This window comes from Malus domestica, chromosome 17 (assembly GCF_042453785.1).
Source record: "Malus domestica chromosome 17, GDT2T_hap1".
Classification (NCBI taxonomy): Eukaryota; Viridiplantae; Streptophyta; class Magnoliopsida; order Rosales; family Rosaceae; genus Malus; species Malus domestica.
Window position 1 is genome coordinate 9,364,490 of NC_091677.1, and position 60,948 is coordinate 9,425,437.

The 60,948-nt window shown below is 37.5% G+C and overlaps 7 protein-coding genes and 1 long non-coding RNA gene across 8 annotated transcripts; 7 read left to right on the plus strand and 1 right to left on the minus strand.

Annotated features, from left to right (window-relative positions):
- Nucleotides 1-14,085: 14,085 nt before the first annotated feature.
- On the plus strand, nt 14,086-15,349 carry LOC103425978 (ethylene-responsive transcription factor 3-like). The gene is given in 1 exon segment (NM_001328872.1): nt 14,086-15,349. A coding segment is annotated over 1 exon segment (684 nt). The 5' UTR covers nt 14,086-14,376; the 3' UTR covers nt 15,061-15,349.
- Nucleotides 15,350-22,225: 6,876 nt separating this feature from the next.
- On the plus strand, nt 22,226-24,924 carry LOC139193612 (uncharacterized). Its single transcript, XM_070816990.1, has 5 exons — nt 22,226-22,495; nt 22,633-22,705; nt 23,564-23,628; nt 24,254-24,363; nt 24,492-24,924. Exons 1-5 carry the CDS (start codon nt 22,379-22,381, stop codon nt 24,697-24,699), a joined length of 573 nt encoding a protein of 190 aa, XP_070673091.1. The 5' UTR covers nt 22,226-22,378; the 3' UTR covers nt 24,700-24,924.
- Nucleotides 24,925-25,065: 141 nt separating this feature from the next.
- LOC103405024 (triacylglycerol lipase 2) lies at nt 25,066-27,867 on the plus strand. The gene is made up of 10 exons (XM_070816327.1): nt 25,066-25,123; nt 25,796-25,953; nt 26,052-26,162; nt 26,246-26,386; nt 26,485-26,595; nt 26,717-26,860; nt 26,943-26,983; nt 27,137-27,216; nt 27,299-27,394; nt 27,554-27,867. Exons 1-10 carry the CDS (start codon nt 25,066-25,068, stop codon nt 27,865-27,867), a joined length of 1,254 nt encoding a protein of 417 aa, XP_070672428.1.
- Nucleotides 27,868-30,763: 2,896 nt separating this feature from the next.
- On the plus strand, nt 30,764-32,947 carry LOC114822662 (uncharacterized). Its single transcript, XR_003770797.2, has 2 exons — nt 30,764-31,180; nt 32,476-32,947. It is a non-coding gene; the product is annotated as an uncharacterized lncRNA (long non-coding RNA).
- Nucleotides 32,948-35,416: 2,469 nt separating this feature from the next.
- On the plus strand, nt 35,417-36,657 carry LOC139193335 (triacylglycerol lipase 2-like). Its single transcript, XM_070816328.1, has 6 exons — nt 35,417-35,572; nt 35,680-35,793; nt 35,902-36,042; nt 36,132-36,242; nt 36,363-36,506; nt 36,616-36,657. The coding sequence occupies exons 1-6, from the start codon at nt 35,417-35,419 to the stop codon at nt 36,655-36,657; spliced, it is 708 nt and encodes a 235-aa protein (XP_070672429.1).
- Nucleotides 36,658-47,100: 10,443 nt separating this feature from the next.
- On the plus strand, nt 47,101-49,890 carry LOC103404967 (triacylglycerol lipase 2-like). Its single transcript, XM_008343927.4, has 9 exons — nt 47,101-47,299; nt 47,419-47,529; nt 47,620-47,760; nt 47,918-48,028; nt 48,147-48,290; nt 48,398-48,435; nt 48,640-48,716; nt 48,811-48,906; nt 49,413-49,890. Exons 1-9 carry the CDS (start codon nt 47,138-47,140, stop codon nt 49,730-49,732), a joined length of 1,200 nt encoding a protein of 399 aa, XP_008342149.3. The 5' UTR covers nt 47,101-47,137; the 3' UTR covers nt 49,733-49,890.
- Nucleotides 49,891-52,133: 2,243 nt separating this feature from the next.
- Nucleotides 52,134-55,180, plus strand: LOC103404965 (protein disulfide isomerase-like 2-3). Its single transcript, XM_008343925.4, has 9 exons — nt 52,134-52,379; nt 52,823-52,981; nt 53,215-53,328; nt 53,591-53,748; nt 53,870-53,969; nt 54,054-54,230; nt 54,320-54,465; nt 54,567-54,713; nt 54,802-55,180. The coding sequence occupies exons 1-9, from the start codon at nt 52,251-52,253 to the stop codon at nt 54,974-54,976; spliced, it is 1,305 nt and encodes a 434-aa protein (XP_008342147.1). The 5' UTR covers nt 52,134-52,250; the 3' UTR covers nt 54,977-55,180.
- Nucleotides 55,181-55,448: 268 nt separating this feature from the next.
- LOC103404964 (centromere/kinetochore protein zw10 homolog) lies at nt 55,449-60,559 on the minus strand. Its single transcript, XM_008343924.4, has 14 exons — nt 59,829-60,559; nt 59,527-59,664; nt 59,178-59,351; nt 58,789-58,950; nt 58,343-58,576; nt 58,125-58,262; nt 57,789-57,881; nt 57,282-57,377; nt 56,844-56,972; nt 56,662-56,739; nt 56,368-56,526; nt 56,140-56,287; nt 55,953-56,035; nt 55,449-55,829 (listed from the first exon to the last, which is right to left on the minus strand). Exons 1-14 carry the CDS (start codon nt 60,384-60,386, stop codon nt 55,749-55,751), a joined length of 2,271 nt encoding a protein of 756 aa, XP_008342146.3. The 5' UTR covers nt 60,387-60,559; the 3' UTR covers nt 55,449-55,748.
- Nucleotides 60,560-60,948: the final 389 nt, after the last annotated feature.

The window sequence follows — 60,948 nt, forward strand, 5'->3', positions numbered from 1 at the left end:
TGAAAAGTGTTTGGAAACTTTGAGTTTTAATGATAAGGACAAAATAAAGGGTAAAGTGAATAGTACCAGGATTGACTTTTTAGTGTAAAAATGTGGTTTTTCGTTAAAGTAAACAGTACCGGGAGCTTTTCGTTAAAGTTCCCTAAAATAAATTATATTTGACCTTATGGCCCTCTGGCCCTCGGTTGAAGACGGAGGCAAATATGACATTGTACTGTTCATTAAAATATTAATATATTTGAGGATCTTGGAGGGCCAGAGGGCTAAAACGAGCCCTCTGGCCAGCCATTAGTTGGAAATGGCCTTAGAACCAGACATCTCAAGTTGATCTTCATAAATACAACTAACTGAACAAGAATAAGGAGTATCAAAATAAAAATGACCTAAATCTAAATCAATACTATGGGTTGCTAAACTGTCTGCCACAAATTCTTTTTTCTCCAGACATGCCAAAGTTTGCATTGCCAAGATTTTAAAAGCAAATCTCAACATGCCAAAACAAAAAGGCTTAAAAAATGATTATTAAGAGCAACTTGCACCACCAAATAAACTGTAATTGCATAATCTGATTTGTTAGACGATGGTTTGCTCATGTAATCGTAGACGCATCCAGTTCTACATTTGTCCATCTGACATTAGAACCTGAGCAGCAAAAAGGTATTCTCTGAATTATTTTTCGTGGGTGGAAAGTTATTACAGCTAGGACTTACCTCTAGTGACACATAAAAGCGACTTAATTCTCAACTAGAAATGTACTGAGTTAAGATGTATTGTCATCCTTGTACCGTGGCCCTTTAACAATTTGACACGATAGGGAACCTATTCATGCACCAATTGGAAATATAAAGCAGAAAGACGTCAAGTTTCGTAGGACTGTTATCGCTTAGTATTATGATCTTGTTATATTCTTTTTTATAAGTAAGTGAAAGATTTTAAATTTGATTCTTGTTGAAGATAAATTTGAACCATATTCTACTAGCTTATTATGAGACCAAGACCTACTCCCTGACTTCCTTAATACAGATAATATCGTTTGTTTAGAAAGAAAAAAAAAATCATACACATATTCTACATGTTCTATGTATTTAAGTATAATTCTCAATTTGAGCAAAATTAGGCATTTCATGTTCCTATATTTTTTTAATGTTCCACTTTAGTATATGTGGTTTCAATTCTGGCAATTGATGTATTAAAGCTTGAAAGTTTGCAATCTTACGTACACGCAAGATTTTTACCCAAGGCATAACTCTTATTTTACTAAACGCATAATACGTTTGTTCAGCGACATTTAGTTTTTATTTAGTTGAAAGATGCTGAAGTTAGAGTCACAGTATGGAAATCGGTTGTGTTCTAGCTCTAAGTTAAGACTCACTATTTTTCTTACACATAACTAATTCGTCTAACGGCTTTTAGTATTCGTGTGAGGAGGTTTCAGATTCAACTCATACGCAAAAGTGGGAGTGAGATGTAGTTCTAGTGATTGAGCTGCTAAGGGTTGGTTTGGTATTGATATGCTTTGAAAAAAAACTTCTTCTGCTGTATTGTGAGAATAAGCTCATTTCTGCTGCTTCACGTTTTCAACTTTTTTTTTCATCTAAAACTATGAAAATAAGCTGCTTTTAAGTGTTTACCAAACATATTTTTTAGCTCAATTTTTTTTATACCCACTTTTTATAAAAACACCTCAGTATCAAATTAGTACTAAGGCTCATTTTTACCCACACGCCTACTAATTCGTTTAGTATGCTCAATACAGAAACTTCGATTCCAGCCATTATCAGTGCATCTATCCGCAAATCTTTAATTCTCCAACTCCTTTTTTTCTGTGGATTTGAACAAATTGGATGATATGTTCCCAAAACATCAGATCTTGTGCCCACTATCTTTTGGATACTTAGAATCTAGAATTTGTACACATACAAAAATTTGCTTTTTTAAAAAAACTCATCCACATGTCATTACAGTATCTTTAATTTTAAAAAATGGTTAATTTTAGTTTACTATTTTGAAGTTTCTTGGTTTTTAACATTTGATACATAAAATTTTTTTCGTCCCAGAGTGGTACCTAAAATTATAATTTTAGACACTTTCATACATCTGTTAAGTTTTCTATTAGAATCTATGTTAACTGATACATAGACAATAATTGAACACCATGTGGATATTTAAAAACTCAAAAAAATTAAAAAATTAAAAAAAAATCTGGGCCTATCCTACCCACCACCCTCATCCTTCTCTCTTCTCTCCTCTCCTCTCCTCTGCGCCCACCCAAAACTCAGCCATGGCTTCTCCCTCCCCTCACAACTCCAAGATCTTCAACTCCCTCTTAAAACCACCAGCCCTCATCGCACATTTACTCGATTCTGCTCCCGCCAAACCAAAACCCCAATATGATTTCTTCAATTTTATATAAATTAAACGGAGTGTATTCAATTGAGATTTTGAGATATTTTAATTCTTTTAATGAATCTAGAGGTATTCAATCAGAATTTTAAATGATTCTCTGAAATTAAATGTGTATTCAATTAGAATTTTAAGATAGTTTATTAAAATACTTAGAAATCCGGATGTATTCAATTAAAATTTTAAAGAAATTTATAACATTCTATGTGTATTCAATTAGAAATTGATTTTAAAGAATTTGAAAAAGTTGAGAAATTAGAAAGAATTAGAAAGATTTTGTAGTGTATTTTAAGCATTAACAAATCTCACTTCTACCCATTAGATTTCGAGGGAATTGAATCAAAATTTTATATGAAATCTCTAAAAATTAATTAAACCCTATAAAAATCTATAGATTCGTTAAAGTCTCTCAAATTCTCAATTGAATGCACCTCGTTCAATTTATTTTTTCGATGTCGATTCCCAAAATTAGAAAAAACAAACAGATGGAAAAAGATTTGTTTTTCCCCAATTTTTTGTAGAGAAAAAGGTTTATATTTTGCAGAGATGAAACCCAGGGCTTTTGGTGGGTCACGGGTACCGTGCGCATGGAAGCCAGAGTGGAACAAACTCCCGGTGATGGAGCAGGCAATGCTGAAAGCGAGGCAGGGAGTGATGACGATGGCGGACGCAAATTCACCGGGGAGATAGTTTTGAGAAGTGGGTGAGTGATAGGTGGGGTGGGCAGCGGCCACGGAAAGAGAAATGAGGAAAGATTAGCAAGCTTCCCTGCGACGGAGACGGCGTCTGCATGTTCTGCAAGGCGACTCCGCCCGACACCGAGAAGCTTACCTTCAAGACCTGCGTGACCCCCTGTTATGCTACCTGCCTCTTGGCTAAGCCCGAGTCCCTGGCCGCCACTCTCCAGTGGGAGTGCCCCGACTGCACATCGATCTCCGGCGACGCTCCTGCGCATGTCCCTGCCGTGAACGCCGGCATGGACGGCGGTCTGGTGTCGGCGACACGTCATTAGTTTTTTTTAATTTTTTAATTTTTAATTTTTTAATATCTACATGACACTCAATCATTGTCTATATAGGCAACACGTCATCAGTTAACAGAGATTCTAACAGAAAACTTAACGATGTTCCAAAATTATAACTAACACTCTAGAACGAAAAAAAACTTCATGTATCAAATATTTAAAATCAATAAACTTCTAAATAATAAACTAAGATTAAAAAAAACGAAAACTAATGAAAAGGGCTTGAAAACTTTGAGTTTTAATGATAAGGACAAAATAAAGGGTAAAGTGAATAGTACCAGGATTGACTTTTTAGTGTAAAAATGTGGTTTTTCGTTAAAATGAACAGTACCGGGTGCTTTTCGTTAAAGTTCCCTTAAAAAAATTACATTCTCTCTCTCACACACATTTCTCTCCAACTTCTCTTTTTTTCCATATATTTTGTTTCTTTTCAAAAATTTTATATTTACACACACACAAAGCGTGTGAGCTTCATCTAATTTTCTATGGGAAGAGTTGATTAACTCACTGAAATCTCACAAAAAATATCCCAAACATTAAAAAAAAATCTATAAACTATAAGAACATACATGTGACAGAAAATGAGAGGTTTTCATTGAGTCCCACCGATAGCTATCTATATAGCAGTCTGCCACATGTTATTATCGTCATATTTTATAATAAATTCATTTTACGTTAGAAAAATATTTTGAAAAATTCTATAAACTCGTTGCGATGTTGCCTATAACATAAATCCCGAAAATAGGTTTTCATAAAGTAAATTTGCAATTAATAGTAGAGAGAAGCGTTATATAGCGAGCAAGTTTCATTAAGTTATGAAAATACTTATTTGTATGTAAGTGATTCAAGTTTAAACAACTAATTTTATTTTCACAAACTAAAAATGAGGTTCTAGAGATGTTGGGACAACACCAATGTCACAACGAGTTCATAACAACTTTTGAAATATTTTCTAACGTAAAATGAATTTATTATGAATATTCCAAGCTAAATACAAATTAAAATAGGGTTTAGGGCAATTTTTAATTTTAGAATTCAAAAGTGAGGTTTTAAATATGTAGAGATGGTCATTTAATACTGTGGTTTTATAGTATTTCTTTTCACTAGTAAGTGAGATGTCTTGGGTTCAATTCTTGTCAAAAATAAATTTGAACCAAATTATCACTAACTTATTGTGAAACTAAATTCACCCTCTCTCTTATTATAAATAATATTGTTTGTTTAAAAATTAAAAAAGTATGTACCATGTAGAGATGATGACAATGATGTAATGAGCTTGTAGCAACTTTCGAAATATTTTTTTGACGTTCAACATATTATTATGAATATTGTAAAATAAAGGAGTATGTTATCCACACACCTCTTTTTACTTCTCCCACACCTCTTGTTAATTTCTGTCATTTGATCTTCTTTAATTCATCCGATCCAACGGTCGAAAATTAAAAAGGTGTGAGAGAAGTAAAATGGGGTGTGTAGATATCACATCCCTAAAATAAAACATAAGAAAATTCTTAACATACAGACACGTGTCGATATCCAGTTATGAGAACATTGTCCGTTATGCCTCGAGCAAAACAGGGTTAAAGTCAAAAGCCTTAGTTTTTTTGGACCAATTTGGCAATTAGGTACAAATAGAGACAGGTGTAGCTACGGGATTGGCTAGTAGATTTAAGGCACCGGAGAAAGGGAGGATGGCATCTACAGCTGTCGGTTGGCGTTAGCCGTGCCTCGGAGAAGACCGTCACGGTTTTGTATTTTGTGTGGCACTCGTTTTAACCGGGAAACGGGTGGTCCTGGTTCTTATTTTCGTGTCTTGACTCTTGATTAGTGTGATTGTAGCAGACGCATATGATTTGTCTGATTGCAGCAGTGATTATATCAAGGGTTAAAACATAAAATAGTAAATTAGTAAAGCATAAACTTGAACGTCCACCCAAAGGAATCGGATTCTCACCGGATCATCTTTGTGAAGATTCTTGAAATTTGTAAATCATATCAATTTAATGTACATCGTGGGATTAAAAATTATTTTATATATTTTTATTTAAAATTAAATATAAATATTATCTGACAAAAAATGATCGCACTATGTACGATAAATAGACACAATTTACAGATTCTTCAAATCTTCACCAAAAAGATCCAAAGAAGATCTTGTTGGCACGCTAAGCTATGCATGTATTTTTAACTTGGACATTGTTATTTCCAATTAAGGCTGGCAGTGGCACCACACACAATCACATAACCCAATATCTTTATACAACTAGATCATGATTAAAATTGCTAAACTAAGATTATGTTTAATTTTTTTAATTTCTATGATGAATAGTATGACTTAGGCTTAGTTTAGTATTATTTTTTTTTTCATAAAAAATTTGCTTAATTTTAAAATTAAGTAGTAAAACATAAAAGAAATACGTTGAATACTTCGTTACTTTATTTATCCTCCAGAGCTTATTATATATAGGCACAAAAGCCTTATTCTTTAAGGAATATAATTACAAGGACATGGAAATTAAATACAAGAGATTACAAATCCTAATCCTATCTAAATATGACTCCTAAAATATTTACAATTTAAGACTCAAATCAACATTCATCCTCAAGTGGGTATACCTGAAAAACTTTATTAGATACTCCATGAGTAAGAACATCAGTCAGCTGCTCCTCTGAATTCACAAACGGTATAGACACAATATTTCTTTCAAGATTTTCCTTGACAAAGTGTTGATGAACCTCCACATGCTTTGTTTGATCATGTTGTACCAGATTATCTACTATTTCCATTACAACTTTATTGTCACAGTATAACTTCATAACCTTCTTTGGTTCAAAACCAAGACATCTTAAAAGTTTACTCGACCAAAAGAGTTCACATATTCCTTGTTCCATATCTTTATACGTAGCTCCAACATAATCCATGACACCAGTTTCTGCTTCTTACTATGTCACGAAACAAAATTACCTCCAACAAATATAAAATACTCATATGTAGAATGTCTATCAGTAACATTGTTAGTCCAATATGCATTTGTAAACCCCTACACCTTAGATGCCCATGTTTTCCATAAAATATTTACTTACCGGGTGCAGACTTTCAAAAATCGCATTGTACTTAAATTGACTCACAAAACTTATAGTATATGCAATGTCAGGCCGAGTATGAGATAAATAAATTAATCTGCCCAAAAGTCTTTGATATCTACCCCTATCAATGGGAACTTGATTGGGTAAATACGGGTAAATACCCAAGTGATGCTTTACTAATATAGGAGTATCCACAAGTGCAACATTTATCTATAACTTCTGGGTTTCTTATGAATCATTCCTTGTAATAATCAAATCATCCACATAAATACTTAGAGCAATCAATTTACCAAGCCTACGTTTTATAAACAAAGTGTGATATGAATAACTCTTGTGATGCTCGTATTTCTTCATTTCTTGAGTAAACATGTCAAACCAACCATGAGGCGATTGCTTAAGTCCATAAAGAGACTTACGTAACTTGCAAACTTCTGTATTACTACTCGCACCATAACCTGGTGGAAAGACAATATACATTTCCTCTTCCAAGTTTCGATAAAGGAGCGCATTCTTCACATCAAACTGTTTAAGAAGCCAATCCATATTTGTAGCTAAGGAAATTAAAACAAGTACAATATTCATCTTTGCTACCGGAGAAAAGGTTTATTGGTAATCTATACCATACATTTGAGCGTACGCTTTTAGCCACTAACCTTACTTTGTATGTATCAATTGATCCATCAGTCTTGTACTTGATTGTAAACACTACACGACAACCAACATGCTCATTTTCTTTTGGTAACTACACTATCTTCCACGTTTTATTTTTAGCAAGGCTGACATCTCTTCATTCATAGCTTGTATCATATAGCTTCTTCTACTTGAGTTGGAATTTTAATTGATTCCATATAATTTACCATTTACATACGTTCTGGTGAACAGTGCTCACATGATACGTAATTAGCAATTGGATACTTGACATTTCCATCCAGAGAGAACCTGTGAGGTAGCACACCACAATTTTGTCTTGCTAGCAGTTTATAAGTATTTACATCAATATCAGGATTAGTTGTGTTAGTATTTAAAATACTTACCTCTTGGATATTCAAAAGAGGTGGAACAAACCCTGTAGGATTAAAGAGAAGAGAAACTACATTGTTCTATTGGATATAGCCTGGCCGAACTGGGCTACTTTGCTTGGTATTGCCTGTCCAAACTAGGTTGTTCTACTCAGTAGGCTTCTATTGTACTATGCTGCTCAGTTCGTTGGCTATCTGCCGAACTGGACTACTATATTCGGTGGGCTTCTGCCGAATTCTCAAATATAATATATTCTCCGAATTCTCAAATCGAAATTCAAATTCTCAAAAAATAGTGATACAAAACTAAATGCTCTATCATCAGCATGTTATATTTGTAACACCTCTGGGACATTGATGTGGTAGTAAATTTCTGCCATATTCAGTCTTGATGAAATTGTACTTACAAAACAATCAACATATTTGATCAAAAACCAAAGCCTCACGCGCCCACAAGGTTGGGGGGTGGGGGGAAGGTTTGGCCAATGGATCTCTAATGCCCTAGTCAGTAACTCTGAATAGAGTGAGTGTTTAGGGTTTTCTGTATAGCGAAAAGCTTACCAAAATATGGAATTGATAAGGGTATTTATAGGAGGTATTGGCTGGCCATAGTGTAGTGTTTTGCTTTGCACATGGCGACCTCGCATTGGCCAAATTATGTCAACCGTATGATGCATAAGGAAATGCTATCTCCAACATATTAATTAAGAGATAATATCTTGAAATAATGATGGGATAGGGATTCCTTACTTGATATAGTTGGTATTCAATTAGGTATGTATTAAAGATAAAATTTAGTAATTAATCTTATCTTTAATGCCTTCGACTTTTCCACGCCATGAGTAGATGAGCCTTGAGTAGTCATAATCTGTTAACTGCACTTTTAGGAATGCTAAGCTGCGTGTGGGAATATAAATATGCCCTACCCATTTAATGAGGACAAGCTTGTCTTTATTGGTTAAAAGTTCATGTGTCGCCTCCAAGAATTTTGGAATTATTTTTTGCTCCACAATTCCCACCTAGGGTGTTCTATATGTTTCCCATGTATTGGGATTTTAGCCAACCCCACTCTTATCCAGTAACCATTTTGATGCTTAAGGGAAAAAAAAACATAAGTAAACTTTTTCATTATTTCATTTACAGCATCTAACCAAACTCAACTGACCATTGAGCTTAAATAGAGAATCGCTAAGATGACTTCTTTTTGAGAACCTACCCTTGGGTTGAGCACTATTTCATGTAAACAAAGGGCACGAGTGAGAAAAAAGTATAGAACAATCGAGTTCTAAATTTTTATGGAACTTTAACGAAAAGCACTCGGTACTGTTCACTTTAACGAAAAACCATATTTTTACACTAAAAAGTCAATCCTAGTACTATTCACTTTACCCTTTATTTTGTCCTTATCATTAAAACTCAAAGTTTTCAAGCCCTTTTCATTAGTTTTCATTTTTTATAATGACCTAAAGTCTATATGGCTTTCATCATTGGCTTAATATATATTAGTTATGTCTAAGACAAAAACATGCCATTGATATATAATTGGATTAAGTACCAAAAACCACAACATTTTAGTGTCATTCCAAATTGGTCTCAACCTTTTGAAACATTCCAAACAAATACCTAGCCTATTGAAAATATCACATCCGTTAGGCCCCAATTAATTTTTCTATTATGTCATGTGGCAATAATGAATCCCACTTTTAAGCATACTTGGATACAAATAATGATAATAGAAAAAAATAAAAAAAGACATGAAGATGAAAAATAAAAAATAGAAAAATTCACAAATAAAATGAAAAACAAAAATAAAGCTCGGGAAATATCAAACTCCTTCCAAGCTCAACCTACGACCATTGGAACTTCATCCCAACCTTTATACTAGTATTTAAAGCTTTGGTTGCCTACTTGGTGGTTGGAAACTATTAAGTCCTAAGGTGAGTCAAATTTGATAAGGTGATTGGGGAGAAAGACTCAGAAGAGGGGAGAAAGAACTTAGGCTGATATTGATTTATCACCATCATAATCTTGATAATAAAGGAGAAAGAACAACCCGATCGAATAGAGGCCACCACCTACAAGATTGAATGTGTTTCTATTTCCAGTACTTCAAAACCTATGGTAAAGTTCCATGCGGATGATGATGTGAAGTGGATACATTTCTTGACCACTCTCAGTTGCTATAGCATATTTGTTTTGCTCATGTGTTGGAGTGACCTTGAGTTGTAGGGTGGAGTTGGTGGTTGTGTATTGGGGTTGGAGGTGATAGCTTGATAGGGGTGATTGGTGATCGTTAGTTGGTGGAGGTCATGCTTCTGTGAGCTTCTATTGATTTTGGATACAAAGTAAACCTTATTTAACAAAAATTTAACTGAAGCTTGACGAATATGACATTTTCAATAAGTTAGAGGATTTTAGGTCCTTAATTCTATATAATTAATAGTAAAATTTTCATTGATTTATTACTAAATTACCTTTACAATTAGCTATAAGAAAAGAAAAAAATAAATTCTGACGGTGAGAGAAGAGCTGTGGGACCCCAGAGCCGATGGTCTCAAAATGGTTCAAGCAAACGTTCAGAGTGGGACCCCAGAGCCCATTACGGTGTTGGGGCTTGGTCGGTGGTCTATGTAACTAAATCCATATAACTCAGTATTGATATTTAATGACAAAAGTGCCCTCCTCACTTTTGAATTATTATTTTTCTTTCGGGGAGAAATTAAATATTATGGCATATTTTGCCTCCCCTTGCGACGGACAAATAAATATTTAATAATTTAATGAACAATAATTATTTTAATATTCAAACGAAAGCTAAAGTTATAAATAATAAAAAAATGTTTAATTTAATCAAATATTATGCTGTGATTGAGAGTTAACAAAAGAAAAAATAAAACCTTCAAGTGCAAACCTACTCCTATATTGTCTGCTTGAGTAGTAGTTAATTGGGGGAATAACTGAATATGCCATGAGGAATCAGGAATCAGGGTAATAAGCCATGAGGTGTAAGTTACATGAAAATTTTGTTATAACATAATGCCTTCAACAATAACGGACTTATTTGGAAATATTTTAAAAAATGAAAAGTGTTTTTCGTAAAAATATCTTTGGAATCAATTCTAAGTAAAGATGCAAGTGCTTTTTAAAATTCAAAAATATTTTTACCAAAAACATCTTCAATCACTTTAAAAGTATTTTCAAACAAATCCAATATGTTATCCGTGTAAGAGTAAAGGGGTGACACGCCAAGGGCTTTAAAGTTTTAAACCTTGAAATACAAGATTATTAAGTGTCACGGGAAAGAACATACATATCTCAAATCTATTTACACAGTGTCATATGAAATTGTCAAAAACTTGGTGTCGTGTGATGGGATTGAAATACTGTCATCATGGCTCTCATAAATTTTATGAATGTAAAAAAACAAGAAGTTGTCCCAAAAAATAAAAAACCATTTGATTGCATAATTATGCTTTGGGTAGTACTATTTACACACTATTTTTTTATCGTTTATACACAATTTTTAATTTTCAACTGGCCTATAGATTAAATTGAAAATAATCAAATAACAAAACTTCAATTAGAACTTTTCCAACTTCCGTGCACCAACACAAATAAAGGGTCGAAGAAGTCTAGAAACAAAAATAGACCGCTTATATATATATATATATATATATATATATATATATAAAGGGTCGAAGAAGTCTAGAAACAAAAAATAGACCGCTTATATATATATATTTATATTTATAGCCATATTACTATTTTTTGACAATTGTTGGTCTATGTATGTGAATGTCATACTTTCTTTGGAGAGGTTACTAATTTTGACAATTTAGTGAATCTAGTGATGATTAGTATGCCATTAGTGTAGATTTTTGAATTTGGATCCTCGTTGAGGATTCCAGGAATCCGTGAATTATATCCGTTTATTGTATATCATGCAGTTATGAATCATTTTAAATATTTTTATTTAAAATTAAATACAAACAGTACTTGATAAAAACTGACTGCACAATATACGATGAACGGACACAATTTACGGATTTCCAGAATCCTCACCAAAAGTATCTAGAGAGGATCCTGTTGGTAGATTTTTAATACCCACCTACAAAATAAAAACTTAAACTTCTCACCTATTCATTGTTGCATTTGAAAAACCTACAACAGAATTAAACCTCCGTGTTCATATAATTAATTTAAACTATCAACTTGTCTTTGACAGTGAATCTTTAATTCAAATTATGTTTTTCCTCATGATTTTTATGTTTAGTTGTGTGACCCGATCGTTCCCGTTATCCAAAGTATGAGACTTTCTTAACGGCTCTGAATTAGTTATTGTTTTAATTGTTAGATCTTTATTTAAAAATACAAAAATTAAAATCTAACGTTAAAATACCTAGAAGTATCAAGTACTTTGGAGTACAGAAGAATTTTTTTTTCCAATGTACTCCTTATGATACTTATTCATTTGAATAAAGTGTCTAGCGAAAACAAATATGGATGAAAAGATTAAGAGCATCTCTAATGAGTTCATTAAATGGGTTTAAAAAGAGAAATGAGGAAGAAAATAAACTCAAATCATGTTCTATATCCACCTTCTAAGATAGGCATTCATCGAGAAGCTCCTGAGTATAGGAATGGAGAAATGAGCTTGGATGGTCATTGTTTTGTTATTTTAAATAAATAAATAATTTTTATTTGCTAATTATTGACACATAGTCATTATGATTCTCCAAAATATGGAGTATGGTTGAAGTACGATTTGTTTTTTTAACAAACGATATTATCTACAAAGAGTGGGCTAAACTTCATAATGAGCTAGCAACAAGCTAAAATTTGTTATAAAATAAAGAGCATGATTATAGATGCTCTAATAAGATATTAGTTTATTTCATCTTTAATGAAATTTTGTAATACATTTTGAAAGATATGACTATTATTGTATTACATTATATTAATAACATTTGAGAATTGTTATTGGCATTTCAAAATCTTATTTTGCACTCAAAACTTTATATAATTAAAAAGATAAAATACACTTGTGAGGAGTGTAGAATGAGATTTTTGAAGAGTTCATAATAGTTCCCTAAATTTTTTGTGGTATATCAATAAATAAGTTTTTTGAGCCCTTATTTTATGGTAGGATTTTAAAAATATTCACATATTTTATTTAGGCTTATTAATTAATTTGCCCCTAAAATTGCTATTTAGTCTCGCTTTACCTTCTAAAAATTGGTTTTGTCTCACTTTGTCATATGAAACTGTCATTTTTGTCTTACTTATTCTTAGTTCACCCAATTTTTGTCCATTCTATCAAATAAATGCTAAATTAAAGGATAGTATGGACATTTATTTTCGACCCAATTTTTAATAACTATAATTCAAACCTTGTCTCTCTTTCTTAAGGATTGATACAGAGTTGTAGTTGTAGCTGTTGGATTAATGAGTGGCTTGAATTAGATTTTGAAACACAACCCATTGTTTGCTTTTGCCAACAACTGCAACTACAGCTCCACACCAATCTGCAAGAGAGACTTAAGGGGGTTTGAATTAGAGTTATCGAAAATGGAATCATAATTTTTTTAGCATGCAAGTTGGAGGCAAAGAGTTGTACAAAAAATAACATGTCCATACTACCTTTTCATTTAACAGCTATTTGACGAAATGAATGAAAATGGAGTAAATTGAGACTAAATGATACAAAATGGGGCAAAGTAAAATGAAACCAATTTCAAGAGGTAGAGTGAGACTAAATGACAGTTTCATGGGGCAAATCAATTAATAAGTCTTTTATTTATGTGACACCGATTCATTTTTATTTTACTCCTATAAATTGATGAAATGACAAAATGATAACGCATAACTATACACGTGTTATGCAAATAGAATAGGAGCTGAACAACGTGTTCATATTGAATTAGTTGAATCATTACGTACGTCAGAAACTTACTATTTTCAATTTAATTTTGACACAACGTACATTATAACAGAAAAATCAAATCTCTTTTGTTTATATTCCACCGATTCATTTTTATTATAAATTAATGAAATAAAAAAAATGATAACACTGAACTATACACGTGTTATGCAAATAAAATAGGAGCCAAACCACGTGGTCATATCGAATTAGTTGAATCATTATGTACGCCAGAAACTTACTGTTTTCGTTTTAATTTTGACATAACGGAGATTATAACAAAAAAATTAAATCTAAAAGTAGGAACAAATAGTTTACTTAAACTATTGGAATAAAGAAAAAGTATAACACTTGTATCTAAAATCTTCTCATTGTATCAATGTAGTCTTATTTTTCTACTACCTAATAGGAGTGAAAAAGAAAAAAAATGAAAAGCAATTAGTTGAAAAAAATAAATAAATAAAAGAGGGAAAGAGCCAAAAAAAGAATAAAATCCACGTATTGTAAGTGGAGGGAGGGAAGGAATGGCGTTTTGGTCATTCCGAAAACAACCATCTTCTTTTTCCGCGTTCCGAAAGAATAAAAAAGGCGAAGAAATGATAACAAACAGCGAAAGAAGCAGAAGAAGGGAAAGAAAACCAGCAACAATACCAACAAGAGAGAGAGAGAGAGAGAGAGAGAGAGAGAGGGGAGAGAGATTGTTAGAAAGTGATCGGAGGAGAGCCCAAAACAAAATAATGGAGAGGAAGACCACCGAACAACACCTCTGAACGATAAAAATCTCCGTCGTCCTCAGCCCCTCAGGGAGGTGGTAGCAGAAGAAGAAGAGAGAGAAAACAGAGCCCCCAATCTTCAACCCTCTATCCCTCTCTACCTACCATCTCTCCTGTTGTATTTTCATTTTCCAAATTCCAAAATTCCAGATGCGGCGAGGAGGCAGAGCCACTGCGGCTGCTGCAGCAGCAGCAGGAGTCCAATTATGCAAGCCCAAGACGGCGGTGGCCGCGGCGGTACAGGAAATTAGATTCCGGGGCGTGCGGAAGCGACCGTGGGGCCGATTCGCCGCCGAGATCAGAGACCCGTGGAAGAAGACTCGGGTCTGGCTCGGCACCTTCGACTCGGCCGAGGACGCGGCCCGGGCATATGACGCCGCCGCTCGGTCCCTCCGGGGGCCCAAGGCCAAGACTAATTTCCCTATCCCCGCCGAATACGACAACAACCACCACCACCTACCTCCTCCGTCCCATCTTTCTCTCTACCCAGACGACACGGTTTGCGATGTCGTCCAGGCCAGCCGGCCCACCTCCAGCAGTCTCAGCAGCACCGTCGAGTCCTTCAGTGGGCCCCGCCCCCGGCCTAGGCCCACATCCGACCCCCAGCCGCAGCGGAGACCGGTGCTCCCGGTTTCCCCCGAGGACTGCCACAGCGACTGCGACTCCTCGTCATCTGTCGTTGACGACGGCGATGATTGCGTCCTGATGTCGTCGTTCCGGAGAATCTCGCCCCTGCCGTTCGATCTCAACCTGCCGCCGCCGATGGACGGCCTCGATTTATTCAAATCCGGCGACGACGATTACGATCTTCAAGCCACCGCTTTGTGCCTCTAATTACAATATGGATCTCAAATAATGGTCCCCTCTTCCTTTCCCTTTTGCTTTTTTCTGCCTTATTTTCTCGGGAAAATTTCAAAAAAAAAAGGAAAAAAAATTGATGCTTGGTGGTTGAGAAGAAGAAGAAGAATTTGAGTTTTTTTTTTAATTTTGTTTTTTTATTTAAATTTTCTGCCATGTTCGAATATTATGGTGTAGAATAGCATCTGGGTTTCTCAACTTGATGGGTGTTGGAATATTCTCTCTGTATGGTTGAAGCTGCTAATGTTAGATCTTTGTTTACCCAGCTACCCAGCAAGCACTAGATCTGATCTGGGTTTTTGCCCTTCCGATCAGATTCCTCCATTCCCATCTTTGTTTTCTTTTTCCTTTTTCTGTACAAAACATTATCTGAATTTAGATAAAAAGAAAAGCTTTCCATTTTGTTTCGTTCTTCTATTTTCTGATTCACTCATATGGGCTTGTATTCATTTTGCATTGCATTCCATGGTATATGTTAGAAATGATAAACGCGTAGCAGACGTGGGTTAGGTCAGTTAGGCTTCGATTTTCTGTCTTTTTTCCCCTTAATTAAGTAGAATTAACAGACGTGAATTAGATCAGGTAGTCTTCGATTTCAATCTTCTTTTCCCAAAATTAAGTAGAATTAACAGACGTGAATCAGGTCAGTTGGCACCAATCGATCCTTTGTTTTCTTGTACTAGGGAAGGATTAGAGTACTTTATAGCCTTGTTACAAAGGGGTAGGCATATTTCTAGTTTGTTCTTGTAAATAATGCATCTAAAGATTAGAACAAAGTGGATTTAGGTTTGTGAAGTTTGTAGATGGAGATGGGGGATGAACACAAATAATCATGAAAAGGAAAAGGGAAATTTGGATAGGCGGTGGGTGGGTGGGTGGGTGGATGGATGGATGGATGGATGGTGGAGATTGTTTGGTGAGAGAGGGGAAGAGAGGGCAAATGCAGGTTTGATGATGGACAGGGTTTATGATAAGGAGCATTGATTGCACATGGGATGTAAGATTCTTATTGTGCACTACTGGTTGAGTATATGAATTATCAAATGGGCAAAAATATTATCCCCCAAACCCCAAGGCCCTCCCTGCCTGCCTGCCTGCCTGCCTGCCTGACTGCCTGCACAGAGTGCACCCTTCCCTAGCTACCTATCTAAAGCTTGTTTAGCTTAACACAATATTTTCTGAAAGGTCGGGCTTCCACCCACATGCCCTTCTTTCTTTTCAGTCACCTCCACAGGTGAAAGAAAAGAAAAAGAAAAAGAGATTATTTATTTGTGTGGAGGTCTCCGTGCATGTGAGTTGCATGGTTGCAAGAGCTCCCAAGAGGCTTTGCTTCTCTATTTTCTACTTCCACCTTACGTACGTGGAACGTTGTTGTAACAATATTTCAACCTAATTGCATATTATTATGCGGTAAAGTTAAAATGCATGATAATTTGTATTCAGCGTTCGGTTCTGGGTAAGTTGTAATAATCATCGTCTGATTCTGGATAAGTTGCAATATTACGGTTGTGGAAAAAAAAGGATATAATGTGGAAAAAAGGTATAATACGTGACATGATATGATTACATTTACATGTATGTTTCTCCCATGGTGTCGACATATGGGTACATGTGTGTTTCTCCCATGGTGTTCTAAAGTATTCTAGACTTTGGAGTTGTTATCTGTTGGTCATTGTATCTTTGACCAAGATCTAACATAATGTGAAAAATCTCCACAGAGTAAAATAGAAATCTCTTGATAATCGTTAGCAATTTTTCGTTAATAATCCAGACTAGTCAGTAATACGAGAATTAAACAGTCAGGATCGAATTAATGAAATACTGTTTTGCTTTCTTTTTAAGGAAAACTAATGAAAATGGCTTGAAAACTTTGAGTTTTAATGATAAGGACAAAATAAAGGGTAAAGTGAATAGTACCAGGATTGACTTTTTAGTGTAAAAATGTGGTTTTTCGTTAAAGTGAACAGTACCGGGTGCTTTTCGTTAAAGTTCCCTTCTTTTTAACCTAATGAATATAATGTCGGATTCCTCAATAATTCAAACTATTGAAGACCTACCCATTCTTTTGTTCGGAACATCTCTTTAGTTGGACATGAGATGAACTTAAGTTGCTTATTCATCTTTGGATTCGTTTTTGGTGCGGGAGAGTAGTTTGATTCCGCTTGTTGATCTTTGGTGGGTGATGGTTGTTGGAGAGACGTGGCAACTGGTCTTGTCATGTCTTGCGTTAATGATCTCCTCTTTTGTAAAAGGAACCAGATTGTCTGCCCTCCTGTTATGGTGTCATTCCCATCCTCTTCTATTTGTGCGGTTACGGTTAAGTCACGTAAATATTTTATATTGATTTTTTTTATAGAGATAATAAGAAAAAAAAAACAATAAGAATATAAAATGTTGGCGTGGCTTAACCGTGACCGTACAAATAAAAAGGGATGAGAAGGGCACCATAACAGGAGGGTGGACAATCTGCCTCCTTTGTAAAAAGGACTTGTCCAGTTGGAAATTTCTGGCTTTTTGTTGGGAATGTGATTATTTCTAGTGAGAAGACTTCATGATTTTGTTCTAAATTGAACATTCTTTATCATCATTTTCTATATTTCTTCCTTTTTCAAATTACAAAATAAGTTTAGAATCTTTAGATTGCTATCCTCTTGCAATTTTTTTATGTATCGATGAATATCGTACCATTTTTAAAACAAAAATTAAGATAAACTTCAGGTACATTAAATATCGAACTGCATATAAAACCCAAAATGTAAAATGATAAAAGAAGCAATTTTCACATTACTTCTCCCTCCAAGAAGAGTGCAGAAGGATAAAACACGTTAAATCAATATCTGTGCCCATGTATGAGCATCTCCATTGATCCCTTTTTTTAACGTTGAAAATTCCGCGGTCTAGATGAAAGGACCACTGGAAATCCAACGGTCTACTATCAAATTTTTTAACAACATAATTAAAATTAGACACACTTAAGAAACTTAAAAAATTCAACCGTTTTCTTCAAAGAACAAACTTACTAAGTACACAATTACAAGGTGCAAAATATTTAAAAAAAAAAATTGTCAACAGTAATTGCCTTTGTCCTTCCTCTTTCCAAATTGCAATAAGAAATTACTTTTTAGAGTGAATAGTAAAGACAATTTCCCCGCTTTACTCTTGTCTTGTCCTTGTCTTCCTAAAACGAGCCAAGGTCTATTAAAAAAAGTATCCATATGATCCTACAAGGAAGTACAATTGTGTCTTCACTAACTAACCGCCGCCAAAATAAGAAATTAACAGACGCATGCAATCGCTCACAAATCATACGTACAAATTAAATCGTAACGTTTTTACGCCCCAATGGGCTTCCACACTAGCCTTCATTACAATCACCAACGCAGACAAAATATGAAATAACACACTGATATTTCCTATAAAATCGTTTAAACTAAATTCCACGCAGGATTTAGGGGAAAGTTTGTTTCAAGTAGCAATATTGTGACGGTGTATCAAGGGAAGCCGTAGCATCCGCATTAGACTTCGTCGTGAAGTTGATAGTGCTTTTCATGTTCCTAAAGTTGCCAACAAAGAACTCTAAAATCTTCAACATGTGTGCACCAAGACGTTTTCATACTTCGGAGTTTTCACATACATTGGGAACTTTGGTGTGGAGTAGTTTTAGTTTATTTTTATTAAATTTTTTGGATAAAGAGTGTCACTATGTCTAGTCATTCAATTAATCTTCGTAATTGAAATTGAATGGTGTGGGTCATCGTCTCTCTTGAATTTCTTTACATAATTTTTTCTAGTTCGCTTAGGGTTTTATCTCTTACCACGAACTTTTGTTTTATGATAAATATTATGGGAGATTTATGTTAAGTTACATAATAAGTCAATTATAACTTGGTACTAAACTTGTTTTTTTATGAAAGTTGAACGTGAGACTACCCACATGTAAAGAATATTATGTTAAGAACTGTGAGTCTCGCATCGAAAATTTAGCATGTCAAATTGTGCATGTGATTTCAATGCTATTAGTTATGGGCCACTAATTGAGTCTAAAATGTTGACAGAATATCACTAAACTCCAAAGAGTAATGCTAGGTAGACTAACATTTTAGACTATATTTCCAAAGCATGTGATGTGTCACAAATAGGAAATAAACACATTAATCAACACGCAAATAATAATCTAATCATCAACAACCAAGTCATATGGTTTACAAAAAATAATTTAAATAGATGGTCTCTTTAGCATTACCCAACTTAAAAATAAAAATTAAACAATTCTTTTATGTTGCAAAGAAAGGGAGTAGGATTTTTTCATCTCCAAATTCTTCTCTTTTTCAATCCCCTTATATTGAAACGTTCACGATTAACTCACGTTAATATCTGATATTGACTTCTGTATAGAAAAAGAAAAAGAAGAAAGTAAACGAGAGGAGATCTGGAGGGGAGAAGATTTGGAGAGATAAAAATCTACTCCCAAAGAAAAACTCGAGCTCGACTAATTGAAGGGATCAATGTAAATTGCGATGACAAGTGACCTTTTACCACAGTGGTGAAAAAAAATTGAATCTTTGCATAACGACATGGATTTAAACTCCTTCATAACTAATTTAATATTTAATCTAACAAAATATATCGTTTGATAAAAACAAAATGTAAACTGTGATGGCAAGCCATGCACATGAAACTTCCATATATGAAAGCTTTGTATGGCGCAAGTCAAAAGTAGTGGCGAGCACCGCGCACTAAGCCATTTTTATTCAAACCAAAACTCGTCTTTTTATGACTTATTCATATATTTGTATAAATAATTTATTTCGGTTTCCGTAATAAAACAGACTGAAAGTGTTAGATATTTTAATTTTTTAATTTTTTATTTTTCTATTAATTATATGAGAGTGTGACTCCTTCCCCATTCGTTAGTTTCGTTTTGTGTATGACTATGGAGTTTATTTATTCATTAGCTTTAGCACATATAAAAAAGAAAAATTAATGAAAATGTTTTGAAAATTTTGATTTTTAACGATAAAGATAAAATAAAGGATAAAGTGAATAGTGCTAAGATTGACTTTTTAGTATAAAATTGTGGTTTTTCGTTAAAATGAACAGTATCGGGAGTTTTTCGTTAAAGTTCCCTATGAAAAATCCTATTTTAATCTACTTGTTACAAAAGTATAGGAATGCAAGGAATTAGGACATCATTTCTTCCTTCTTTTATATATATATATATATATATATATATATATATATATATTTTTTTTTTATACAAAGAAGAAATACAAAAAGGTAAATATTAATTTGTAGAATGGATTAGGATGTTGGATTGAATTGGACTACAATTCCATTTGGTTTGAAAATGATACTATTTTTATTCCAACGATGATCTTGGTGCTGTGTATGATTCCGGGAGATGAATTTCAAACGCCTCTTTTTTTATTTTAGTTATTTATTTATTTTTTATTTTTTATTTATGGTCGTTAATTGAATATATCAAATGGAACAACGAATATGATGAAACAATAATATGTTAAAGATAAAAATCGTGCATGTTTTTACATGATAAGATTATATTGAAATTGTCGCAAATAATATTATCACCCATGACTATAGGTATCCTACAAGAATTTACATGATAAGATTATATTGAAATTGTCATAAATAATGTTTATTATGTGACGGTTGACTTCTGGGTTAATATGTGGCATGCTTGCAAATATATTATCGAAGGAAAAGTATTTTGGACACAGTTTCTTCGCAAGTCTACAAGACAATCAAAATCCAAAAGAAAAGGAAATACGTAGTGCGCTGATAGAATTTAAAAATAGATTAGTTGGTGATTTTATCACGGCAGGGAACAACAAAATTCATAAAAGTATTCAGCCTCTTTCCCTGACTAACATGGTGTAATTCATTTTCCCTCTTACTTTTGATATCACGCTTTATTTGATTGCTGACGTTTTTATTAGTATTCAGCATATCAATTGGGACTTAAAATAATAAAAATTATTCAGTTTATTGATTCTCAGTTCTCATCCTGAGTGGGAGGTTTATAGCACCCACAAATGGATTATCATTGATCGGTGAATATTTAAGGGGAAGCGTTGTAAATAATAGCTATTATGTGGTTGTTCATTCTTGGTCAGTATGTATTATGTAATTAGATAAGATTTTTTCTATATAAATCTTAAGCCTATAAATAGGCACTCTAATAAGAAGAAAATGACACACAGATTTATCCTCCCAATCTTTCTTATCTCTCTCTGTTGCCTCTTCCTCTAACCCTCTATTTCTAACAGAAATTAAATTTTACTCAATCTTTATTTATTTTTAAGTACCAAGTTAAGTTGAATGTTTGACGATAGGATACTGTTTGTACCAAATTAAGTTGAAGTTGCTATGAGGGATTTTTAGGCTTATAAGGCTTGGATAAAAGTTACTTTCTATGGTACAAGCTACTATTAAAAAGATCATTTGGACTCTCTTGTTTTGGCTTGTCGAGAGTTTTTTTCAAAATCTTGGGAACGCGAGATACATCATGTATGGAGAAAAGTATTTGTTGTTAATAGTCAGGCAAACTATTGTCTCGCTTTTCTTTTTTGACAAACAATAGTATTAGTGAGTTAAATTGTTAGTTGTGGGGAGGGAGATCGATGGGGATTGAACCCGTACTAGAGTGTATAGGCATGATCGCTTTCCACCATTGCGGTAAAGCGTCATCTGCAACTAGTGTCTTGCTTTAGATGTAGGCGATTCTCACGTTAATAGTTCTCCTTATTTAGACAGGTTTTTGGTGTGAATCAACTAGGAATGTCTAGGTGTGAACTTATTGTCGCTTAGTTTTGTTTGGGCTCCGAGTCATGTTTTCGACCAAATAAGAGTTAAACTAATCGCTTGACCTAAACCTATACTCTTTTTCTTACAAAAAAGGAGTAATTGTGAGGGATAATTGAACTTAAGACATCAAATGCAAAAGTGAACACTCTTTAACTATTTGACGTACAAGTCCGTTTCAGACGAGACATGAATTGGATACAAGTTGCCCTTAGTTTGTTTGAACAAGCAAAGTGGGCTTGACAAGGGTCAATAGCCCAGCCCAGACTGATGGTCAAATCTTTCTAAACTTTGGAGCCCAAGTTGTCCCACTGGTTTTGCTTTTTTTACAAGGTATGGACTCTACGGAATCCCATCTGATCTGACCAATAAAAAGCCGCAAAAAATACAACAAAAGAAGAAGGGGAAGCTTTTCAAGCTTTTGCCTCCATTTTCCCCAGAAACTTCGCGGTGGGCACCCCTAGCATGCGCCATGCAGCGCCTTAGAAGCTCAGGGACCGTACTTTCGCGCTCGCAAGCCATAACCCAGTTGAGGAAGAAAGCTTTCAGATCATGGGCTGCCGTTCAGGACACTTATTTTTCCACAAAGGTGCTTGCTTTTCGATTTTTCTCACACATTTTTGGGGGTTTCTGGGAGTTTGAAGTTGTGGGCATCGATTGATTTTTCATGGGTTGTGTTTAATTCTGATGGGTTTTTTGGTTTTTTTTTTTTGGTGAATGTTTTAGGATATATTTGAAAGCCATAAGGTGGTATTTACAGTTGGAACTTCCATTGCATCAGTCGCCACCGCATGGTTTGGTGAGTTCTTGTTTGGCAGCTCTTTAATTTCTCAAATTTGCTTTGCTTTTCTGCATTTTGTTTGTTTGTGATCACCAATTAATCTTCAAATTGATAAACGGTGTGTAAATGATTAGTATTTTGCAACAAATTTAGAGTGATGAATACAAGTTTAGCTAACTCTATGATAATTGGAGTGGCATTTGGCGGTCCACTTTAGTTGCGGGTTGAAATATTCGCAGACGGTGGGTGCAGCGTAATTTGTTTGAAATCCTTAGTTCAAGTTAAGGCATGTATATGTAACCTGCAATTTGCTGATTGTTCTTTACCCTACAAACCCACGGTATTCCCATCTTATTCCAATAAGTTGTGAGGTATAATGTGCAAATTGTAGGGCACATATAAAGTTCCCTTCAACTAACCTTCACAGGACAGGGCAAATAAGTTATGTAAGCTTTAGGGGTGTGAGTGTGACTTCAGTTGGATCTTCAACCGGAGCTCTGGGTCATTCAAACATATTTCATATGTTTACCAAAAGTGGGTATGAATTTGTAATCCGAATTAGAAGTTGGGATAAACACGGAGTGTAGGATGCAAATTTCAAAAACACAATCCTTCTTAGTCATAGATGTTCTAGTTCTAGATTCTGTGAGGTGCTAAACTTATGAAGTTCCGATATAATCATTTGCGGTTTATGTTGTTCTTTGACTAAATTGTTTACTTATAACTAAAGATTCGTTATAATCTAAAAAATTTGGTTCACTAATGCATTAGGGTGCAAAAGTTTTGTTTCAACTTAATTACTGTTGTCTCTCTCAGTAATATGCTCAAAAACATTTTCTTATCTAATAGACTAATGCTCATCTGTTGTGGGTGCAGGCTATACTCTACGCCACGTACATGTATCAAGAGTTGATCAAAGGCTCGAATCAATTGAAAAAGCTGTAAGTACAAAGTCTCATTGAAAGAAAAAGAAAACGACAATATTTTCTATTATCCATGTCGTGTATTCTTGTTTTCATCCCATTTATGTTAATGATTTTGACAGTGGGATAAGGCATCATGTGCGCAAGCTCTCACTCTTAATTTGTAATTAAATTTTGGTTAATGCTATTGCTGGTTATGCTGGTTTGGTATTGCTGTGCTTTGAAAAAAAGCTGCTGTGAGAATAAGCGGCTGTGCTGTGAGAATAAGCGGCTGTGAAATAAAGCCAGTAGAGTGTTTGGTAAACTTTTTTGTGAAAGTGCTTTTGGAAAAAAAATCAGGATGATAGTGTGTCTTTTCATTAAAGGAGCACTGTAACTCCGTGTGCTTTGAAAAAACTGGCTTTTTTTCAAAGCAGCAAATAGCAGCTTCAGCTTTTCTTTTGATTTTCAGCTTATTCTCACAGCAGCTTCCAAAATAAGCTCTTTTTTTTCAGTTTACCAAACACAAAAATGACCCTCAGCTTTTTTTCACAGTGGCTTTTTTTAAAATCACCTCAATCCCAAACGGGGCCTAAGGCTCCCCCTTCTTAATTATCTGTTTATGTTTGTTACATTTGGAGATCTGTTTCTGTTTTTGTGGCAGATGAAAAACAATCATAATCTAGAACAGTCAGAAATTAGAAACATCATGGATTCTGGAACTATAGGTCTTCCTTCATGCATAGCCACTGCAGGAACCACTTTAGTTATCGGGTTTGTACTTCTTTCTAAATTTTTTAATATCCATGTCCGAAATATAATTCCTGCTTTTCTTGTTATGAAACTACAAGTATCAATCTGTTCATGCATTATACACTGACATCATTTTAACCGAACTGCAGCTATGCTTTGGGTTGGCGAGGTGGAAGGTGGTATGCAAATAGGAAGTTCAGAAGGGAGCAGATGAAATTGCTAGGGCAAATTAAACCGAAAAGGTGGCCACTGCTTAGGCGGATAGAACCTAAAGCATGGCAATTCCAATTTCTCAGAAGACCGCTAACCAGACCGAGAACACAAGATAATCATGTCAAAACATCGGAAAAAGGATAAAAAGGCACTCATGCTCCACATAATTTGGAGAATCCCATCTATCTTGTTAGCAAGCAAGCCTCGTGACAGGTTTTTGTTTGCTGAGAAATCCTGAAGGAAAACGGATTGTTGATATAGTTTTATACCGAGGCTTTTTGTACTGGTATTTATTTGGACGGGAAAAATGAAATTATCATAATCGTATGAAGGATTGTGAATCATATGTCAATGAAACGTTTTATAAAACTCTTGGAGTCTCGAATTTGGTATCCTATTGTCATGCGATTGACATTTATAGAGTTCAACAAGCAATTGAAATTTCACGGTCGAGGGTGTGATTTTCATCCTAGTTATTGCACATGGAACAATATCTTAGAATTGTGAGAGATGGGGAAAGAAACACTTTGCTTAAGAAAACCATTTTATGTTAACGACTATAATACAGGTATGCGTGGTTTATGCAAAGAATGGATGCCTCTAATGGGAAAAAACTTGTCTATCCCGGTTGTATACACTTGTTATTTTGTGTCACCTCATTCGAGAGACAAAAAGAACTGGTGTATACAACTAGTGCACCTAAGTTCTTCTCCCGGAAATACAGCGTTGGAGGTTTTACCCCGTTGGCTAAAGCGGAAGAAAGTGTTTGAGCTCTTGTTGGGTTTGGTAGTTTATACCCATGAATGTAGTACATTCTGTGCCTCCGTTGGCAGTACGTCTTCATCTTTTACTAATTAGACAAAAGAAACAGTGACAACATATCAGTCCCTGGGATGACGATGTTTTGGTTTTACATACTTGGATTAGATTTGGATTTATCAATGAAATTCTTGTTAAATTAGGGAATCGTGGCAGCGACGAAATCTAAGGTTAATAACGTTCTTAATTGTATTTAATTAGTGAAAACTAGTGCTCCATCAGCATTAGATGCCTTTGTTGAACCTTAGTTTAATCCATTAAGCAATTTGTATTAGCTCATGTGAACACCCCAGTTCTGTTTTTATCTGGTTTTTTCTGTACTATAAAAATGTCAGAACCTCCAAAGGCGATTTGTACCAGGAAACGATTACTAAACCTATGAAGATGTTGGCTAATAAGATTTTAAGCTGTATTGTTGTAGTTATTCTTGTCTGTGAGTCCGTAGTTGGAACCAGAACAAAGTTGTTCGCAGCTAACAAGGTGCAGGATGCTGCTTCTGCATTGGCTCCGTCTCCCAGTGATGACGGAATCTGTGCAACAATGGTGGCAACACAAGGCTATGCTTGTGAAGAACACACGGTGACATGCCCACATTTTTCGCTCCTCAGTTTGTCAAGAATTTCGAGTCACGGCAAACACTGACTGATGTAACTTGGTTGCATTTTTGGGTCGTGTAGGTGACAACACAAGATGGATACATTCTCAGTATGCAGAGAATTCCAGCAGGGAAGTCAGGGGAGGCGTCGGGGAATGGGGTACCAGTACTTCTGCAACACGGTCTTCTGATGGTTAGTAATTCTGTGCGGTAGTTTTCAGTAGGTTCAGTAAATTTGGAAAATGTAACAGTTTGTTTATGTGGTTTGTTGCGCAGGATGGGATAACATGGCTGCTGTTACCTCCAGGCCAATCTTTGGCATTCCTCTTAGCTGACAACGGGTATGAGGTGTGGATTGGGAACACCCGCGGAACCAAGTACAGCCTCGGACACACATCACTCAGTCCTGATGATCGGGTAACTACTCTGTTCTCCTGAATTTCATGTTTGGTTACATCCAACAACATGAAAATACTCAATAAAACATGTTCACGAGCCATTTTGCTCCTTTCCAGGCTTATTGGGAATGGTCGTGGGATGAACTCGTCGCTTATGATCTCCCAGCTACTTTCCAGTATGTGCGCGATCAAACCGGACAGAAAATTCACTATGTTGGACATTCGCTGGTGAATATCACAGACTCTGCGGCTTTCTTCTCTTCTGCAAACATTTTAAAAGATATATTAAACTTTTGGCAGAGTGTTAATAATATAAACATAGCAATTAAACGACGGATTTATTTTGCAGGGAACATTGGTTGCTTTTGCTGCATTTTCCAAAGACATGCAGCTGAAGAACTTGAGATCAGCCGCCCTACTTAGCCCGATTGCTTACCTTGGTCAGATGCCCTCACCCCTTGCAAGAACAGCTGCTGAAAATTATGTTGCTGAGGTAAAGAACACTTCCTTTTTTCTAGCTGTTTTAGTTTCTTAACAGAATAACTCTTTGACAACCTATTTTCTTCTTTTAACAGGCACTATACGATGCAGATTTTAGACAATTTGATCCAAAAGGGTAACGATTCTTGTTCATCTGTTCCTTATGATTCGCAATCCAGTATTCACTGAAAATTTCCAATTATAAGATCAGAACTTGCATTCTCCCTTGTGTCATGTACCTATTAATTCGACGAACTATACCATTGTTTGTGTTTCCACAATTGAATAGGAAGGCCGCAGTCGAATTTCTGAAGGCTGTCTGCCAGGAACCAGGCGTTGACTGCACCCATTTATTGACAGCGTTCACCGGTAGTACACATGCTCCTAAGATTCTACTACCACTTCAATCATTTCTATATGTACTGACTTGGGAAATTTTTGTAAAATGAAGGGAAAAATTGCTGCTTAAATTCTTCCATAGTAGATGTTTTTCTAGATCATGAGCCCCAGTCAACTTCAACTAAAAACTTGGTCCATATATCCCAGAGTAAGTGTTCTAAATTTTTCATTCACAAACCATCAGTACTTTGAACGTTACAAACTCCGCGACGCTAAAATTAAACTGTAACATCTGCTTAGTGATTAGTGATCCAAATTTGCTCGAAATAGATGCACTCGATATAACATCCTGCGATTTTCTGAACAGTGATAAGAGACGGAATGATTGCAATGTTTGACTACAAGGACGGGAATATGCAGCACTACGGGCAGCCTACTCCTCCAGTGTACAATATGACAAGCATTCCAGATGACCTTCCTCTATTCCTCAGTTACGGAGGAGCAGATGCCCTCTCCGACGTCAAAGATGTGAAGCTGCTGATGAATAACCTCGAAAATCATGACGGAGATAAGCTTGTGCTTCAGTATAGAGACGATTACGCTCATGCAGATTTTGTCATGGGTGAAACTGCTAAGCAAGATGTGTATGATCCTCTCATGGCTTTCTTTAGACTTCAATGAGAATATTTACTTGTGAAACAAGTAATGCCAATTCTCTTATTCTCTTTTCTTCTCCCTCAGATCATATTTCTCCTTGGTTTTGCCCAACCCAAAGGGCAGCGTTGTATTTATCCATACTATATACCGGATTTTTCTTTTACCAACAAAATTCATACAATTACTACCATTTTTATATGGTTCATCTGTACTTTTACGGTTTTACCATGGTGTCTCTAGATCAAAACCCAGTACCTTATTATCTATATATAATATATCGATCTCTAGTTTCTCTATACGGTTGCGTGTTAATATGGGAAATGGTGAATCGGAAAAGTCAGGAATATAGGAGAAAGGGAATGAATATAAAAGATTAACTACTCCTAACCAATCTAATTCATGGGGCTTCAACCATTCTAGACTATGGCTTGTTACATAGGACTCGCAGTTTTTGACTCCGTAAAAGCAAAAGAAGTTAAAAACCGAGAATAATTTAAATATTCGTTCATTGCAAGTAAACGGGGACTTGAAAAAGATAGCTGCCTTGACTCCTACTTTGCATTAATCCACCTCTTTACTATTGGCAGTAATCTAGCCACGACATCATCTGTGAAGAACAACGGCTGCAATCCAGCTGCAATATCATAGGAAGGGGAGAGGGAAGGATCAGAACTATTACAATAATTTAGGGATTGGGGAGTATCGAACCCGAAACGCATGAATATAAACTCAACACCGTACCCATTAGCTAAGACTTTGCTTGTATACACTGTCAATCTTTTTATGTATTAGTTGCAGGAATTACATTGTGTTTTTACATCAGAAAACAATAGCTAAGACTTGGCACAAAACCGAGCGCAATGACGTTCAAGGATTCATACATCACTTAGTGGGATAAGGCTTCTTGTTGTTGTGAAAAACCATAGCTAATTAGAAATTAAAATATTTCACCTTTTTCTTTGAACAAACAAATATTATTTACACCAAGGAGGGATTGAGTGAGCTTAGTCTCACAATGGGCTGACATTAATGTGGTTTAAATTTGCTTTTGCCGAGAATCGAACCTAAGATCTCTCACTTACAAGTGGAGATGAATATCATAAGATCATAATTCTAAGAAACAATATTTCACCCATTTAAAAACAACAAAATTATAAACAATATATTTCGCCCATTCTGCTTCTTATGGCGTTTATAATCTTGTGGCATTGCCGATTGACTGCGGCTTTGCCGTCGGCATTAATCAATTCGCCGGAAAAGGCTTTGGCGTTTATCTTGGCAGACAATAGTTTCGATGTATGGCTTGCCAACAGTCGCGGACACACAACAGTTAATCCAAATTATCCGGTTCGGTTGGCATGCCTTTTCAAATGTTGATCACATCATGCCATCTGCAGATCATAAGCTTAATTATACTAATGACATGTATTACTTCTAATGATAGAAAATCGATGAATGAGACTTGGAAGTATTGAATTATAGGGAACATTGACTTCCCCTAGCTGCCTTCTCCCGAGGAAAGCTGGTAAACATACTAAGATCAGCTGCATTGCTTGCCCCAATTGCTTATCTTGGTCGGATGCGCTCGCCCTTCGTACGAACTGCTGTCGATACGTTTTGCACCAGATTGAATTTAGCTCTGCATTTTCCTTTACACAACTCAATGAAGCTTTTGGTTTATCATATATGGATTCCTCAATTCAATGTGATGAACATAGCAAAGTAACTAAAATTTTGTCTATTATCTTTATCACGGTTGCCTACAATGGGTTTAGAGTAAGTCTCTAAAATTTTGGTTTATCACGGTTGTCTATTATCTTTGTCTAAAATTTTGGTTTACATTTCAAGCATAAATCTGTTTCTTCAACATACGCCCCAGAGAAACTTACCTACAATGGGTTTAGAGTAAGTCTCTTTCAATTCAGTGTTCAGTAATAGCGAGCTGTAAATGCTAATTAAGTGTCTAAAGCACGAGAGAAACTCACCTACAATGGGGATGTCACCATCATTGTTTCTCAAGTCAATCACACTCTGCCATAATGCATCCCTGTTGCGTGGAAGTCGTTCTCCTAAATTACACGAGGAAAAGAAAAAACTAGTATTCGATTTGAAACTTTATCCTACATATCCCCTCTGATTAAATTTAATACTAACAAACTTTCAATTTTTTGTTTCTTGTTGATGGTGGAAAATGGTCACAAAAGGAAACATAGCAATGTACGATTATGTTTTTCCAGCAATAAACATTCAGCACTACAATCAGCCTACTCCTGTGTACAACATGGAAAACATTCCGAAAGACTGTTCCTCTTTTCCTCAGCTATGGAGGGAGAGAACCCCTGTCGAACGTGTTTGATGTGAAGTATATGTTGGACAACCTCAGAGATCATGACAAGGACAAGCTTGTGGCACAATATACGGCGGAGTATGCTCATATAGTCATATGGATTTTCTTATGGCTGAGAATGCCAACCAAGTTGTGAAATCCCGTCCCCGGAATTTCAATATTAATTACGTATTTCGTTATTAAATTTTGTACTTCATGTTTACGTTATTTTTTTAGTTTATTTTAACTCCGATAATTATGAATTCGAATCGTATTATTACAAGGTATGACTTTTTGTAATTAATCTTCTAAGGTTCATAGACCTTTCGAGATCACTACTAATATTTTTGGATAGAGCTTGATCCCACGAGCGCGTAGGCAAAAACCATTTGGAAATCGGAGTTGTAACGAAGGAGATATAAACGTTTAAAGTCAAGGATATTTTTGTCAATTAATCTTCAATTCCAGAAGGCTCCAGCCTTGTCGGAGCAGCAACAGCTGGGATGAAGCCACATGTGTGGCTAGGATGGAAAGGAGAGAAAAGAAAGGAGAGTAAGGGATGGGGAATTGGCCTAATCAGAAACAAGAGGGGAGAGAAAGGAGAGAGAAGGAGGAGCACCGGACGACCTGGACCTTAACCCAATTTTTGGCGATTGTTCCGACGGGTTTTCCGTCGATTTTCCTGCTTTCTTCATCCTCTCACCACCCCCAAACCTAACCACCACATCCCAGCATCCAAATAGAGCCAAAATCGACGAGTTTTCGTCTTGATTTCACGAAGAACACCCGTACAGGTGCCGTGAAACCCGAGCCTTCGATCCACCATTTCTGAAACAATCACCTTCGACTATCACCACCAATCGACACCTCTTGAGCCTAGGAACAAACCCTAAACAAGTTTGGGGGTGGCGGATCATCGAAGTAGACAGATCGAAGTTTACCCTTTTCGGGGTTTTCGACGGTTCGAGGGGTTTTCAGGCCATTTTTCGACCGAACTGAACCTTGGCTCAGGTATAAAAGTGACTCCTCTCCTGATGAGCTACATTTTGGTGTAATTTGAGAATTTTGGAATTTATGTGATTTTTCCGGTGAAGTGTGGCGGCGGCGCGTGGGCCGAAATAGCACTTGGCTTCCCTAAGCTATTTTGGATGCCCCGATTCCATATTTGACATTCGATTGACGAAATTCCAATGTTTGAGTATAATTTTGTTAAGGTCTGCCACTTGAACATTATAGCAATTGATAATCCGACTGTTGGATTGCCACCAAACTTTAGTATGCTATTGTAGATATTATTTGAGGACCTTGAGAAGTTATGAATTGAAAATCCAGTGATTGGATCTTGCAGAGCAAGTTGTGTAGGGTTGTGGACCTTACCATTGACCGATGGTTGACTTTTTATCAACATGTCTTGAATTCTCTTCGTTTGTTGTAGGGGGACAGTTTGAGAGTTTTTTGTTATATATTTTATGGAAAGAATTCTAAATGTGGACTTGTACCTTGTCTTAGGCGACGTTAGCGCGGACTCCAGATGAATGACTTTAATATATGTGATATAGTTATTACCCTAGAAACCTCATGTGCTAGTATACTTTGTGTATACAACATAGATTTCTAAATTATGTTTTATGCTAAATAATTGTTTTTATAAAGTTTACCATCGATCTAGTTTGCTTATTGAAATGTTTATGAATAGTGTTTTAAAATATATACATTTGAAATGTTGAGAATTGTGAGGGCTAGTAGATGACTGTTACCCTAGTGTCATAAGGTTAGGTGACACCGAGTCTGCACCATGTAGCAGTGGTACATGGATGGTCCTGCTTGGTTAATCCGCGATGGGGGACCATACTATTTATGGATCGTGCTTGGTTAATCCACAATGGGTGATCACTTCTTAGCAGTTACAGGAGTGACTCTGCTTGGTTAATCCACAATGGGGGGGTCCCTGCCTACTTGGTTACTTTCTCAGGGGTGGCTCTGCTTGGTTAATCACCTATGAGGGGCAATTTCCTGTTTGGTTACTTTTGTAGGCTTCGGTTGAACTGTGCCACTCTAGCCCTAGTTTTTAGTGTATTTGTGAACGATAGTTTTGGGAATCTTGGTGGATTGAATTAGAAAAGCTATTGGATGTCTGGGTGACTCATTCGGAGGTTTCAGTGACTTGACCTTGATTTCATAAATATGATTTGATGTTTGAGATTTATAAACTGTGATTGATGGTCTGTTTTTATTGATTATTATATACGTTGAATTATTATCACTCACACGAGCTTCGTAGCTTATTCGGGTTGTTGTTTGCCCAGTGCACCATTCCCATGGTGTAGGCACTGAATGTATAGGTGACAGGCCTAAGTAGACCACGAGAAGTCGGTGGAGGTAGCATGGCATAGATCAGAGCCTTGAAGCGTTTAGGTTACTCCTTTATCACCCTTGTACTATTTATTTTGGGACTCTCTTTTGTGCACCATAGGCTTGTCTTGGCCTAATGAGGGCTGTGTATTTTTGCGTACGAACTTGTATGTATCATGTTGGGGTGACCCCACTATCATATTTATTTTGGGATATTGGTTTTAGTATTTCCTTCCGTATCTTACATTAGATTTACCATACTTTACGGTCCCGTGCCACGTGTTGATCCTTGACGTATGTCGGGATCGAGTCGTGACACAAGTCGTCTATGCTCCCCTAATGGATTTCTTCAAGCTGTATTGAGACTTTAACACTTATGTAATTCTTTTTTCTTGCATATGTTAAATTTTAGGAGGTCTTTTTTTTTCCGGTTTCCTTTGCTCTTATTGTACTAACTTGATATTTATTTCGGTGAAATAAATGCTCACCAACAAACTAAAGTTTTGACTTGTTAGGACTTTGTGGCGCGCATTATGGGTCTCACATACCACACACATGACATGTGACTCATTAAAGTTGGACGAGTCATGAGTGACACATGTCGACATCTGGCATAATGCAGAAGAATTACCAGATTAAGTGGATGGTCAAAACAATTAAGGAATTATCTTTACATTAACTTTGATTTAAATCAGATAAAATTATTAGATTTAAGTCAAACATAAATCATGCCAATTAAATAATGCATTTGACCCCTTTTTGAGCAATAATCAAAGTGGTCGGCCAAGTGAAGTGGCATTTGGTTCACATTAAAGATTGATTCTTTCATCAACCAAATTATCAAATTAAGGGTGATTAAACGGCAAGCCCTTAACTTGGTATTGGATTTGGCAAGTTAGCAAATTAGCAAATGGAATTGATTTGATTAGCCAATAGAATTAGATTTGATCAGCCAAATCATTTAGTCGCCCAGCCAGCTACCAAATCAAAGGTGATTGGTCAGCAAATAAATTGATTTGTAATTGGCTCAAGTTAAAAGGAGACTACTCAGCAAGTAAATGGAATTGGAACTGGATTTGATTAAAACGAAATGGTTGGTAATTGAACCCACCACATAAATAGGGTCTTAGTCAGCCAAATGCAATTGGCACAAATGAACTCGGTCCAAATTAATACCAAGTTCACTGATTTGGTTTAAATTAATACCAAATTAAATCCATATTAAGATTCAATCAAGACAAATCATGGAGACAAATTCTATAAAATCATAGCTCGAAAATAAATTGATTCATAGTGACGCATCGCCTAGCCAAGTTGAGCTTAATTCATAGTGACTTTGTAGTATGGTTTGAGGAGTCGCTTGATGTTATTCGAAGTGACATTGACCATGATATGCACTCTCTTTGAGTTTTCTAAATAAAAGATATTGCATTCTTTTCAAAAAATGCAAGGAATCATGAATAAGCCTATTAATATAATGTCTTCAAACATACTAACACTCAGACATCCACACATCCCTTGGACGCTCAAACACTCCACACACTCAAAAAGCTCTATGCATTTTTCGCCACATTCGTGAAGAACTATCAAGCACCACTACACATGTCAGTTCCTCCATCGCCACAAGCGGCGTTTGTGGATTCGAGATCAAGTCACTATGACTGTCGGATCAACCACTCTACACAAATATTTTGCATCCCTAGAGATTGAATAAGAGAATCAAATTTTGTATCAGAGATTGTAACCCTAATTTCTCATTTAATACAAACGATTACTTTGTATGCGTGTTCTTGTTTTATTTGTCGCAGGAATTTCGTGTTTACAATCGGACTTTTCCACTTTTGTGCATTTAGGACACAAATTAGCCTCCCAGACTTAATTTTTTTTTCTCTCAAATATGCGACCTTTCATCCAATATCATTACATCCATAATTCCATTGTGTTTGATTAGGCCCTTTAAGGGAAGTGATTTCTATATTTTTTTAAATGGGGATTAGTTGTGGAGCCGATTCTACATCGAATTTCAACGATTAGAACCGTTTATTTTGTAAGTCTCAATTCATAGATCATTCTTGCAAAAATTCAATTCAATCCGAAACCATTTACCTATTTAATTGTCACAATGAAATTTCATTGTTTATTAACAAAGTGTTCGTCAATTTCTTTGAACTCAATTAGATATCTTAAATGTTTCTGATTTGACTAATATTTTGCAAAGATAATCTAAGAGACGCAACTTTAAAAATATACGATTTGGATTGCTGAATTCGATGTGCGGTGAGCCCCACAACTAATCCTATTTTTTTTTTCCATTCCCTTAAAGGTCTCCATGTTTGATTACCTAACTTGCGCGATCCCACATTCTGCGGTAAATTTTGTCAATTTAAGCCCCGTATAATATCAGACGCTTTCTTATCCGTTTCCTGCCAATTGCAAATGTTGAAGGTCGTTTTCCCTGGAAAATTTGGTATATTGTAAGCCTATACGTAATAACTGGTACTGACTAAATATGTCGCAGAGTCCAGACCAATTCTCACGTTTTTGAAAACTGGTAAATATGTCAACACTGAAACTATACTATTTTTAGTTGCCAGAAATTTTGTGCCTATTGAAATGATGGTCATTTCTTGACTTGACATAGATCATTTTTTGTTTGGCATTTTCTAGCTGATTCATTATATATGTTATCATTCCAAATATTATAATAATACAGGTGAACAACATTATTGATATGTTATATATATACATGCTATAATATGAGTAGATTGATAACACCGTGTAACGGTGTTAAAGATACTGCTCGTTACGATTGATTGTTTGTTCGGATATGCATTTGTCTACTATAAATAACAAAAGGTGTAAAAATTATTGCACTCAGAGACACCTTAGCTTCAAATGGAAAATCCTTCAACCACTATACTTGTTGTGGCTTTACTTTGGGTTTCAGTAGTTGCAGCAACAAGAACTAAGCTGCAATTGATTGACGACGCTGATGGTGGCATTTGCAAATCAATGGTGGAGACACAAGGCTATACTTGCCAAGAACATAAAGTAAGCATAAGAAAGTGCATGCCTTATTTCTATCTTTTTAAGATTACGTTGACACAACAGAAATCAAAGTTTTTGTGTTTTGTTTTGGAAATTTTGATGAGTTCCAGGTAACAGCCAGAGACGGCTACATCCTCGGCTTGCACAGAATTCCGAAGGGACGGTCTGGTAATAAGACGCCAAACAAGGAGCTGCCTGTTTTGTTACAACATGGGCTTTTAATGGTTCTTACCTAATTAAGCAACATATTTTTATCATGCTTGTAGACATGTATACACATGTGCAAGACATAGATGAACTGATTAAATAACAATTGTCTGTGGAAACTGCAGGATGCGTCAGCATGGCTACTCAATCCGCAAGATCAAGCTTTGGCATTTATCTTGGCAGACAATGGTTTCGATGTTTGGCTTGCCAACACTCGCGGGACAAATTCTAGTCGCGGACATACATTACTTACTCCTAATAATCCTGTTCGTGTTGCCTCATAATTGATCACATCATATCATGTACGGATCATAATCTTAACTGCAACGTATCTGTTATCTTCTGTAATGTGCAGGCTTACCGGGACTGGTCATGGGATGAATTGGCTGCTTATGATCTTCCTGCTTTATTCGAGTATGTGAACAATCAAACAGGACAGAAATTACACTATGTTGGTCACTCCTTGGTAAATATTCACCTAATTTGGTCATATTTCAAGTTGGATAATACTTAATTAGACCCTACAGATACACCTCTTTGTCCACTTAGTTGTGACTAACATATTTTAACCGTATAAATTTCCTAGGGAACTTTGACTGCCCTTGCTGCCTTCTCTCAAGAAAATCTGTTAAACTTGCTAAGATCAGCTGCTTTGCTTGGCCCGGTTGCTTACATGGGTCAGATGTCATCGCTGTTTCTAAGGATTCTTATGAACATATTTTTAGCAGAAGTAACACAAATCAGCGCCTACTCTTTTGCTTTAAAAAATATGGGTTTAGAATTCACTCCTGCAAAAATAGAATTAACTGACTAAAATGTTGTCTTGTTTTATTTTACAGAAACTCAAATTGTTGGGTTTGCCTGAATTTCCAAATGGATGAGATAGCAACTTAAGCAGTTTTGCTTCAGTAGTATTAAAGACACATGCATGCAGACAATAGCATAAACTTGATTAGATATTTTGTTTAACATATGACACATTTGTGAAAAATGACATCTATAGCAGTTTGTTCTTCTCAAAATCTCAACAGTGAGACACAACAACTTGTGAAGTTTATCTGCAAAACACCAGGCGTTGACTGCTCCGACTTTTTGGCAACTATTACAGGTTGAGAGGCCAAAAAAACGTTCACACTTTTATGCAGGGCTTTAATTTCACGACAAGTGGGATTCACAATCTCAGTAGTAACAATGTTAGGGTTCCTCATTCACACTTTTAACATGAATTTTTTTTTTTGCAACCCATATATAGGCCCAAATTGCTGCCTCAGTTCTGCAAGCAAAGCTACTTTGTTTAAGAATTTTCCCCAGTCCACGGCGAAAAAGAACATGATACATCTGTCTCAGAGTGAGTCCCATTCATTTCCAGCTTTATCAGTAATGGCGAGTTATATAAGTAGTAATATTTGTATTTAAGTACCTAGAATTATCGTCTTCACTTACCTTATCTGTCTCATAGGTAGATGTGGCATCTTCTCTGGAAGTACTCTTCCTCCATCCAGAGGTGGTATCTTTAACGGTGGAGATGCACAAGGTAATGTATCAATTTCACTTGAAGCTTACTTGTAGTTTCAGGCTTGGTCAAGCGCGATACAAACCATGTAATAAGAGTCCCCCAAGTCACCGAGCTAGGAGATCTGCCGAAAGAGGTGACAGACAAGGTAAACAATCAGTCCCAGATCAGAAGTTTGATTTCGAGTTCCGGCTGATTGTTCTTATTCTCCATATCTTGTAGGCAGCATGAAGGATAAAGAGAAGAAAAAGGAGAAGAAATGATATGAGATACTTTTACTTTTGAAGAAGTAACTTTCCACAGGTTTATTTTTGAACTGGACTGGAGGGTTTTCTGGTTTCCTTCAGTGTATAAGGCCGACTCAAGAATTTGATAGTCAAAACAAGTCCATCAAATCTAGAGTACGTTCGACCCTGATGATATGGGATACTTTTGCTGTTTACAAAGTAGTGGATGTATCGGCACGTGTTCTGTTACGCTTGTCTCCACATGCTTCCTTGTATCCTTCTCACTTGCCCTATCTGTTCTTCAGGCAGATGTGATATCTTCTCTGGAAGCATAAGATGTTGAAGATGAGTACTCGAGAGCAATGCCAGGTAAGTAATCAGGCAAGGGGTTTCAGGCAGTCAGTTCCTGACAGGAAACTTGATTCCAAATGCTGACTGATTGCTCTCTTTCTCCTTGTCTTGCAGGTAAGAACAAAGGAAAAAGAAAAGACAGGGAAAAAGCATGATATGAGATACTCTTGCTTTTGACCCTGATGATATGAGATAATCTTCCTCTAGTGTGACTGGTTTGCATATGTATTATTGGGGGGAAGAAAGCTGAGTATTTTGAGAAGCTTCGTTGTGAGTGTCCACTATATGTCTGATTTGTGAAGAACTGATCAAAGGGGAGAAAGACATTTGAGTGAACAAGATGAAGATTTTAGAGATAACTTCTAATAATGTGTAAATAAAATTAATAACTAATGTGGGAAAATGCGTGCAAAACAAAATTTGGCGCAAAAGAATCCATATACAAAATTAATCATTTGTGCCTTGATGAGTCAATTTGGGCAATTCTGAGCATGATAGGATGACACTAGATATTGCCGTTAATTATGTTTAATCATTCATCAGTATATTGGCCTAAATTGAAGGCCTATTTGACAATAATTGGTGTCCATGAATTTGTCTACTCCAGTAAAAATTGCAATATCTTTGAAATTTTGAAATTGAGGCACATAGTGAATTGGCTTAAATTCAACCACTCTACTTCTATGAGCAACTAGAATTAAAGCTGCACTCGATCACCAAAAATGGATGTTGGCCTTCGCAAAGGAATGGTGGAGACAAAAAAGGCTTTACTGGCCATTAGAACAAGAATGTTGCAACCCTTAAATGTTAATTTGGAGATAAGAAACTAATTAATGACATGTTTACTTACCTTGAACGTGTATTGAAAGTATTCACATTCATAACTTTTCTTGCCTTTATTAACACATACGCAATAAAAAAAGGAATGTGGGTCCAACATCAAAAATTGTAATTATAAAAGTTAGGAATTGAATTTTTGAATGAAAGGAATCAAAGTTATTAGGCTAGTAGTTGATGATCCAGTTCTCGTTTCAAATAAGTAACCATACCATGAAAAGTTACGACATTTTTTTATTACAAACGACCTTCTTTAAGAAGAGAGAAGAACATGTGATCACCTACAAGAGTGGGTCGTCAAAAACACAAATAGATTTTCTTCTAATGAGGAAAGGGGATCGTATAACTTGTAAGGATTGCAAAGTTATACCAGGAGAGAGCGTGGCTAATCAACATCGCTTGTTGGTGATGGATGTACATATCAAAAGAGTAAGACAAAAAAACAAGACTTGGAAGTGCCCAAGAACTAGATGGTGGAATCTAAAAGAAGAAAAACAAGCCATTTTCAAAGAGAAGGTAATCACCCAATGTGTGTGGGATAGAGAGGGGGAAGCTAGCCAAATGTGGGATTCCATGGCTAGTTGTATCCGAAAAGTAGCAAAAGAGGTATTAGGAGAGTCCAAGGGCTTTGCCCCACACCAAAAGGAATCTTGGTGGTGGAATGAGGAGGTACAAACAAAGGTGAAGGCTAAGAAGGAATGTTGTAAAGCCTTATACAAGGAGAGGACCGATGAAAATGGTGAAAGGTATAGAAAAGCGAAGCAAGAGGCGAAGAAAGCTGTCAGAGAAGCTAAGTTAGCGGCTTACGACGATATGTATAAACGACTAGATACCAAAGAAGGAGAGTTGGATATCTATAAACTAGCTAGAGCAAGGGAAAAGAAGACAAGGGACCTAAACCAAGTGAGGTGCATCAAGGATGAGGATGGAAAGGTTCTTGCTACAGAGAACGCGGTTAAAGACAGATGGAGAGGTTATTTTCATAATCTTTTCAATGAAGGACATGAAATGAGTGCTTCTTTAGGGGAGTTGAGTAACTCAGAAGAGTGTAGAAACTACTCCTTTTATCGTCGAATCCGGAAGGAAGAAGTGGTTGTAGCTTTGAAGAAGATGAAGCATAGAAAAGCAATAGGCCCAGACGATATACCAATCGAAGTGTGGAAAGTTTTGGGAGAGACAGGTATAACATGGCTCACTGACCTTTTCAATAGGATTTTGAAAACGAAGAAGATGCCAAATGAGTGGCGAACGAGCACTTTGGTGCCTATATACAAGAATAAGGGCGACGTACAAAATTGCATGAACTATAGGGGTATTAAGCTAATGAGTCATACAATGAAGCTCTGGGAGAGAGTCATTGAGCATAGATTGAGGCAAGAGACACGGGTTTCGGACAACCAATTCGGGTTCATGCCAGGGCGCTCAACCATGGAGGCAATCTATCTCTTACGAAGATTGATGGAAAGATATAGAGATGGGAAAAAGGATTTACACATGGTCTTTATAGATTTGGAAAAAGCGTATGATAGGGTCCCAAGAGACATTCTTTGGAGGATTTTAGAGAAGAAAGGAGTACGAGTAGCATATATCCAAGCTATAAAGGATATGTACGAAGGAGCAAAGACTGCCGTAAGAACTCATGAAGGACAAACCGAAAGCTTTCCCATAACTGTAGGATTACATCAAGGCTCATCCTTAAGTCCTTACCTTTTTGCGTTGGTAATGGATGAGTTAACAAGACATATTCAAGATGATATTCCTTGGTGTATGCTTTTCGCAGACGATATAGTGTTGATAGATGAAACTCAGGAAGGGGTAAATGCAAAGCTTAACCTTTGGAGAGAAGTGTTGGAATCTAAAGGTCTTCGCCTAAGCCGATCAAAGACAGAATATATGGAGTGCAAGTTCAGTGCAAATGGAGGCCAAAACGAGTTAGGGGTGAGGATCGGAGATCAAGAAATACCAAAGAGCGACCGTTTTCGTTACCTAGGATCTATCTTGCAAAAGAACGGAGAATTAGATGGAGATCTCAACCATAGAATACAAGCTGGATGGATGAAGTGGAAGAGTGCATCCGGCGTGTTGTGTGACCGCCGTATGCCACTGAAGCTCAAGGGAAAATTTTATAGGACGGCAATAAGGCCGGCGATGCTGTATGGCACAGAATGTTGGGCGGTGAAACATCAACACGTACACAAAATGGGTGTAGCGGAGATGAGGATGCTTCGTTGGATGTGTGGGCACACGAGAAAGGATAAGATTAGGAATGAGGATATCCGGGGTAAAGTAGGAGTAACCGAAATTGAAGGAAAGATGAGAGAAAATCGGTTACGGTGGTTTGGACATGTGCAAAGAAGGCCTACTGACGCTCCGATTAGAAGATGCGACTATGGGACAGAGGTTCAGGGCCGAAGGGGTAGAGGAAGACCTAGGAAAACTTTGGAAGAGACTCTAAGAAAAGACTTAGAGTACTTGGATCTAACGAAGGACATGACACAGGATCGAGCACAATGGCGTTCTAAGATTCATATAGCCGATCCCACTCAGTGACTTGGATTTTCCAAGTCTCCAACCAAGAAGTTTTCCTCACTCGGGAAATTAAGGGAACACTACCCCAACCTACATGCTCCACTCAGAAAGCTTCAACATACAAGCTTCAACAAAAGCAAATTCAAAGAACTTAGCGAAGAAGGCTTTGGTGTATTTAACACAATACGTTGAAATGAAGGAAAGCTTATTTATTGATATCCCCGATAAGCTACAAATATGTACATATACATGAGTCAAAATAAACACACAAGAGGGAGCCTTCACAAAGGTTGCTTAGGAGAAGTCTCAGCAGTCGGTAGAGCCCCAGAAAGAGAAGGCACCGGAGGGGGATCATTTGGAGCCTCAGTACTGGACAAAACCCTAGAAGGAGGAGGCATCAGAGGTTGATCATTTGGAGCTTCATTACGCGGTACAGCCCCAGAAGACGAAGGCAATAAATGCCTTTGGAACAAACCCACAAATCTCTGATGATCAAGTAAAACCTGACCATCAGTTTCCTTCATCTGGTCAAGCTTCCTCTTCATGTTTGTAGCATAGTCATGTGCGAGCCGGTGCAACTGTTTATTCTCATGCTTGAGCCCTCTAATCTCCTGTTTGAGACTCATCACTTCAGCCGCCAATGATTCAACTTGGCGGGTTCGAGCAAATAGGCGTTGGGCCATATTAGACACAGAACCTGCACACTGAACACTGAGAGCCAGCGAATCCTTAACAGCTAACTCATCAGACCGTTTGGAAAGTAGTCTGTTATCTTTGGGAGTGAGGAGGTTCCTGGCCACCACCGCAGCGGTCATATCATTCTTCATCACGGAATCCCCAACGGTAAGAGGACCAGTTGGGGAGACAAAGGATGGGCGCCATATGTTGTCTGGAGAAGGCGGGGCTGCCTCTTCAACAAGGTTCAAGTCAAAACGACGGTCGGAGGGGCCAGACATTTTCAAAGGTGTTGAAGAGAGAAGAGGTCGGACAAATCAAGATCTTAGAAGTGCAAGAATGAAGCTTCTACTGGTGGAGATTCAAGTGTGCTTTGGAACTTAATGCCAGCCTCTATAAAAATCTGCACTCGACGGAGCTTCAGAAATCAAAGAGGCGCCTGCTCAGAAATCGAAGAGGCGTTTGCTTTCTCAAAAGTTGGGCTGCTTAGAGATCACGAGGGTTGATTTCAGAAATCGAAGAGCCGTTTGCTTTCTCAAAAGTTGGGCTGCTCAAAGACCACGAAGGCCGATCTCAGAAATCGAAGAGGCGCTCGCTTTCTCAAAAGCTGGGCTCCCTAGAGACCACGAGGGCCGATCTCAGAAATCGAAGAGGCACCTACTTTTCCAGCCTTGTCAGCACCTGTCACACGCACACTCAGCTTTGCGGAAATTATGGGCATTCTGTCAAAGACTTCTGGGGAAGTAGAAAACACATGAATCTTACTGTTCAATCACCCACTTCCCACACGCAACAATAAGCTCATGGGTACCACAGATAACTTTGCCAAAGTTCTCTGCCAAAGTTGAGCACGTGAAGCTTGCAGCTCCCACTACATCGCTCTGACCAAGAAGGGTAAAAGAATAGCAAAGAAACAGCACTAACAAAGTTTAGACCCATAAATTTTGAAGGTCTAGCTACCATATTATTACCCACAAGGGTAAAGGAACAGTACCACTGCTGGATAATTGGAAAGTCCATGTATGTCAACCTCTGTGCTTCGTGGCAAGGTAGACTAGCAAACATGCCCAACCTTTACTCACATTCGAGAAAACACTTCCAATAAGATTGCTTGCTCCAAAATCGAAGAGGCACCGTCCTCCGAATCTAAAGAGCCAGACTCCCAACATGACTACTTTCTTAAAAATCGAAGAGAGGGTAAAGGAACAGTACCATTGCTGGATAATTGGAAAGTCCCTGTGTGTCAACCTCTGTGCTTCGTGGCAAGGTAGACTAGCAAACATGCCCAACCTTTACTCACATTCGAGAAAACACTCCCAACAAGATTGCTTGCTCCAAAATCGAAGAGGCACCGCCCTCCGAATCTCGAGAGCCACTCTCCCAACATGATTACTTTCTCAAAAATCGAAGAGGCACTGCTCCCCGAATCTCGAGAGCCAGACCCCCAGCATGATTGCTTTCTCAAAAATCGGTGAGGCACCATTCTCCGAATCAATCGAAGAGGCGCTCGCTTTCTCAAAAGCTGGGCTGCTCAGAGACCACGAGGGCCGATCTCAGAAATCGAAGAGGCACCTACTTTTCTAGCCTTGTCAGCACCTGTCACACGCACACTCAGCTTTGCAGAAATTATGGGCATTCTGTCGAAGACTTCTGGTGAAGTAGAAAGCACATGAATCTTACTGTTCAATCACCCACTTCCCACACGCAACAATAACTCATGGGTACCACAGATCACTTTGCCAAAGTTCTCTGCCAAAGTTGAGCACGTGAAGCTTGCAGCTCCCACTACATCGCTCTGACCAAGAAAGGTAAAAGAATAGCAAAGAAACAGCACTAACAAAGTTTAGACACATAAATTTTGAAGGTCTAGCTACCATATTATTACCCACAAGGGTAAAGGAACAGTACCACTGCTGGATAATTGGAAAGTCCCTGTGTGTCAACCTCTGTGCTTCGTGGCAAGGTAGACTAGCAAACATGCCCAACCTTTACTCACATTCGAGAAAACAGTCCCAACAAGATTGCTTGCTCCAAAATCGAAGAGGCACCGTCCTCCGAATCTCGAGAGCCAGACTCCCAACATGACTACTTTCTCAAAATCGAAGAGAGGGTAAAGGAACAGTACCATTGCTGGATAATTGGAAAGTCCCTGTGTGTCAACCTTTGTGCTTCGTGGCAAGGTAGACTAGCAAACATGTCCAACCTTTACTCACATTCGAGACAACACTCCCAACAAGATTGCTTGCTCCAAAATCGAAGAGGCACCGTCTTCCGAATCTCGAGAGCCAGACTCCCAACATGATTACTTCCTCAAAAATCGAAGAGACACTGCTCTCCGAATCTCGAGAGTCAGACCCCCAGCATAATTGCTTTCTCAAAAATCGAAGAGGGCATCGTTCTCCGAATCTCGAGAGCCAGATACCACAGACCACTTTTTCAAAGTGCTCTGACAGAGTTAAAACATGTGAAACTGGCAGCTCCCACTACCGTGCTATGACCAAGCAGGGTAAAGGAATAGCATTACTACTTGTTGTTAGGGAGACGCCTATATATGTCGACCTCCATCCCCAACGGACAGGCAGACCTGCAAAAATGCTCAACCCTTCATCATATCTGAGAGGGCACTCCCAACAAAGCCTTTCGAAATATTCAGCTTTCTTTCCCCCCGATAATACCTCTGCAAACAAGCTATACTAGAGCAAGAATATCTCATATCATCAGGGTTAAAAGCAAGAGTATCCCATATCATGCTTTTTCCCTGTTTTTTCTTTTGGCCTTGTTTTTACCTGCAAGACAAGGAGAAAGAGAGCAATCAGTCAGCACTTGGAATCAAGCTTCCAGCCAGGAACTGACTGCCTGGAACCCCTTACCTGATTACTTACCTGGCATTGCTCTCGAGTACTCATCTTCATCATCTTATGTTTCCAGGGAAGATTCCGCATCTGCTTGAGGAACAGATAGGGCAAGTGCGAAGGATACAAGGAAGCATGTGGAGACAAGCGTAACAGCACACGTGCCGATACATCCATTACTCTGTCAAAAGCAAAAGTATCCCATATCAGCAGGGTGGAACGTACTCTAGATTTGATGGACTTGTTTTGACCCTCAAATTCTTCAGTCGGCCTTATACTCTGGAGGAAACCAGAAAACCCTCCAGCTCAGTTCAAGAATAAGCCTGTGGAAAGTTACTTCTTCAAAAGCAAAAGTATCTCATATCATCTCTTCTCATTTTTCTTCTCTTTATCCTTCATGCTGCTGCAAGATGGGGAGAAGGTGAACAATCAGTCGGAGCTCTGATTGCTTACCTTGTCTGTCAACGCTTTCAGCAGACCCCCTAGCTCGGCGACTTGGGGGACTCCTACTACATGGTTTGTATCGCGCTTGACCAAGCCTGAAACTACAAGTAAGCTTCAAGTGAAATTGATACATTACCTTGTGCATCTCCACCAGTTAAAGATACCACCCCTGGATGGAGGAAGAGTACTTCCAGAGAAGATGCCACATCTACCTATGAGACAGATAAGGCAAGTCAAGACGACACCACACTCCGATACTTAGAAGTTTCGTGATTACGAGATCATTCTCCCACAATATTTCCTAATGTCATTTGTACTAAATCATTCACTCGTACTCACTAAAGGAGAGCTTGAACCTATGTACTTGTGTAAACCCTTCACAATTAATGAGAACTCTTCTATTCCGTGGACGCAGCCAATCTGGGTGAACCACGTACATCTTGTGTTTGCTTTCCTATCTCTATCCATTTATATACTTATCCACACTAATGACCGGAGCAATCTAGCGAAGATCACAAAAAGCGACCGTTTTCGTTACCTAGGATCTATCTTGCAAGAGAACGGAGAATTAGATGGAGATCTCAACCATAGAATACGAGCTGGATGGAAAGAGTGCATCCGGCGTGTTGTGTGACCGTCGTAGGCCACTGAAGCTCAAGGGAAAATTTTATAGGACGGCAATAAGGCCAGCGATGTTGTATGGCAGAGAATGTTGGGTGGTGAAGCATCAACACGTACACAAAATGGGTGTAGCGGAGATGAGGATGCTTCGTGGGATGTGTGGGCACACGAGAAAGGATAAGATTGAGAATGAGGATATCCGAGGTAAAGTAGGAGTAGCCGAAATTGTAGGAAAGATGAGAGAAAATCGGCTCTGGTGATTTGGACATGTGCAAAGAAGGCCGACTGACGCTCCGGTTCGAAGATGTGACTACGGGACAGAGGTTCAGGGCCGAAGGGGTAGAGGAAGACCTAGGAAAACTTTGGAAGAGACTCTAAGAAAAGACTTAGAGTACTTGGATCTAACGGAGGGCATGACACAAAACCGAGCGCAATGGCGTTCTAGGATTCATATAGCCGACCCCACTTAGTGGGAAAAGGCTTTGTTGTTGTTGTTGTTGTTGTTGTTGATATTATTATTTTAAACTACAATAAGGAGAGAAGGAAGATTTGAACTTAAGACGCAGTGCGTTGAAGAGGAAAAACCATATCCACAAAGACAATTCATCACTTGCAAATTACTACACTTTGAATACAACGATATGTTTACCACTAAAGGGGTGGGGAATTGGGCTTGGCCGTATAATGAGTCAACCACAATAATTTGATTACGAATTCGCCATCTACGGAAGTTGAATATAAGACCTTCCAATTATAAGTGGAGATAAATATTATTAGACCGTAATACTAAGGGACTACTTGGGATATTTAAGTGAAGAATTTGAGTCTGACAAGGGTTAAAGGGTCTGGTTAATTAGTTAATGTGTCACATTATCATTTAACTGATAAAGCTAAATTTAAAGTCTTTACAATAAAGTTGCTTCATCATAAAATCTAAATCATTAAGACACAGAATCGGTTGCTAATCCACCACCAACTAAATGGCAAACTTTGGCTATGCAATTGATTGAGCTAGATCCAGCCATAAATATTTTGTTATTATTGTGCATATATATTTGAGAGGTCGCACTTGGTGCGATGGCAAGTGCCTTCGCCCATGAGCGGTAGGTCTCGGGTTCGAGACTTGGGAGCAGCCTCTCCATAAATGGGGCTAAGGCTAGCCGACATTCACCTCTCCCAGACCCTGCGTAAAGCGGGAGCCTTGTGCACTGGGTACGACCTTTTATTGTGCATATATATTTGCCTATAAAATAAGAAAACAAAAGCACTGAAAATTTGAAACCGTTGCACCCAGAAACCACTGCGCTCAAAAATGGCTAACCCTTCAACCACTCTAATATTTATGGCTCTACTTTGTATTTCAGCAGCAGCAGCAGCAGCGACAAAAAATAAGCTGTACTCAATCGAAAATTCGAATGTTGGCCTTTGCAAATCATTAGTGGAGACACAAGGCTACATTTGCCAAGAACATAAAGTAAGTTATCAGAATGTGCCTTCCTTGATTCGATATTTTCGGATCACATAACCAATATGTGACATCATAGATAAATTCTGTTATCTTTTGCCATAGATCAGCTTTTCGATGAGTTTCAGGTAACAACAGAAGATGGCTACATCCTTGGCCTGCAGAGGATTCCAAATGGACGATCCGGTAATACGACAGCCGACAAGCTGCCTATTCTGTTACAACATGGATTGTTACTGGTTTGCATCTAATCACCATATTTTTGAAATATATGTACAAATATTGTGCCTGACATAAAAATAAATTGACAAACATTTTTGTGGCAACAGGATGCTTCATCATGGCTATTCAACCCGCCGGAAGAATCTTTGCCATTTATCTTGGCTGATCATGGTTTTGATGTCTGGCTTTCCAATGCTCGTGGGACGAGATCTAGTCGTGGACACACATCACTTAGTCCTAATGATCCGGTTCGCTTTGCTTTTTGGAAATGTTGATCCACATCATACCAGCTTAATTTGCATCTTAATCATGTACTAATAATATCCAACCATGAATTTAGGCTTACTAACGCTAAACCCTAATGTTTTACCCGCTAACACTATCGTTTGTTAAAAAATGAATTAGGCTTACTGGGACTGGTCATGGGATGAAATGGTTGTTTATGATCTTCCTACTTCAGTCCAGTACGTCCGTGATCAAACAGGACAGAAATTACACTACGTCGGACATTCCATGGTAAACATTTAAATAACGTTTTTTCGTCTTTACTCCCGGGAATTTTCATGTTTTAGAAATTTAATTGTTGTACATTTAAAGGGAACTGACTGAGACTTGAAGCTGTTGAATTATATAGGGAACTTTGGCTGTCCTCGCTGCCTTCTCGGAGAAAAAGCTGTTTAACTTGCTAAGATCAGCTGCTTTGCTTAGCCCGGTTGCTTATCTGGGTCAAATACCCTCACTGATTTTAAGAACTGCTGCCGAAACATTTTTAGCAGAAGTAACACAACTTAATGAACCTTTTTGTTATTATATATGGATTCTTAAAAATCCATTGTTATAAATATATAATTTATGACAAAAATGCTCTCCTTTTTTTATTTACAGGAAGTGAAATTGTTGGGATTCCCGGAAGTTCCAAACGAGTGAGATGGCATTTTACACAATTTTTGTTTCCGTAACATAGGCAGTCTATTTTTGTTAAAGAAAATTGGAGTTTTTAAGTGTGTTTTAAAGTTGACAAGAATGCTTTTTTACATAGTTTGAAATATTAATCCATCTGATTATCAGTCACTCAATGGGAAATTACATCACTGACAATTTTTCTGTTCGTACCAAAAATCCTACAGGCAGATTATAAAACTAGTGCAATCGATCTGCAGATCACAGGGAATTGACTGCTCCAACTTACTGGAAGCTGTCGGAGGTAGTAATACAAAGCTTGCTCATGCATTCACACTTTTAAACTTGAAATTTTGATTTGCTCAGCAGAGATTGAATTGTTTATTTGCAATCTGCAGGCCCAAATTGTTGCCTCAGTCATTCAAGTATAGATGCTCTCTTTAAGAACCTTCTCCAGCCCACTTCAACAAAGAACCTTATACATTTTGCTCAGAGTAAGTCTCTTTGATTTCCAGGTTCAATCATGTGGTAACAATCTAAAGCACAATCCAAACTTTAGTAATAAAACATCGGAACTTCTCCGTGCAGGACACTGGATGTATGGAGAAAACCTACTTCTACTCAATTTTATTTTCAATCCCATTAATCGACGATGTTGATTATTAGGGTATAAAATGGCTTTTTAGAGCTTTGATTCTAGATTTTAAGTAGCCTAATGCTTGACATAAACCAAGAATCTAAGCAATTAACCAATCCAAAACTAGAAGTTAAGGTCTAAGCTCTAGTTTATGATTGTATACCCTAGCTAAAACAAAACCAACCATGTCAATAAATGGGATCAAAGATGATGAAAAAATTTTGAGTAGAAAATGATATTTTCTCAATGCGTAATTTCCTGCACATGAAAAAGACTGAACTTAAATTTGTATTGAAACTTTTAGATGAAATGCTTATATATGATGTTTCAATTCTTTACTTCTTATTTATGGATTTTGAAAAGTGATCAGGAAAGGAACCATAGAAATGTACGATTACAGTCACGCATACATGAACATGGAACACTACAGGAAGCCTACTCCTCCCGTGTACAACATGGCAAACATTCCGAAGGACATTCCTCTTTTCCTCAGCTATGGAGGGAGAGATTCAATTTCTGACGTGAATGATGTGGGAGTTTTGCTTGACGACCTCGAAGATCATGATAAGGACAAGCTTGTGGTACTGTACAGAGAGGATTATGCTCATTTGGATTTTATCATGAGTGTGAATGCCAATCAACTTGTGTATAATCCTCTAGAGGCCTTCATCAGGCTTCATTAATTAAGAGTAAAGACTACAGCTACTTTTGCAAATATGTTGAAGACATTTCTTTTGTCTGACAATTATCAAAATTCATAAGTTATTTATAAAGAAATCGTAAATAGGGTTTCGGATTTGAATTCCGTAGGTAATTTAAGGAAGGTATTGCTTGTATAGAAGTTATGCATCTACATATATGAGCTTTCCTATATTTCAAGCCTAGTATGCAGCTGTTTCTACCTTGGAGAAATTTTTCCGCTAGACTCTGAAGCTATAGCATTTTAGTGGTTAGGTTGAACTTGCTTTTCAAATGCTACTATGTGTAAGCCTTGGACAAACACAAATTAATTGCAAAACAAAAAACAAACACAAACTTTGGCGTAGCCTAGTTGGCTAGAGCAATGTAGCATTTTTTTGCAGCCAAATGTGAATCCCCGGCCACATCTCTGTAGTTTATATTAAATTACAATCTTGCTCGAATAAAAAAGAAATTACAAAAGTGAATCACTGGTTATTTGCATATGCGGAGGGAGAATGCAGTGTGATGAAAAATGCAAGTAGGGTTTCACCTTCTATATCAATGGTTGACACCTCTCTCTCTCTCATCAAATATAGATGTTTGATCTAAGAGAAAAATGATTCCAGGCTGCAGGATGAGTTGCTGTGAACGGATCACCATCATTGTTTATTATTCTACAACCCTTCACCCTTTTCGAAGGCAAGAAGAGCTCCTCACAGTGAACAGCACAGGGCGGTGGTGAACCTCCACTGCTAACTTGGCGATCAAGGTTCCCATGAACTGACGAGGACCTCACCATTTTCTTCAGCTTGGTAACTAAATTGACAAGCTTCTCCATCCTCGACCTCTTAATCTTTCATTAATCTCAAATCCTCTTGAAGAAGCTTATATGTAGAATTGGCGGAGTTGAAAGGAGTTGATCAAAGTGTGGTGGCATCACACGGATTTCGTGCAAGCTTGTACAAGATGAGCGTGGCATTTGTAAGTTACTTGCGTTTTCTTTCTGTTATAGGCTTAGAGCTCACATGCCTTGTCATTTTGTTGCAGCTTTAGCTTTGAGGAGGATATGTTACGTTCACTTTGTTAGAGAGTAAGGATTTGTTGGCTTCTTATATGGCATGAAAATTCTGGATCTGTTATACTTATGCACGTCAAGGAGTCATATTTACAATACTTACATGTATTTAATGCCGCTGCCATCTTGATAGTCATATGATGATTGAATTAAATACATATATTAGCATGAATTATATATATCTATCAAATGATAATTATATTAAATAGTAAATACATATAAGTGTTGTAACCAATTCTGAAAAGTCTTAATACAAAATCAGGGTTGAAAAACAAAGAAAAAAGAGACGTTAAATGAGAAAGGAAGGCCAAAAAATTATTGCTTGTGTCACTTTTTTTTAAAGGAAAATTAATGAAAAAGGCTAAAAAACTTTCAGTTTTAACGATAAGGACAAAATAAAGGATAAAGTGAATAGTACCATGATTGACTTTTTAGTGTAAAAATATGGTTTTTCGTTAAAGTGAACAGTACCAAAAAATTTTCATTAAAGTTCCATTTTTTTAACCTCTTCATTTCGCTTGTGGGTGCAAAACCTAGTAAAATATTGAATTTAAATGGTAAATGGTAAATGGCTAAGTCATTAGCACTTCGATTTAGTAAGATATGAGTAAGTCAAATAAAAAACCCGTTGGATATCAATTATGATTGATCCATTACGTGGCTTATTCAAATTCTAACCCAGTGTCACAATTACTATGCTAACTGTTGATGCACAAAACCGAATGTCTTGGAACAACGTAAATCCGACTGTGAATCTGCATGAAATGTAAATAACACAAGATGTATCGTGGTTCACCCCAAGGTTTGGGCTACGTCCACACTGATTATGTATTTATTTGAGGGAATAGAGAGGGAGAGGGTGAGAGCTTCTGAGAGCTTCTGAGGGTGAGAGAGGGGATCTCAGGCCTAGGAATTGGCCTCTCCCTAATTGTGAGGATGAGAAGTCCTTTTATAGAATAAGGACTCCTCACTTATTACATATTTGCCCCTTCCCTTATTGCATAATTACATTTGAGTCCCCCGAGTATTTATACGAGATCTAAATACGGAGGCCCTAAATATGGTATAAACACTAACCATAAATAAATGCCATTTGAAGAGGAACATTTTTCTTCATAGTCATAGCCCTAGGCCATAAACTCATAGCATTTAATTAATTTTTATGCGAATTGAAATCTGATAATACATTTTTATTCCCTTATTGGTCCAATCTCTTGTGAACAAATAATAAAGAGCAAAATACACCAATAAAATTTCGTAAGAAACCAGGGCCAGCTGACGTGTAAATCTCTGATTGGCCCTCACACGTAGCTCACCCAGCCCAAAAACCAGAAGAAAATTCACTGGGGGTTTCGTCTTCACTGATTAGCACAACAAACCTCAGAGAGAGAGAGAGAGAGAGAGAGAGAGAGGGAGAGAGTGAGAGTGTGTAAGAGAGAGAGAGAATGAGAGAGAATCAATTTCGAGCAGTCCCAATCATCTTCTTGTTTTTCTTCGTCTTCAGTGTCTGTGATGCACTATACGGACCATCATCGCCAGTTCTTCAGCTAACTCCTTCCAACTTCAAGTCCAAGGTAAATGTTGAAACTTTACCAGTAATTGCGCGTACCCTTTTCAGATTCGTCAGTTTTTTTGCATTAATCTTTTGGAATTTGTCACCGTTTGGATTGAAAAGCACTTGGGCGTTGATTGGGTTTTTCAATTAAGAAGCGATTGTTTTGCTGTTGAAAGCAAAGTGCTTTCTTGTATTGCTTTTAGAGTTTTACTGCTTACGGAGATCATTAGTTTTTGGATCTGGTTTATTGCTTCTTGGGGATATTTGTTTCGGAAAAAGTAAGTTAATTTTGCACTTTGTGGAAATTGTTTGATAAATTTGCCGAGTTTAATGTACTTGTTTTTCGTTTCCCAGCATAGAAATGTGATCAGTGAGTTCTGATCCTTATTGGGCTAATTATGATTTCTAGTAAGACAATTTGACTGGTATTTTCTTGAACTGAATCCTGTGGAATGGTGGCAGGTTCTGGACTCAAACAGAGTTGTTCTGGTTGAATTCTTTGCACCGTGGTGCGGACATTGTCAGGCTCTTACACCGATATGGGAGAAAGCGGCTACTGTCTTAAAGGGTGTGGTTGCCGTGGCAGCTCTTGATGCTGATGCACACAAGTCCCTCGCTCAGGTTTCCCATGGTTACCCTTGCAATTACTAATTTTGACTTCTAAGTTTGAAGTAGCAATTGTAGATTAACATCCCTCTGCCTGAAAATATGTGGTCAACCATATTATTGTTTTATAAAACTTCCCCACTGTATGATAGTTTTGCCATATTTGGACAAGGAATATGAGTATTTCAGGTTGTTTACTAATATATTAATTTTGTGTGGGGGTGTTGGTGTGTTTGATTGCTCTATAGGAATATGGGATTAGAGGATTTCCAACAATAAAGGTGTTTGTACCCGGAAAGCCTCCAGTTGACTATCAGGGAGCAAGGGATGTGAAACCCATTGCAGAATTTGCACTCCAACAGGTTCGCCGTAATCTCTTCTTCAAATTCTATTTGTTTTGTTAGTTCGTTTCTTTTCTTGTATATTGGTTAAAGTAGAGTTTGGTAACATTCGTGGATTAAGGTAGTCTTATATTGTTTCTGCTCCACTATGTCTTACCTTGCTCTATTACTTAGTCATGGGATACGTAGATGGTGATAATCATATCTCACTCGGTCATATAATGCTCTTGCATAAAACGGATTCATGTATCAGTAATGTGACCATTCCATTGGCCCTGTACAGATAAAGGCGCTGTTGAAAGACCGCTTAAGTGGAAAAACAACAGGAGGATCAAGCGAAAAATCTGAACCTAGTGCTTCGGTAGAATTAAATTCCCAGAATTTTAATGAACTGGTGCTTAAAAGTAAAGATCTCTGGATTGTGGAGTTCTTTGCACCTTGGTACGTGCTTTTCTTTATGACTATCTTATAAGCTAATTTTAAAATAGTGATCTGTTTGTCTATTATATGAATATGAGATTGTAGAAGATTATGGACTTGTTCCAAATTTCCTTGTTTCAAGGTGTGGGCACTGCAAAAAATTGGCACCTGAGTGGAAGAAGGCCGCTAAAAACTTGCAGGGGAAGGTGAAGTTGGGACACGTTGACTGTGATGCAGAGAAGGTAACTTTGCCTTCCTGACTATGTACTGGATCTACGTGTTTTTATGTCTTGTACTATATGGTTCTAACTTGGTGGCATTACCAGTCTCTGATGAGCAAGTTCAACGTTCAAGGATTTCCGACCATATTGGTATTTGGAGCTGACAAAGACAGCCCACTCCCCTATGAGGGTGCAAGGAGTGCTTCAGCCATTGAATCATTTGCTCTCGAACAATTGGAAACAAACGTTGCACCTCCTGAAGTGACCGAGCTAACTGGCCCAGTAAGTGTTTACTTCCCTCCAATACTTAAGCTGTGTGAGATTGTAAGTAACCTAGGGGACTAAAGCATTGCCGCAATCTTCTCTTGTAGGATGTCATGGAAGAGAAATGTGGTTCAGCTGCCATCTGTTTTGTGGCTTTCCTACCTGATATTTTGGATTCCAAGGCAGAAGGGAGGAACAAGTACATTCAGCAGTTATTATCCGTTGCGGAGAAGTTTAAAAGAAGTCCATACAGGCAAGTTTTTGGAATTATGCGCATATCACCGCCAATGAAACCTTGCGCGTTTGAGAGGTGAATATATAGTTACTGACCATGAATGTACATGTATGTTGCAGCTTTGTGTGGGCAGCAGCTGGTAAGCAGCCAGACCTCGAGAACCGAGTGGGTGTCGGTGGTTATGGATATCCAGCATTGGTGGCCTTAAACGCAAAAAAGGGAGCTTACGCACCACTTAAGAGTGCATTCGAGGTTGATCAGATCACGTAAGTTTTCTATCTCCACCTTATCTCGAACCACTCTTGATCCTTGTGATAATAAAACAAATTAGAACAACTCAATTTTGTTTCACAGAGAATTTGTGAAGGAAGCCGGGCGCGGAGGAAAGGGAAACTTGCCCCTGGAGGGCACCCCGAACATTGTGAAGATCGAACCCTGGGATGGTAAAGACGGAGAGATAATTGAAGAGGACGAGTTCTCCCTTGACGAACTAATGGGAGAAGATACCACTAACAAGGAAGAGTTGTGAGAAATTTAAAGTATCATACTACAGCAGGAGAATTATATCAGGCTAAGATTGATTTTGGGTGCTGGTCATCCCAGTGTTTCTGTGTTTAAACGATGTTTTCAACAACGCACAAGAGCTTTCTTGTGAGCGAGGCTCTCTTTTGTTCTCTTGTTTGTTACCATTACTGTGCGTCATTTCATAGCAATGCAGTGTTTAGGTACAATACTCTTGTTGGTTTCCAGATTGACAAATCACTGGTTTTTGATTGGTGTCCAAGCCATGGATGCCCAATTCATCCGGCGCAGGTGGCATTTTAAAACGAGAAAATATTCAGTAGGGCAGCGTGACCAGAGCCTGGTCACTCTCAAAGAGGATGGGTTCGTCGTGCCGTGCCGCATACAATGCGGCCCGTTCCTCTGTGAGAGTGCATGAAATGGTTCTCTCTCAAAACATCACGACTAATCAATATTCAGAAATTATGAAGGGCAATATATGGGGAGAGACTCCACTCTTGCATATCATTGAAAATTTGAAATCCAAAATTTTGCAGCTTGTAATTATCCATTGGATTCCAAATCCAGAAGGGAAGAAAAAAAGGGTCAAAATGCATCACATTTTAACTATGTGGTACCTAATCCCTCGTATCGGATCCACAGAGACGCGAATACATGCCTTAGCGTATACGTGTACACTCCTTTTCCCGTCTTCTCTGACCAAAAAAGCAAAGTACATCCCCTTCTACCCAATTCAGAATTTCTTTCGTTGAAGTTCTGGGAAAAATAAGATGCGCTGTTTACCATTCGCCCTTGATCCTCGCTAAGCATTCTTTTCTCAAAGGTGAATCTGCAAATATGGCCTTGATAAAATCCTCTACCTGAAAAATTGGAGGAGCTTGTAAGAACATTGAGACATGAACAGCACATAAAGCTGAACAGAATATATGTGGTCAAGTGAAATCATGCCTCATACTAAGTTACTAACAGAAATGAAATCATACCTCTGACAACGTAAAACCACAATTGCGCAATTCTCCACTTTCCCAAGCCGTTGTGATAGATTTTAAGGGCATATCTAATAATTCTGAAGAATTTGAAACACAATGAGAATTAGGTCACTGTTTGCAAGACATCTACTAGTTCTGTACTGAATCACACTGAACTTTCAGCATCAGACGAAATACATGCCTGCCAATTTACGAATTTTATATAACGAAGGTATGTCATCGTCAAGGGTGCAAGTGATGCCCTCTTGGGACTTCTCTACTTGGAGAGCAGCCAGGGACTCCAGCAAAGAAATTAGGCTCTCCAGCATCAAATGAATCAGACTTTGAAGCTAGGAACATAAATACATCGTTTTAGTTAGACACCAAGCATCAGAAGTACAAAAACTGGATATATGACCAAAGATTATACCTGTAATGTTTCTTCTGCTGCCATATCATCTAAAAGGAGTATGTCTTTTATGACCCTAGAAAAAACCGATTCAAGAATCATACACATGCTTCTCTTGTAAGTTGAAGGCAACAGGATCGGCTCCCATATCAAACGTACTTTGTCCACAATCAAAACAACCTGAACAAGATATGTTTAGCCTTACAGACATACCTCGCAAGAAAAACTAAGGTACTAAAAATAGCTTAACAAATATATCAAATATAATATGATTCATGAAACAAAAGTTCCTCGTTAAAATTCACAGCAGGCCACCTGATCTATACTCCAACTTGCAGATTGAAATTGCTGCCTTTCATGGGTATTCTGAAATCCATCAGCACCATCTAGAGCCTGGTAAAAGACAATTTATTGAAGTTAAATAAGAAACTACAATTCTCTAAACTACATAACTTTCTAGCTCTTATATGAATTGAAACATTTCAGCACAATTATACCTCTCTCAAACTACGAATAACATGTTGAATTTGTCTCTGAAGTACTTCCTCTGCCATAAGATGGAATCTTGGAGCCATATCAACAAACATAGCATGTTCTTTGATGGAACTTGGAAAGTCTGAGCGATACTGGGACAAAAGAGTACAACCGTATGAATTCCACTACTTATTATAACTTCACAAGCAGTATGGATTTAATGAATTCCACTATTAACAGAATAGCAAATCATCATTCTGTTGGGATCGAAGTTAGGTATCATATAAATAGTGAACTGTCATTATTTGGTGCAATATTCGGACATACATTTTTTTTATTGGATAGTGGTACACGATACAAGAGTCATTATAGGTGCAAGCATGCATGTGATCTTGGTGATGGTGGGGAATAGAATCAACAAAATAGATAACATGAGCCGATTATGACTGTTCATCGCCTACCTCAAAAGCAAGCCCCAGTATCTCCTGAGATAGATAAAGGCAATCATTGTGCATAAGAACAGCAACCTGGTTGATTACATCAAGATGCCTTTCTAGCTTCACAAGTCAAGAGAGAAGATTACTTATACTCCATGCAAAAATCACCAATATTGATGAAAAACTGAGGTGAAAATAGGCCAGAAAGTAAACTTGATAGAGATTTGCCAGAGCTGAGATATGATGTTAAGTTAATACATGGAGAAAAATACTGCAACTAAAATATTAAAATGATTTTTGTGGTTCATAAAAAAAGGACATAAAAACATCATCAGAGACCTCTTTTGTATCTTTCATGAATAAACCTTAGAAAGGAACAGAGAGAAGGACGCCGGGGTCTCAAAAAAATTAGTACAATAGACAACATCATGGGACAGACGTAACATCACACCTGCACTTTTGAGATTGTCTTAACAAAGGTGTAAAAACAGTCAGTATCTAAAATTTATAGTACTGGTTTCCTGTTCTAACCTTGACAGGAACCACGACTTCATAGAGAAGTAGAGCATCCCTAGCAGCCTGATAGAACTCCAAAGCAACTCTGGGGGATGACACGCAAACATCCTACACATTCCAATCACAGTTGTAGCCATAAAATATAACAAATGGTAATTTATACGAAGAATCGAGAGGCAAGAAAACTGAAACTCGAGGAAAAATGCATTAATCATGAAAATGAAATCTCAAATGCAAGCACTAATTAGTGCCTTGAGGCTAGCAGGTTGCTCGTCAACTTAAGGTTTCTTTTCTATTTTACTACATCATTAAGGGGAAAAATCAAACATTTATGAGTTTTAACCCAGATACCTTAAGTGTCTGGTGCACTAGATTCATTAGTTCAATCGCTGCTTTGGACACCACACACTTCCCAGACAGGAATAGCAAGTTAACAAGCTCTGGAGATTTGGCAGCATCCAGATCATTCTTGTTATTCCTTGGATACTCCTGTGGGAAAAATATATTGTTCAAAGGCTGGAAATATCAAAATAGCTACAAATGCATTCAAGACAGTTATAGAAGCTTACTTGAGGAGCAGAAAAATCACATTGTAGAAGTAGATTTCTGGCTTTTGCCAAGATCTCTGACTTCTTCCTGGATGCAAAGTGAACCTCGACATTTTCAGCAAAATTGCTCAACTGGTTATCTCTGTTATCAGATGCTGAAATAAACTTCATTTCCCTTAAAGCAGTCTCAAATTCGGAAGTACAACTAATGATCTTAAGAAAGTCAGCAAGTTTTGAAGCATCTTCAGGAACAACCTGAAACAAAAAACATGTCTCCATTACATAGACGTACAAAATGATAAATGGCATGATGCAAGTAGCAATTTTAATGCAGCTAATGAAGAAGTAACTTTGAGTATTCACCGAAAATCCTATACTTGTTTGCTAACATATATTTATAACAGAATTCAAAAAAAAAAAAACAAATAGAAAAGAATGGATGGGTGCGAAGAGATAAAAGGAATAACCTTAGAGAGAAATTTAGAAATAATTAACTCTGAAATCCTTGGCCATGTCAATCTCCCAAAGCATCGAATCCAAGACTCATCTTGAAGGCAGATGTAGTTGCTAATAAACTTGATAACCTGAATAATCCCTGAGTAGATAGTCTCACCATCCATTTTTTCAATCTGAAAATCCAAAGGAAAATGCCAATGCAACACTTATTGGAATCCAATGAGTACAAATTTGTGGAATACCCCTTATTGAATTGATAACTAAAGGAGTCACTCCCGCGAATCAATAATATATGATAATTTAAAGTGAACCCAATTTTTTTCTCAAACATGTATAAGACAAACCGTTGAACAATAAGACTGTGAAAAATATTTAGACAAGATTGACACGTAAAAACTACCTTAGGATCATTTGATGGTACAATGTTCAGTATCGCCTCAGTCAGAACTTGTGAGTCTCGATTTACTTCAGCTACAAAGGACACAGGAACTCCAAAATTTAGAGCCGAGGAGATGACATGCTTGATCATCAAGTCGCCAACTTTACCAAGACCATAATCCAAAATGCCGACTACCTAGAAATCCCCATAACAAAACCAGATAACTGAATTCTTTACAAACCCCATTGCTCTCATTATTTTAAGCAAAAATTATTTGAATTGCAAATTTCATGTAGTTTTGAGCAATGCATCTACTTGTACTGATTTCAAAGGCAAGGGGAAGGAACAAAAGATATTAACTTCAACTTACATTCAAAGCTTCCAAAACTGTGCGGAGCTCAAACCCATCGTTTCCGTCAACGCTAAGTACATACTTGACACAGATTCTATTCGATTCCCGCTCAAACCGCACCGCATTTCTGATGAACATCACAAGCACTTCTTGAATCTACAAACCCAAACTGAATTCCTCTAAAAAATACAATCACAAACTCAAATAAAAATCACCAATTAAACAACCACAATAGCATTTTTTTGATGAACTAGCTATTTAAATTTCTCTCATTTCCGTTCATTTTTCTCGGCAACCAAACAGAAAGTAAGCTTCTTTACCTCCTCAAAGCACTCTGACCACTCCTTCCTCAGCAATCTGTACACCACAGGCTCTCCCTCATCAACCCGATCATCATCCGAAACCCTAAGAGCATTCTTCAGCTCCCTCAGCTCCTGGGCGGCGAACCTCAGCCGTCCATTCCTCAACCCCTCACTGGCGCCCTTCAACCTTTCACTTATTTCCAGAATTGCCCTCACCAACTCCAACAACGCCTTCTTCTCCCTCGCCTCTTTCGTCGTGGCGCTCATCTGCTTCATAATCTGCCCAATCTCCGCCTCAATGGGGCGGTTGGAAATTGAACTCAGAAGCCGGACGACGTCGTCGGAAATTTGGTTGGAGCGCGAAACGGCGTCGTTGCAGACGGAGAAAAGGTTGGCGAAATCCTGGTGGTGAGAGAGGAGGTAAGATTGGATTTTGGACTGGATTTGGAGCGAGTGGGAGTCGAGGCGTTGGATGAGGAGGCGGAGATCCGGCGCAGACAGAGGGGTCGTGGGGTCGCTGAGGTCCTGCGCCGACAGGAGCTCTCGGACGTTGATTGAGTCGAACAGGGCGTCCATTTCCGGCGGATCGGACGGCTGGGACTGCCGGTTGGGGAGACTCGGTCGGAGGAGTGTATTTTGTATCGGAGTGGTGGATGAAGAACGAAGAGATGGGACTGGCGGAGGTTTTAGGCGGAGTGTGATAACGTGCGCCGGGAGCGTTGGTGTTGGGTTTTGGGGCGGGCTGTTATTACTCGCGGGGAATTATTTTTGTTCTTATATGGGCCTACTATGGAATAATGGGCTGACTTTGAGTTTCAAATTTAAAGATTCAAATATAGCCGAAGCCCAAAACCCAACTTTTCTTTAATCGATCCTACGTACACTGTGTGACGATTGTTCTTTTTCCTTTTTATTCAACAAACGATATTATTCATAGGGCGGGGGATTAGGTACAATTATCCCGGGAGTGGGCACAATGAGTTAATAATAATGCAGTTCAAATTCATTTTTCACGAGAATTAAACCAAAAACTCCTCACTTATAAATAAAGAGAAATACTACTGAACTATAATATTAAGTAGCATATACAATTAAATGTTGGATGTCAACAATAACCGACTAATCCTCCAAGGAGAAT

Excerpts from the sequence above, each read along its gene's own strand:
- LOC139193612 (XM_070816990.1), top strand. The coding sequence starts at position 22,379 with ATGCAGCGCCTTAGAAGCTCAGGGACCGTACTTTCGCGCTCGCAAGCC. Across the intron at positions 22,706-23,563 it reads AGTCGCCACCGCATGGTTTG|GCTATACTCTACGCCACGTA; the intron begins GTGAGTTCTTGT and ends TTGTGGGTGCAG. Across the intron at positions 23,629-24,253 it reads TCGAATCAATTGAAAAAGCT|ATGAAAAACAATCATAATCT; the intron begins GTAAGTACAAAG and ends TTTTTGTGGCAG.
- LOC103405024 (XM_070816327.1), top strand. The coding sequence starts at position 25,066 with ATGGGGAAAGAAACACTTTGCTTAAGAAAACCATTTTATGTTAACGAC. Across the intron at positions 26,984-27,136 it reads AGACAATTTGATCCAAAAGG|GAAGGCCGCAGTCGAATTTC; the intron begins GTAACGATTCTT and ends ACAATTGAATAG. Across the intron at positions 27,217-27,298 it reads TTTATTGACAGCGTTCACCG|GGAAAAATTGCTGCTTAAAT; the intron begins GTAGTACACATG and ends TGTAAAATGAAG.
- LOC139193335 (XM_070816328.1), top strand. The coding sequence starts at position 35,417 with ATGGAAAATCCTTCAACCACTATACTTGTTGTGGCTTTACTTTGGGTT. Across the intron at positions 35,573-35,679 it reads ATACTTGCCAAGAACATAAA|GTAACAGCCAGAGACGGCTA; the intron begins GTAAGCATAAGA and ends GATGAGTTCCAG. Across the intron at positions 35,794-35,901 it reads TACAACATGGGCTTTTAATG|GATGCGTCAGCATGGCTACT; the intron begins GTTCTTACCTAA and ends TGGAAACTGCAG.
- LOC103404967 (XM_008343927.4), top strand. The coding sequence starts at position 47,138 with ATGGCTAACCCTTCAACCACTCTAATATTTATGGCTCTACTTTGTATT. Across the intron at positions 47,300-47,418 it reads ACATTTGCCAAGAACATAAA|GTAACAACAGAAGATGGCTA; the intron begins GTAAGTTATCAG and ends GATGAGTTTCAG. Across the intron at positions 48,291-48,397 it reads CCGAAACATTTTTAGCAGAA|GAAGTGAAATTGTTGGGATT; the intron begins GTAACACAACTT and ends TTTTATTTACAG.
- LOC103404965 (XM_008343925.4), top strand. The coding sequence starts at position 52,251 with ATGAGAGAGAATCAATTTCGAGCAGTCCCAATCATCTTCTTGTTTTTC. Across the intron at positions 52,380-52,822 it reads CTTCCAACTTCAAGTCCAAG|GTTCTGGACTCAAACAGAGT; the intron begins GTAAATGTTGAA and ends GAATGGTGGCAG. Across the intron at positions 52,982-53,214 it reads CACACAAGTCCCTCGCTCAG|GAATATGGGATTAGAGGATT; the intron begins GTTTCCCATGGT and ends ATTGCTCTATAG.
- LOC103404964 (XM_008343924.4), bottom strand. The coding sequence starts at position 60,386 with ATGGACGCCCTGTTCGACTCAATCAACGTCCGAGAGCTCCTGTCGGCG. Across the intron at positions 59,352-59,526 it reads CAGTTTTGGAAGCTTTGAAT|GTAGTCGGCATTTTGGATTA; the intron begins GTAAGTTGAAGT and ends GGGGATTTCTAG. Across the intron at positions 58,263-58,342 it reads GTGATTTTTCTGCTCCTCAA|GAGTATCCAAGGAATAACAA; the intron begins GTAAGCTTCTAT and ends TTTTTCCCACAG.